General features: G+C 38.9%; 2 protein-coding genes and 1 long non-coding RNA gene across 3 annotated transcripts; 1 reads left to right on the top strand and 2 right to left on the bottom strand.

Annotated features, from left to right (window-relative positions):
• Nucleotides 1-18854: 18854 nt before the first annotated feature.
• LOC114279225 (uncharacterized) lies at nucleotides 18855-34765 on the bottom strand. The gene is made up of 5 exons (XR_014339071.1): nucleotides 34430-34765; nucleotides 33611-33725; nucleotides 32397-32491; nucleotides 31899-32298; nucleotides 18855-19100 (listed from the first exon to the last, which is right to left on the bottom strand). It is a non-coding gene; the product is annotated as an uncharacterized LOC114279225 (long non-coding RNA).
• A 4935-nt stretch (nucleotides 34766-39700) lies between these two features.
• Nucleotides 39701-44037, top strand: HPY2 (RING/U-box superfamily protein). Its single transcript, XM_028221464.2, has 7 exons — nucleotides 39701-39984; nucleotides 40064-40135; nucleotides 41004-41114; nucleotides 41246-41356; nucleotides 42739-42878; nucleotides 43238-43317; nucleotides 43549-44037. The coding sequence occupies exons 1-7, from the start codon at nucleotides 39889-39891 to the stop codon at nucleotides 43695-43697; spliced, it is 759 nt and encodes a 252-aa protein (XP_028077265.1). The 5' UTR covers nucleotides 39701-39888; the 3' UTR covers nucleotides 43698-44037.
• A 958-nt stretch (nucleotides 44038-44995) lies between these two features.
• On the bottom strand, nucleotides 44996-46522 carry LOC114279233 (UDP-glycosyltransferase 79B6-like). The gene has a single exon (XM_028221456.2). It carries the CDS (start codon nucleotides 46506-46508, stop codon nucleotides 45135-45137), a length of 1374 nt encoding a protein of 457 aa, XP_028077257.2. The 5' UTR covers nucleotides 46509-46522; the 3' UTR covers nucleotides 44996-45134.
• Nucleotides 46523-72089: the final 25567 nt, after the last annotated feature.

Below are 72089 nucleotides of genomic sequence, written 5' to 3'. Positions count from 1 at the left end.
AAAACCATTGCCAAACAAGACCTAATGTTTTTTTTTTCTTAAATCAAACGTTAACATCATAAAATCAACAATTATGTCAAAAAAGATAATCACTATGCTTGGTTGTGTTTTTTAAAATCACTTTTCAAAAATTATATTTTCTTGTTTTTCACGTTTTTTTATTTTTACTGATTTTTTTTAATATTTTAAGCAATTTTTTTTTTTTTACTTTTTAGATATACCTAACATAAATACCTAAAAAGTAAAAAATTTGTGAAAAAAATATTTTAAAAATTCACTAAATACCAAAAATACAAAAAAAAATTAGAATTCAGTACATTTTTTGTATTTTTATGTATTTATTAAATTTTTAAAATATTTTTTCACAATTTTTTAACTTTTTAGATACATTTAAGTAAGGTGCATCTTAAAAAGTAAAAAAAATGTTTAAAATTTAAAAAGTGAGTTTAAATTTTATACTGAAATGATTCTAGCAGTATATTTTTTCATAAATATTTACTAAAAACAAAAAAATACAAAAACTAAAAAATTAAGTTCTCAAAAAACTTAATTCAAAAAACTCAAACCAAACACACTGAATGTAATTTCAATAATCAGAAATCCATGTAATTGTCAAAAATTTAAAAAGTCCATATAATCAAAACAAATACAGCAACATAAAATCAGAAAAACTACAAGACATCTCTGGCCCTTACATTTAACCAGGTCAAATTTAGAAGGAAAATTACAAATCATGTACTTTTTAAAAATAATTACATATACATAAAAAAAAAATTATGACTTTAATAATTAAAATATAAAAACTTTACCATTAATGTGATTTTTTTTTTTCCAACCCTATACTGATTTGTTGTTTCTCCAAATTTAAATTTGAGTAAAAAAATTCCTAAAATCCTCTCCATTTCTTTACTCAAACTAATATAAAAATGAGTTTTTTTACTTAAATAAAAAATACTAAAATGTTTACTCAAAATTATTTTGAAACTTTTAAATTTATCACTCTACTATTTATTAAAAAAAATATATTTAAATTCGTACTTATATCTAAATTTGTCCATTGTGATACTCCATATATCAAACAAATTTTGAGTTAATTACTTACAAGTCCGGTTATAAGGACCAATATACCATTAAATTCTACAGGTATTTCTATAGATAAAAAAGTTTTAAAATGACCTTTTCTGTGAAGAATTTATAAATTTTTTTGCTAAAAAACGATAATTAGTAATGTTTTTGTGTGACAAATTTTTTAAATTATCACTAAAAACTAATAATTAGTGACACTTTCTATAGAAATGCTACTAAAAAAATAAAAATAAAATTTTGTGATAACAATTAAAAGTGAATAAGACTTTTTAGTACACAAAAAAATTAAAAGAACTTATTAGTGCACTCATCTTCTTAATAGGGCTTTTCAGTCATTCTCCCATAAAATTTTCACTCAAAATAATAAAAAATTGAGTAGAGATAGGCCTATAATTCATGGATAGGGATGATTATTTTAATCCGATCCGTTGGGGCTCGTCTATACCTGTTCGAATGGGGCGGATTTTACCTGACTCGACACTTATGTGGGGGCAGAGGTGGATTATGTTTTGGTTATCCGCAACGGGGGTGGGGTGGGGCCGGAGTGGATATCGCCTCGCTCGATCCAAACCCGACCCGATATAATTAATAATATATATGTATATATAATGTAATTAGATATAAGAAAGGAATACTAAAAGTCTGTGATTTTGTTTAAATACAAATAAATAATAATCCTAAAAGTCTCATTGTTTATATATATGGAAACAAAAAAAATTATTTAGTGTGTTGAGAATTTAAATGATTCTCAATTTTTTTAGTTATTTGAAACGTGGCCGGGTATCCACAGGGACAAAGATGGTGTTAAAAAATTCCACCCGTAGCGGGATTAAGGCTAGGGCAAGGGCGGAGAATAACAAATCCACCCCAAACTCGTCTCGTGACTTTCCCTATTTATGGAAACCCTCAAAATAAAAAAAAATAATCACCATTTCATATCTTACGTGATATGACTTTACAATTCTACATTTTACACATATTTTTTAATTTTTTATATATTACCTAAAACAATTAATAAAATTAGAAGCGAGTTGAAATTCCTAGAGGAGAAAAATAACCAGCTTGTTTGGTTTTGCTTTTCTAAAAACAGTTTTTAGAAAATTCTACTTTTTAATTTTTCTATTTTAATGTTTCAATGAATTTTTTTAACATTTTAAGATTTTTTTTAAAAAAACTTTTAGACACACCTAACATAAATACACTCAAAAAGTATAATATTTGTGAAAAAAAATCTTCAAAAAATTCACAAAATACCAAAAAATATTTTTAAAAAATGAAAATTCATATTTTTCACATTTTTGTGTATTTATTATTTTTTTAAAATATTTTTTTTACAAATATTTTACTATTTAGATACATCTAAATAAAGTGCATTTAAAAAAATAAAAAAAATTATTTAAAATTTTAAAAATATTCCCTACAAATTAAAAGGGGAAGCTTTTTTTAGTAAATCCACTCTCTAAGAGTCTTATTCCATCAAACCCATAGTATTTTTTACTATTCCATTAGATCCTATTTCATAGTAGAAGACCAAAACACCCTCACACAAACACCTGTGTTTCTTTGAATCAAATAATCGTCTGTCCTTTTCCTCTCTCATTCTGCAGAAAATCACGCACAGTATCTCCACTGTTGCAAAAACCTAAAACCGTATTTCATATCGTCTCAAACCCACACGGCTCTCATTGTCCCATCGTTGCAGCGTCTCATCGTCTTCTTCGTCATCCCTCTACTGTCTATCGTCGGAATCGTGGAAATCACCATTATTGAACATCCTGAAGTTCCATCTTCATCAAAATCACTATTGACAACCATTTGTGACAACCCAACCGTCGATATGGGCAAAAAACGTAAGTAATTTCACCAATCTTGTATGTAAACCCTAAATCTTTTCTTCAAAATATAACATTGTAAACTTTTAGAAATGATGTTATTGTTCTTACAATGCGTGAAACTTCATATTATTATTGTTCATACCCTAATCATGAATGTGAACCCCTCTAATCCCCAATTATATGGGTTTTTTCATCCAGAAATATTGCACTGGCCATTACGTTGTGTTAAAAGCTGTGAACATTCATATGGAATTGAAAATGTTGGGCCAAGCAAATTGTTTTAGATGTTGTTGTTGTTGTATGTTTCAATCATGTGAATTTCCTATTAAAATTGCACTAATATGAACTTCCGCAATAGTGTTTGTTTTTATTCTTACAATGTGTGAACTTCATATTATTATTGTTCTTGTCCCTAATATTATTGATGTTAATAGTAGTAGACATTCACATCGAAGTCAATATGTTGGGCCAAGCCAATTAATGCAGATGTTCTTGTTGTTGCATGTTTTAATCATGTGAATGTCCTATTCAAATTGCACCAATATGAGATTCCACACATAATTAGAAGTTGTATTTTCTAGTTGCTTCCAATAAAAAATTCTATATTTTCCGATTACTTCCAGTAACCAATTGTAAGTCAATATTGTGAGCTTAATTTATTTATCTATTCTTATTTAAAATATTTTATTTAGTTTATTAGTTTATTTAACTTGTTTATTTTAATTTTTAACTTGTTAACTTGTTAGTTTATACTTGTTAGTTTATTTTCTTTATGTGCTATTTCCGTCTCTTTGGTATCAGAGCCAAGTTGGAAAGATATTGAGTTTCTTATTGAGTTATCTTTTCTGTTTATATTCTTCTCATTTTTACTCTATTTTAATTAACTCCAGTCTCCCTATTCTTGTTTAACTTATCTTTGTATTCTACTTTGCCAGTAGCCACCCACTTTTCGTCCCAATCCAATGTAAGTCCTTAGGTTTAGGCAGTCGAAGGATCTAGGGGTTCCCGGAAAGGGTATGAGCGAACACACTGTACGTGAAAACATGATAAGTGACAAAATGAGTTTTAGAAAATTGGATTTAATTTTATAGAATTAAAATGAGTCGATTATTCAGAAATAACTCTTCAGTTAGTTCTAAATCTACAACTCTAGCTCCTATCCCTAGTACGGATATACTAATTAATGAAGAAGAATATGAATATCAAGATGTTAAAATTGATTTAAGCTTGAATATTCCTAAAGTAAAAACTAAGGGAATTTATAAAACTAGTTTTTTACAATCTACCTTTAATGTTGATTTACAAGTCAAAACAGTTGAACAAGTTTATGCTTTAAGTAAACCACGGGAAACTTGCCAATTATTATCTAAAGAGTCATTAAGAAAACATCTCAAAACTGGTCATTATTTTATTCATTTAGGATTAATCCAAGTAGGAATAAACCCATTAACCCAACAAGATAAAAACACTTCTGTCCTTTTATGTTTAAGAGATGCTCATTTTATTAACTATCATGCTAGTGTAATCGAAAGGATGGAATCTGGTCTTCATAAAGGTCCGGTACATTTTAATTGTTTTCTTGATTTTACTTTAAGTTTACGGGATCCCCATATATTAAAGGCTTTAACATTAAATATACAATTATCTGGTGAATATACCAATATGTTAGAAAGTGTTCATAATATTGCATTAATTTATCGAATTTATTACAAATGCATAAAAACTAATTTAAATGTTCAATTTTTAACTAAAAGTCCCAAAGATAAAACCTTATTAATCCAAGGTAGCACTAATGAAACTAACATTTCAGTTCCAAAAATGATTTGTTGGAAAGATATAAATCTTCTGGATGGCTGGGTTATGGTAAATGAAAATTATTCCCCAAATCAACAAGTTTTGAGTAGTCATGATATTCAGAATATTGAATAATTTAATGATGGTTCTGTTCATATTAGATTTAATAGACCTTCTAATCAATCTTCTCGACATAGTACCTCCAGTGTACCTACTGAAACTGATGAAGATGAAATCTTCAATACCCCATTATTCACTAGAAAAGATAGAAAACTTCATATTTGCGAACCTTTTTTGCAAACCCAACATATACATAGTAAATTAAAAGCAATTGATAATTCCTCTACTTCTCAAATTAGTAAACCAGTTTATTCCACTCACACACATCTTCAAGAAGAAGATACTATATCTCAAGATTCACCTACTCAAACTGATTTTGAAGTTGTCCCTCATGTCAACCCACAATTGTTAACTTTAAGTAAACCTTTTACTCCAGACCTTAATAAACTTCATGCTGAATTCCAATCTACTGCAAATAAGTCAAAAAGACACACATATCGACATAGTTATGATACAAAATAACAATATAAAATTACTAAGAAATTGTATAAATTTATGGCAGAAATCAATACTGAAGTTAATTTCTTTGATTATTTAGAAAATTATTATCAAAAAGTAAATGTTATCACCAAAACTAAATGGAAAACTTCCCCTACCACTTCTGTTTCATCTAGTCACCCTCCTTTAGAAACCATTTTGATTAAACATAAAGGCGCCATTATTCATGTTTCTCTTTTTAAACTCCCTAGTGACGAATCTGAAATTAAAAAGGTCATTGAACAAAATAATTATACCAATCAATGTTTAAAAACTATTGGTAAATAACTAGATAAACTCGAAGCTACTTTTGAGGATTACTCCACTAGTCATACTTCTACAAGTAAACCTTTAGATAAACCGCTTATTAATCTTCCTTAGTACTAGAAAATGATTAAGCTTAGCTACTCAAGATAATATTACAATTGAAGCCATTGAAAAATTATTTACTAAAATGTCTACAAGTACAGGAATTATTGTCCTAACACAACAACCTCCTCTAGAATTTTCTAGTCATTCTGATACATCTACTGATAATGAAATCACTCAGTTAGTACAACAATTTTAACCTTCTCATCTTAATAGAATCACACACCCTAAAGTTAATCCTACAACTCTTACCAAAAATTGATGCACTAAACTTACACCTCCCAATCTTCAATTTGAAAAAACCAATATTAGCAATCAAATTTCCGTTTCTGCTAAAAAATTATATAGTGGAATATAGATAGTCTTAGTGAACATCAAATTTTCCAAAAACTCAATCATTTATCCATGGTTGCAAACAGTTACCTTACTAATTATCCTGATTATACTCAACGTGAAATTTTTATTTTAATTACTACCGAATTTACTAGTATGCTCAAATCTTGGTGGGACAAATATCTCACTTCTGATCAACGAGAATCTATTCAACATGCTGTCCAAATGGATGATAATGGTTTTCCTATCTTTGATGAAGAAATAGGTTCTAGTATACCTGATGGTATTAATACCTTAATATATATCATAGTCAAATATTTTATAGAAACACCGACTAATATTCATTCTCGTATCCGTGATCAACTTAGTAATTTAACTTGCCCTACTCTAAATGATTTTAGATGGTATAAAGATGTTTTTACTTCTAGAGTAATGCTTCGAGATGATTGTACTAAGTCATTTTGGAAAGAAAAATTTATTAATGGATTACCAAGTCTTTTTGCCCATAAAATTCGCGATGTTCTTAGTCAACCCACTGGTATTATAGAATATGATCACTTAACCTACAGTGATATAATTAGCACAATTCAAAAGGACGGACTAAAATGTGCATCGATTTGAAACTTAGTCAAAAAGCTGCTAAAGACAAACATAAAACTAAATATGAATTAGGTAACTTCTGTGAACAATATGGCTTACCTCCCGTAGCACCTTCTTGAAGTAAAAATAATAAAAAGAAATCTTCTTATAAATACTCCACTAAATATAAAAAGAAATATTACCCTTCTAAATCAACTAATAAATATTATACTAAACCCAAAAAGAGAAATTATCATAAGAAATCTAATCAATCTCAAAAGTCAAAACCTAAACCGGATGTTACTTGTTATAATTGTGGAAAAAAGGGTCATTATTCCAATAAATGTAAAGTAAAAGAAAAACTTAAAGCTAAACTTAACCAATTACAGATTACTGATGAAAATAAATAACAAATACTTGACATATTTAAATTAGCTACTACTCCAAATCAAACTCCTGTTCAGTCTAGTCATTCATCTAGCGATGATATTCCCTCCAGTGATACTTCTTCCTATTATTCTCCCATTGATAGTACTGACAATGAAATTGAATTAGAATTTAATGATACTTGTTGCAAAACAATCAATGTTCTTAGTAAATCTCAACAAGAAGAAACTGTTCTCATTGAATTAATTAGTAGATTAGAAAATCTTGAATTAAAAATACAATATACTAATAAGTTGAAATCCTAATTGACCAATAAAGATAAGAAACCTAAACATGATAAACCAATCATTAGTTTAACTAAAACTTTAGACCGATTTAAAAAAGAAAAACATAAAGAAGTCACCTTACAAGATCTACAAAATGAAATTCATCATATTAAACTAACTATTCAAGAATTAAAAGCTAAAGACAAGACCTTAGAAGAAGACATTGCTCTATTAAAAATCAACAAAAGTCTTAATGATTTCCAACAATCCAATAAATCATCATCGGAATCAGAATCTGAATCTAATTCTGAACCCGATCCAAACAAAGTCATCTTTGATAATAGAATTACTCCACATAATAGTGATCACGATAGTAATCACCTTAATCTAATTAATCGAATTAATATTCAGAAATGACATTCGAAAGTCAAATTAGTTATTATGATTTTGAAATAGAAGTCATCACATTGATTGATACTGGCGGTGATTTAAATTGTATTCAAGAAGGATTAACTCTTACCAAATATTATCATAAGTCTACTGAATAATTAAGTTTTGCTAATGGAAGTCAAATGCATATCAAATATAAATTACCAATGATACATATTTGTCAAAATAATGTTTGTTTCAAAACATCTTTTGTGTTAGTTTGAAACTTAACTGATAAGGTCATTTTAGGTACACTATTTATCTTTTTATTATATCCTTTCACTACTACTCCTAAAGGAATAACTACACAAACTTTTGATCACGCTGTCACTTTTAAATTTCTATCTCCACCAGCGATCAAAGAATTAAATCAATTAAAAGAATGTTCAATTTCTCAATCTATTAATCGATTAACCAAACAATTCAAATTTCTCAAAGAAGAAGTAAATTACAAATGAATTGAATCTCAATTAACTAATCCCATTCTTATATCCAAAATTAATTAATTTAAAAATCAATTAGCAAATACCATTTGTTCTACTTTACCTAGTGCTTTTTGGCATAGAAAAAAACATGTAGTAATACTTCCTTCCATTAAAAATTTTTAATGAAAAATAAATTCCTACAAAATCTAGACCTATCCAAATGAATCATGAATTAATGAAAATGTGCAAAAAAGAGATTAACAAATTATTAAAAAGTAATATTATTAGTAAAAGTAAGTCACCTTGGTCTTGCCTTACTTTTTATGTTAATAAAAATGTTGAACTTGAACGAGGTGTTCCCCGATTAGTCATTAATTATAAACCGCTAAACAAGGTTTTAGAATGGATCCGATATCCAATCCCTAATAAAAAAGATTTAATTAAAAGACTTAGTCAAGCTATCATATTTAGTAAATTCGATCTAAAAAGTGAATTTTGGCAAATACAAATTCATCCTGATGACCGTTATAAAACTATCTTTAGTACCCCTTTTGGTCATTACGAATGGAATGCCAGGCCCTTTGGATTAAAAAATGTTCCTAGTGAATTTCAAAATATTATGAATGAGATTTTCAATCCCTTCAGTCATTTTTTCATAGTCTACGTCGATGATATCCTCATTTTCTCTAAGTCACTTGATGAACATTGGAAACATCTTAATTCATTTTTCCATATTATCAAATATAATGGTTTAGTCATCTCTGCTCCTAACATTAAACTTTTCCAAACTAAAGTTCGCTTCTTAGGTTATGATATTCACCAAAGTACTATTCTTCCTGTCGGTAGGTTTATTGAATTTGCTTCCAAGTTCCCTGACGAAATCTTGGACAAAATCCAATTACAACGATTTTTAGGTTCCTTAAATTACATTGCTGAATTTTATAAGGACCTTAGGAAAACTTGTCAACCCCTATTTGATTGGTTAAAAGATAATCCTCCACCTTGGTCTTCTACACATACTACTTTTATTCAACAAGTCAAAAAATATGTCAAGACTTTGCCCTGTCTTGGTATTCCTACTAAAAATTCTTTCAAAATTATTCAAACTGATGCCTCTGATGTTAGTTATGGAGGTATCCTTCTTCAGAAAATCACTCCTTAGTCATCTGAACAAATTGTTCATTTTCATTCTGGTGCCTAGAATAAAGCACAAAAGAATTATAGTACTATTAAACAAGAAATTTTATCTATTGTTTTATGTATTAGTAAATTTCAAGATAATATTTTAAACCAAAATTTTTTATTACGTGTTGATTTTAAAAGTGCTAAATATGTTTTAGAAAAAGATGTTCAAAACATTGCTAGTAAACATATTTTCATCCAATGGCAATCTATTTTAAATATTTTTTATTTTGATATTGAATATATACCTGGTTATCAAAATTCTATTCTCTATTTCCTCACCCGCGAATTTTTACAGGGTGGATAAAGGATGGCCACTCCTTTTATTTCCTATCATAAATTAAAAGTCACCTATTATAGAAAACTTGTTTACCAAACTACTTACTGTATTGCTTGCCTTAAGACAACTCGCAAAACTACTCGCTGTGCACAATTCATACAATTTCATCAAATTACCAGTCGTCGCAATTTACTTGCTCATTATACTAATTGTCTTCATTTCCATATGGACAAATTAGATATCCTCAGTGGATGCTAATTCTATTCACCTTATTTGTTTATAGATGTCAAGGCCTTTTAGTAAAGCCATTGTTCCAACTAGTAAATCCATTGATATTCCTCCTATTAACCCAGTCACCAGATATCATCCTATTGACACTATCAACCGTTACCAAGTTCTTGGTAATATCCCTAAACCTAGTTATACATCCGCTCTTGCTTCAGATCCATTCGCTTCTTCTTCTCAGTCACTCACTCTTTACCCTCCTAACCCAGTCAAATCAGTCCGATCTGATTATGTCAAATTTCAATCAACTAATCTCTTTTTTAAAGAACCTATTCACAAGAATACCCATAATGTTCTTAATCTAGTTAAATCCTATTTCCCTCTTGGATGACATTTTGTTCCACTCCATCTAGAAAATTCAATTACCTACTACAAAGATATTCTCTTTCATCATCAGTCAATAGTCATTAAACCCATCTATGATCATACATACACTAGTAAAATTGTTTACCATTCTCTTTACATCCACAATATAGTTTCTCTTGATGAACGGGGTCCTCCATTTCAGCTCAGAGATTTACCTGGTCATACAATCCAATATAGTTATTATGACTATATAAATGCCTGGTTTAAAGTTCTCCTGTATCAAAATGAGTCATATAATCACTCCTAGTTCCTCCAATTTGACCATAAATTCAAGTCCGAATTTCCTACTTGGTTTCTTCGATGGTAGACTTAGCATGGTGCTATTCCTGAAATCTTTCCCTCTGTTTTAATTGAACAAGTAAATTATTTCTCTTCTGTTTTTAAACTCAGTCAACAACAAAAACAATTTCCTTGGTTACTCATTTTTATATCCAAATACAAAGTCCCCTAGATATTTAAATGGCAATATGCTATTTCTGATAACCTGGTTATTCGCTAATACTTTGTTAAATGGTGGGATAATTTCAAACCCTAACGCATAATTGATCAAGTTCAAGAAGAATTTCCAGTCAATCTTCATGCACCAACACTTGCAATGGTTAAAGCTCAGCAGAACCTAACTGCTTCAGTCACCCAAGGAACTCAAGGAAGCCCAATTCCACCAGTCAAACTTGGAAGCCCAACAACCAGCTCTTCCAAGCCCAAATCATCCAATCCAAGTCAGTTCAGTCAAAGCCCAAAGCTAAGACCAAGTCATCCAATGATGAATTGATCCAGATGGCCAAGCTATTGATGGCCCAAGCCAAGTCACAGGTTGGAGATGAAACCTTTGAAGAATCTAGTTCCTCTGAGACTTCAACCAATAATGATCCTTATGGGCCCTAGTTTCAAGATGCTCAGGACTCATATGCTTAAACAGTCAGCCATTGGATTCTATATATGTATAAATCAGCTTCAGTCACTACTCTTACTTTGAGAAAAGCTGTTGATATATATATATATATATATATATTGATTCCCTACTAGTCAACTGTGCAGTCATGTTCCCTGGCTCTAATACCAAAGAAACAAAAATGAGAAGAATATAAATAGAAAAGATAACTCAATAAGAAAGTCAACATCTTTCCAACCTAGCTCTGATACCAAAGAGACGAAAGCAGCACATAAAGAAAATAAACTAACAAGTTAAAAATTAAAATAAACAAGTTAAATAAACTAATAAACTAAATAAAATATTTTAAATAAGAATAGATAAATAAATTAAGCTCACAATATTGACTTACAATTGGTTACTGGAAGTAATCGAAAAATACATAATTGTTTACTGAAAGTAACTGGAAAATACAGCTTCTACTTACATACTTAAAAATTGAATTTTAAAACAAACTTAAAATTTTACAGAGACTGAGAGAAATTGCAAAAGAAAATTGTGAACTCCTTCTTTTCTTTTCCAAAATGACTTAGTACAATCATCTCGAAGCATTACTCTAGAAGTAAAAACATCTTTATACCATCTAAAATCACTTAGAGTAGGGCAAGTTAAATTATTGAGTTGATCATGGATACGAGAATGAATATTAGTCGGTGTTCCTATAAAATGTTTGACTATGGTATATATTAAGGTATTAACTTTGAACTTCCACACATATTCCCTGTTTCTATTTATACATTGTGTGGAATTTCATATTGTTGCTGTTCTTGCACCCAATATTGTGGTTGTTAACTATAGTGAACATTCACATCAAAACAAAGCATCATGGTCCAACTTGCTTATGTCAGATGTTGTTGTCATATATAATTATGTTGTGAACATTCATAACATGTGTAAATTGATTTGATACTTTGTGAACATTTACCACTTTGTTTAGAGGAAATATATCACTTTTGTTATTCCATGTTTGAAACTGTATTTCAATTTTGAGGTTGATGAAAATAAAGAATCATAGTCCAACTTACTTGTGTAAGATATTGTTGTTATATGTAATTATGTTGTGAGCATTCATAACATGTGTAAATTGATTATACACTTTGTGAATATTCACCACTGTGTTTAGAGGAAATATATCACTTTTATTATTCCATGTTCAAAACTGTATTTGATCTATTTGGGTTAACATTCGCATGTTCTTGAATGTTGTTCATGGTTGTATCTACACACACTGATCTTTACACACACACACACACTATGCTTCGTCCACCATCTTGCCATCCTCTCATCGTCACCAGCGATTGGAAGTTCACATCGATTCACCGCTGCCATCGCGAAATCGACCCACCGTTTGCGTCTTTCTATTCTCCCATCGTTCCACCGTTATCGAAGCATTGTCGATTACTGGAACCATACTCCAAAGAAGAAGAAACAACGCTGTGAACATTCACATATATCAGTGTATCAACTCGACATGGGGACCAAATGTAAGCACCTTTTTTTCCTTTTTTATGTAATCAAATTACATTTTTTTTTTGTCCTAATGCAAACTTTCTCACATGTTGCCATTGTTTTTTTTTTTGTCCTTATTGTTCATGATTTTGCTGTTATTTTTCCTCTTTTTATTGTTGGCGGTATTGTTGAAATGATGTAAACTCTCAAATTTGTTGATTTTCCTAGAAAATAGAAAATTGTCGTTGTTTCGGATATTATTGTTATTGTTGGCATGATATCAACATTCACATGGGGACCATGTCTTGAATAAATTTGTTACATGATTGTGAACATTATGTCAAGCAAATCTCCAAATAACAATGTTTCTTCTACTTGTAGTTCAATTTTAATGTGAAACTTGACATTGTGAACATTAATGTTATTTATATTTGTCCACTTAATATTCACATCACAGTTGTGTACACTGAAAATATGTGGTTTGTGATTAATGAATGGGTGATGTTGTCATGTTGTTTGGTTGTTTATAGCCACTATTGTAAGACCGAATAATATTACATGTAGGAAAGACATGAATTTGAAGAAAATTAGGATATATACTATTTGGCTTCGTCTTGGGGAATCCTGAAGCTGAATAATTAAATCGGCCATAAAATCAGTCGTACAAGAGGCCGAGTGAGAATGGGCACACAACTGAATGGCTGAGTGAGCAGTTATGCGTTGGATTAAAAGTGGGCCCGACCCCAAGATCATGGATGAGTATAAATAAGAGGAGCATCAACCAAAGAAAGGTATGTGTAAACAGAATAGAGAAACTTAAGCCACAAGCAAACGAGAATATACTAACTTGTCCGTCGGAGTGCTAATTCTGGTACCCCCGACAGGAGTGTTAATCCCTTTTCAGGTGGCAATCAGAGGATCTAGGACGTCTTACATGATCTTAGAGTATTTCCAAACCACTTTACTACAATTGGTGCCATCTGTGGGACTATTCAGGCGCATCCATAACGGGTATAACAGAAGATCCTTCGATAGTCGCTGACAAAACTACGCCAAGAGACGACCTCACTCCAAGAAACATGCTTGGACCGGAGAATATCGCCGTACGATGGGCCTTGAACTTCGATTCAGTAGCTCAGACCTCACCTTCAACTTCAGTGCATGAGACAATGCAGACGATTATGGATCAAGCAAAGCAAAATGAACAACAGCTGGAGAACATGTTGGCTGAGAACGAGCCCTTGCACCAAGATTTGGCCTTGGAGTTGGCGAAATCCCAACAAGCCGCACGCTAAGACCAGGGTCGAGCTTCGAGAAAGAATGATGGTCAACAACGTCGACTTCGGAAATGCGACAATGACAGTGATTCTGACTCACCATCCCCTGAACTCAGAAAGAAAGGACGAGTTGACGTATCCAGCTCATCTGAAGGAAGTCCGTACATACGACATAGATAAGGGAGAAACGATGATTCGGATGAGGAAGATAAGCACGACCCTTTTGTGCGACGAATTGCAAGGGCTGTGCTACCAAAGTTCAAAGTGCCGTCGTTCACCCTTTACGACAGAAAATCAGACCCCACTGATCACATTCGTCATTATAAGCAAGCAATGACGCTTCACGTTGATGATGAAACCCTCATGTGTCGGATATTTCCAAGTAGTTTGGGACTACTGGTCGTCAATTGGTATTATAAACTGGAGCCAGCATCGATTAAGAACTTCCACCAACTCCAAAAGTCATTCAAGGCAAGATTCATCACTAATGAGATCCAGCCGAAGCAAGCCGATTCTTTTTGGGCCATACAAATCAAAGCAGAAGAAACCCTTCATGAATATTCGGCCCGCTATTGGGAATGCTTTAATTTGGTAGATGATGCTTGCAATGACTCTATGGCCATCACTGCCTTTAAGATGGAACTGTATCCTGATAGTCTCCTCTGCAGTTTATTGACCAGATGGCCCCCCAAAACAGTCTGGGCGTTAATAAAAAAAGTCAAAGAATATTGCAAAATGGAAGACGATGCCTTACGAGTCAAAACCGAGAAGAAAGCCGTTGAGACGGCTCCGCCGGGAATTATTTAGCCGATTAGCGTCGTGCCATCAAGAAGCCCCAAGCCGCAGAATCAGACTAAACGAGACAAAAGCCGTGACTCGCGCTGATCAAATGATCAATGTTCACATCAGGCCAGTGAGTAATATCAATTGGATAACAGGCGCACAAGGCACCCAGACAAGAAGTACACAGAGTTAACAGAGCTGATTAGTAAGATTTTGTCGAAAGTCCAACACCTTCCGTTCTTCAAGTGGCCGCCCAAGATGACGGGACCTCCGGATACAAGGAGACGGGATAAACGGTGTGAGTATCATAAAGACCACGGTCATGACACCGACAGTTGTTATGCACTGAAGGGTCACCTAGAGGAGCTAGTGCAAGACCGCCGACTGGCGCAACACGTCCAAAGAAATAGTTCATCAAACGCAGTAGCCTTACGGCCGGATTCGCCTCAATTTGGTGTAATTCATATGATATACAGCTTGCCAACATCATCCAAGGTGCATACGATTCAGGTGCAATCTAGGCCGATCACACCAGCGAAATGGCCCAATGAAACTGGGAGGATTAGTTTTGATGACACTGACTTGGTTGGAGTAACTCTCCTCCACACTGATCCTCTCGTAATCGAGCTGCGTATGAACAGATTCACCATTGAACGTGTTCTCATTGATCAAGGAAGTACTTCAGAAATAATGTATTACAAAACATTTGTTAAGCTCGACTTCGCTGACTCAGATCTATCGCCGGCTGAGTACCCATTATTTGGCTTTAACGCTAACCTGAAGTATCTTTTGGGCAAAATCACGTTACCAGTTCGGGCGGGCACCAAGTCAGTAGATGTAGAATTCCTGGTTGTTAAACTTCATTTGCCATACAATCTCATCATGGGAAGAACTTGGTTGCATACCATCCAAGCTGTGTCGAGCACCTACCACCAGTTACTTCGCTTCCCAATTAAGTATGGCATTGAACAGATTCGAGGTTCTCAGAAATCGGCATGGGCATGCTATCTGGTGGTCCCAAAAAGACCGAAAGAGCTAGAAGTGAACTCGATTGAAGTATCGGATCGGGAAAGCCTTGAAGACATTAGGAAGATACCTAGTGAAAAGGTAACAGAAGCCCTGGATCGGGTCAAAATCAATAGGAATCCTGACAAGTTCTTCATGATCGGCATCTCCTTGAACGAGGCCGACAGGAAAGAGCTCATCTCCTTCTTACTCGGCAACCTCGACGTGTTTGCATGGTCACCGTACGAGATGCCAGGGGTAGATCCATCTGTGGCTCAACACCGCTTAAACGTCGATCCAAAATGCAGGCCAGTCATCCAAAGAAGTCGACGGTCTACCGTGGAGCATACCTCGGCCGTTGTTGAAGAGGTTGATCGATTACTTGATGCCGGGGCAATCAGAGAAGTAACCTATCCTACATGGCTGTCCAATACCGTAGTGGTAAAAAAGAAGAATGGATCTTGGCGTGTTTGTGTGGATTTCACGGACTTGAACAAAGATTGTCACAAGGACTGTTTCCCCTTCCCAGAATAAACCAACTTGTTGACTCAACGGCCCATCATCAACGCATGAGCTTTTTGGACGCCTACAGAGGCTATCATCAAATTGCCATGCACCTAGAGGACCAAGAAAAAACGGCATTCCTCACCCCAAGAGAAACATATTGCTACAATGTCATGCCCTTCAGGCTGAAGAATGCGAGGGCAACTTACCAAAGACTAGTGACTGCCATGTTCAATGAACAACTCGGTCATACCATGGAAGTATACATCGACGATATGGTGGTTAAGTCCATGGAAAAGCGAACTCATCTAGCCGATTTGGCAAAAACATTCGACATTCTTTGAAAGTACAAAATGAAACTGAATGCCTCCAAATGTGCATTCGGCATTGGATCTGGCAAATTCCTTGGCTACATCGTTAACCACCGTGGAATCGAAGCTAACCCGAAGCAAATCATAGCAATTCTAGAGCTTGGCTCTCCTCGGTCGGTTAAAGAGGTTCAGAAGCTGATGGGAATGGCTACCGCACTCAACAGGTTCATTAGCCGTTCCACAGATCGCTGCCAACAATTCTTTCACACACTTCGGCAAGGTAAGGCTTTTGAATGGACCCCCGAGTGCCTAGCCGCTTTGGACGGCTTGAAGACTTATCTCTAGTCAGTACCACTCTTGGCAACATCTTCGGCAGACGATCCACTCATTTTGTATCTGGCGATATCCAACTGGGCGGTTGGCGCCGTACTGTTGAAAGAAGAACTTGGGGAGCAACGGCCAGTTTATTATGTGAGCAAAGCAATGGCTGACGCTGAAACATGTTATCTTCCGTTGGAAAAGCTCATCCTTGCTCTCGTGATGGCTGCAAGGAAACTGATGCATTACTTTCAGGGGCATACCATTGGGGTACTAACGGACTATCCCCTCCGTTCAGCGCTCTGCAGCTCAGAAGCATCGAGGCGCGTTTCGAAATGGGCTCTGGAACTCGGTCAGTATGATAGCCAATTTTTGCCCAGAACTTCCATCAAGGGGTAAGTGCTCGCCGACTTTGTAGCCGAATTCACGGGATTCCTCGCTGACTTTAAGTTTGAACAAGTGCAACCTAAGCCAGACTGGAGAGTATATGTTGGAGACATTTGGCAGATGTATTGTGACGGGTCATCCAACCAACGAGGCAGTAGGGCAGGCGTAGTAATCATGACCCCCAAAGGGGCAATAATCGAGCAGGCTGTCAAATTGGGCTTCGATGCATCAAATAACAAGGCCGAGTATGAAGCACTGTTAACCAGCCTACGAAAAGCACTTCAGCTTAGTGCGCGGCGTCTGTTTGTTTTTTGTGATTCAAAACTAGTCATCAACAGTTGAAGGGAGAACACGCATGAAACGGTGAATTCTTTGCTCGCAAAATTCGATCATCACGAATTGAATCAAATAACCCGAGACCAGAACACGCATGCGAACGCCTTGGCTTGCCTGGCCTCTGCCATCAACTCATAGATTAAGCGGACAATTAAAGTAGAATTCATCCATGAGCCGAGCATTGCCTCTTTTGAATCAGTTCAAATCAACATCATTGAACCAGGTCCAAGTTGGATGGACCCTATCACCGCATTCCTGTCCTCCGAGCAGCTCCCGACGGACAAGAAAGAAGCACACAAATTGCGAAACAAAGCTCTGCGATACTACTTGGATCTACAAGGAAAGCTCTACAAAAAATCCCTCTCTGGTCCGTACCTTGAATGTGTTCACCAGGATAAAGTCGAGGAACTCTTGGGTGAAATACATGAAGGCAGTTGTGGTGCCCATTCGGGCGGGCGTTCTTTGGCCCATCGAGCCGTAACACAGGGGTATTATTGGCCGACCATGAGAACAGATGCCCAGTGTTATGTCAAGAAATGCGAACAATGCCAGAAGTTTTCCCCTTTAACTCATCTGCCTGCCGAGGAGTTAAGCTCTATCACTAGTCCTTGGCCGTTCGTTCAATGGAGGCTTGATATCGTCAAACCATTGCCACGGGCCCTAGGGAACAAGCGATTCTTGATTGTCACGACAGATTACTTTACAAAATGGGTCGAAGCGGAGGCACTGACACACATTCGAGATACTGACGTTAAGCGTTTCATATGGAAAAACACCATAACGCAATTCGGCATACCAAGAGCACTTGTTTCAAATAACGGCACCCAGTTTGATTGTGGTGTCTACTGAGAATTATGCAATACGCACGGTATTCGGCCCTACGTTTCCTCGCTGGCTTATCCACAAAGCAATGGTCAAGCGGAGGCTTTCAACAAAGTCATCCTGGACGACACCAAGAAAAAGGTTGGAGAAAGCCAAAGGTTGATGGGTCGAAGAGTTGCCCAGTGTGTTGTCGGTTCATCGCACTACTCCAAGGCGATCCACTGGGGAACCGCCGTTCGCTCTATGCTTTGGAACCCAAGCAATCATCTCCCTGGAGATCGGCCTATCCACTTTAAAAACATAGGTTTTTGACTTGGCCCGTAATGACATGATGTTGGCGTTGGACTTGACTCTGATTGAGGAACGCCGTGTCACGACCCAAACCCGCCCCTGTAGGTTTAGCATCGTAACCGACCAGTAATCCTTGGATTACCGAAGGCCTCTGAACAGATTAACAAAATTAAGAGGGCTAGCGGAAGCAAATACATAAATATAGTTGTCCAATGAGCTGTGCTGACTTATATGAAACAGAATATTTAAAACTTTATATACATAGTCAAAAGTCAATCATACATTATACCCACACACATTAAAGTATTTGAAGTACAACCAACAGAATTACATCAAGTCATATATATACACAGAACCAACAGAACTTGAACACAGGACACTTCGGGAACCTCCACGTGAGGCACAATGGCTGGCTGACAACAGAACACAGATCCAGACAAAAAGTCTCCAGACTTGAACTCCAGAATGTTCACCTGTACATATATATATACAAATAGTAAGCTAAAGCCCGGTGAATAACATTAAGGTAAAGAGGGTAGTGAACGAAATCCGAACATATCATAAGCAGAAAACATATCATAGCATAATCATTCTCATATCAGAACATAATAATGGTACATCCCATAGAACACATTACAGAACGTCTTCCGACTAGAGTAACCGGTTCCGGATACCGATTAAACACATATCACCACAAATGAAGTGGCTAACGAGATCTCGTAATTACTTGTATGTCATGGACTCACATTTTCATGGCGTCTCCCATGACTTGGGACTATCTATAGATGCCATAATAGATTTCAAACGTGGACTATTCGTTCACGAAAATAGATATCATTTCAGAAATCATAACTGATCACATTTCATTTGGAACATAATTTCAAATAAACGTATCTTTACGACAACGTTACTCACAGTGGTTCCAGTAAGCGGTCAATCGATCCTCGAGTCTTGACCTACAATTACAAAATACATAACACAAGCTTGTCTTATCATTACACATTCAAGTGGCCATTAAGGCTTAGCTTTCATTATATTGGTTCTTATTCTTTCTTATCACATTGCCTAAAACACACACACACTTGCAGTCTCGGAACTTAGTACATTCTTCACTTAGTGTGTTTCTAATCCATAACCTCATTATCAAAGCTTAATTAGGTCTTAGGAATGCCTAAGATGCAACGAAGATGCCAAAACATGAGTTGGAACACTTAGGCAAATTTTTTGAAAATAAGGTCCCCGCTCGAGCGTAGACTTTCTCGCTCGAGCGGACATGCAAAATGAGAGGGGTCGCTCGAGCGAGACTTCCTTCGCTCGAGCGATCTGCAAACTTAGGAAAAAGTACTGGTTGGTCTCAATCTACGCTCGAGCTACAACTTCCACGCTTGAGCGAACATGCAAAATGTGAATGGTCGCTCGAGCGCACATTCCTTCGCTCGAATAATCTGTAAACGACATGAAACTTTTGGGAGCTTGCAATTCACGCTCGAGCGGACTTTTGGTTGCTCGAGCGGAGTGCACGCACTCAGAGTGGTCACTCGAGCGTAAACTCCCACGCTCGAGCGTGGATGCAATTTCTGAAATTTCCATATTTGATCACCAAACTCAAAACTCGAATTCAACCTTCCAAAACACATCTCTTGGGCCCCAAAACTTGAGATAACATAGTAAACTTGTAAAACATGAAGAATTTAGGATCATTTCATAAAATCATGGCCCAAGGTTTTGCCAAAAACTCACATTTCATCTTGAAATTTAAGAAACAAAGCATGCATGTAAAATCTTTCAAACTCTTTTCTTCAAAACTCAAGAAACTAGCAAATTGAGCTCATAAGCTCCATGTATGTAAGAAATTCTCTTGCAAAACATGAACTTAAGTGATTAACATGGCAATTCTAACATGCAAATACCAAATAACTTACTAATATAGCTTAGATGCCCAAAATAAACTTAAATGACAACTTTTACATATATATACACATGCAAGTGGAAGTATAGTCAAATCCTCCATCCTCTTCACAACCATATGTAAATTACATGCAAATGATCCTAACAACTCCATGAATGCATCTTTATAACACAACTTCTTCATGAATTATGGGTTAGATGCTCACCAAAAGCCCTCAATTACACAAGATCCTTGCCAAACTTGAGCTATTCTAGCAAAATTCTTCACTTCTTTCTTGAATCCACACTCTCTCTCTCTCTCTCTAAGATGGAGTCTCACTCTCACTCTAGAATGTATTCTCAGATTTTGCACTAAGGGGGATGAAGAAATGAGCTCAAAATGAGCTTAAGGCTCATAAATAAAGCTATGATGTCAAAAATGCATTAATTGGATTATTAAGCTAGCCAAACGCAACTTAACGAATCGTTCTGAATCATTTTTTAATAAAATTTGCCATAGTGTTCTAAAAATTCCAAATAACACATCGGTGTAGTCAATTTCGATTTCGGATGTCGATAAGGCTTTCAATTTACATATTAATGTGGAATTTCAAACAGATATTTCTACAAGTAACAGATAGAAAGCCAAAATCATGCAAACTACAGAATGAACACATAATTTATTTTAATCCTCTCATTAACATCCTTAAATACGGATTAGTAGCTAATTACGGGTTGGGGTTATTACACGTCGAGACCGTGCCCTTGCTTTTATGGCGCGGTATCAACAACAGCTCACTAAATCATATAATCAATGCATACAGCTGCGTCGTTATACACTTGGAGAATTGGTCCTCAAAAAAGTGTTTCCCGTTATTAAGAATCCTGTTGACTGAAAGTTAGGCCCCAATTGGGACGGCCCTTATTAGGTTGAATCAATTGCCAGCACAGGGGCATATTGGCTCAAAGACATGTCTGGAAGAAGTCTGCCATGTCCCCAGAATTCTACACATTTACGTAAATTTTATCATTAACCCAACTTGTATGGCATGGTAGCTTGTTTTGAATTTTCGCTATGTACAACTTTCACTTTCCAATGCAATGCCTTTTTTCTCTTTGCTTTGTGAATTTTGGTTCAGTAACAACAACCTCCGAATTCGGAGCCCCGTCTGTGAATGACACGTTTGGGCCGAATAAGCCTCCAAATTCGGACTGCTCTTCGTGGATATCATGATTGGCCAAGACAAAAGCCTCCGAATTCAGAGCCCCATCCATGAATGACACGTTTGGGCTGAAAAAGCCTCCGAATTTGAAGCCCCATCCGTGAATGACACGTTTGGGCCGAATAAGCCTCTGAATTCGGAGCGCCCTTCGTGGATATCACGATTGGCCAAGACAAAAGTCTTCGAATTCGGAGCCCCATCTGTGAATGACACGTTTGGGCCGAATAAGCCTCCGAATTCGGAGCACCCTTCGTGGATATCACGATTGGCCAAGACAAAAGCCTCTGAATTCGGAGCACCCTTCGTAGATATCACGATTGGCGAGCGCAAGCGCGATTGACATAAAATAATAGATGAAGATCTTGACTTAATTTACAAACATTGATTGAAACAATATATAGACATTCCAAATAAAATGTTTCATTAAATAGATCGTGAATACATGATTTACATAAAAACGGAACAATGTTAAAAAAAAAAAAAAGGATTATTATTCGGCTCCATCTTTGTCGTCAGTCTTCTCGACATCAAAAGCCTCAAAGGGAAAATTGTAACTCTGATATAAAGGCAATGCTGAATCAATGCCCGCGGCTTGGAGAGCCTTGATCCACCCATGCTTAAATCCACGATTTTCGCATCGACAGACCTCCTCGGCTAGTTTTTCCTTCCTCTTCTATATTTCAATTTTCTTGCCGTCATGGAAGCCTTGTTCATAGGACTTGGTCTTCGCAGCTTCTATTGCGAACATGCTCGCCGTTTCTTGGTCAGCAATCGCGTGATCCAAAATTTGCCGGTTTACTCGTTCCACGACAATCAGGTTCACTTAACACGCCGACTGTGTTTTATAGGTTTTAGCTTTCAACTCATTCTCGGCTTTATTTGTGCAAGCTTCCAAGCTCCAAATGTTATTCTCTTTCTGCTCTATCTCTCTTCGCACGGCACGCAAACGCATGCCGATTTCATAGAAGGAATATAACTCCTTTACTGCTCTATGGACGCCCTTCCAAAAAACTTCGTAATCAGGCCGGCCGACCATCGATTGCTGGACTTCTAGCGGAAAAATCTGTCGAGCGAACTCGACTACCACGTTTGGATCGCAGATAATTGAATCCGCTTCCGTCATCGGTTTGTTCCCAACGAAGACCGAAAAACTCAACGGGCGCGGTGGCCCACTAGTTTCTCATTTCAAGTAGGGGGAGTTACCTTGTGGCTGCTTCTCTTTCCAGGGTGACCTACTTCGATGACGTGGGGAGTGACGCCTCTCACATTCCCCCAACGTCCTACTCTCTATACATGTAGGCTCGCCACCTCGATTCATCTCTGAGTCCAGCTCCGCCAGTGTCCTACCCTCCCCTCTGCTGTTGAAGAATAGGCTTCTTGCCATCTACGGTCGTCCAGCTTGGTTTGACAAAATGCTTTTTTCCCTTTCGCAATTTGTTGAATTTGAAAACAACAATGGCACCTACGCGCACGCAGCCCTCACCCCACTTATTAATTATGGGTGCAGCATTCCCGAAGTGATCTCTTCAATCCTTTGCGCCAATCCATTAATTACTACTGTTCAGCAGTTCCGTTCATTAATCAACTGAGGCAAAGGCAGATTCATTAATCTATTTGGCTCGGCAAAGACTTATGCTATTAAATGGACGTGCCCTAGTCGATCCATGAACCACCGATGTTCGGCAGTTCCATTCATTAATCAACTAGGGCTAGGGCAGATTCCTTAATGTATTTGGCAAAGCCTTGTGCTGCTGAATGGACGTGCCCCAGCAGATCCATGAACCACCGATGTTCGACGGTTCCGTTCATTAATCAACTGGGGCAAGGGCAGATTCATTAATCTATTCAGCAAAGACTTGTGCCACTAAATGGATGTGTCCCAGCCGATCCATGAGCTACCGATGTTCGGCAGTTCCATTCATTAATTAACTGGGGCAAGGGCAGATTCATCAATCTATTCGACAAAGCCTTGTGCCGCTAAATGGACGTGCCCCAGCCGATCCATGAACTACCGCTGTTCGGCAGTTCCTTTCGTTAACCAACTGAGGTAAGGGCAGATTCATTAATCTATTCAGCTCGACAAAAACTTGTGCCGCTAAATAGATGTGCCCCAGCTGATCCATGAACCACCGATGTTCGGTAGTTCCATTTATTAATCAACTAGAGCAAGGGCAGATTCATTAATCTATTCGTCAAAGCCTTGTGTTGCTAAATGGATGTGCCCCAACCGATCTATGAACTACCGTTGTTCGGCAGTTCCATTCATTAATCAGCTGAGGCAAGGGCAGATTCATTAATCTATTCGGCTAAACTTCAAAGCTTTATGCCGCTAAATGGATGTGGCCCAGCTAATCTATGGTCTACCGACGTTCGGTGGTTCCGTTCATTAATCAGCTGAGGCAAGGGCATATTCATTAATCTATTCGGCTAAAGCGCAAAGCTACGCAGTTATTTTATCGCCGAACTAATTTACTCATTACATGATTTTATATCATCATATTTAGCTGTTAATAAACACATGAAGCAGACAGAAATGCAAAGGTAATTTTCATTAATAAATTGAGTACAAACAGTAGTCATTTTACACTTGAAAATTACCTTACATTTAACTTCTAACCCAAATAAATAAACAAAAATCTATAAAAACTACGCACACATGATATCAAACAAAAAAAAAAAATCAAAGTTACTTTAACCCTAGTCAATCTTTGGGGTCAGACTCCAACGACTCAACATCTACCTGCTCGTATGGAATCGGCTGTTCCAATGTCACATTAGCAGCAGTGAATGCTTTGAGCCAGCTGTGTTTGAAGCCCCGATTCTCGAACTTAGGTACTTCCTCCATGTAATTTTCTAAGGCGGCGTCCTTCCCGGCTTGGAATGCCTTGGAAATCTTGGAGTCGGCGATTTCCTTTGCCTTCTTCGATTCTTCTAAATCGGCCTCTAGTTTGGCAATCACCTCATTGGCTAACTGGAGCGCGTTATTGCTCGCGTTTGCCCTCTCTTCGGCGGTCAACCTGAGTTGGTCGGAACTCTTGGCTTTTTCTGCCTGGGCATTGCCTGAGTTCTTTCTTTCGCCACTTTCATAGCCTCGAATTCGGCTCTGAGAAAGGCCTCCGTAGCCTTGTTTTTTTTATTTTCAACTTCGGTTGTGAGAAATTCGATTTGTTCGATAGCGTCATGCTGACGGCAGCCAATCTCAGCGATCCTGCCCGCCGCCTGCAAAGCAAGAGATTAGTAAGATAGAAGGCATAAAAAATAGAACAATAAAATAAAATAAAAAAAAATACGGACGCAAGATTGCAAACAAGGCTCAGGTCATATACCAATATCGTCGATTGAGTAGCTAATGCTATGGACAACAAGTCTGGCTCTGAGTGAAAAGTTGCTCTGTCAACCGGCAGAGAAATACAGAAGGCCATGCTTAAGGCCACAGCAGCGTCTTTCACAACCGACGCATCAAAAACAACCGGCACGTTCTTTATCTTTGGTTGTATGATAAACAGCGCGACCAAGTCCGATTCCTCTATGCGCGGCTGTTTATCAGTTAGGTTTTCTGAAGAGTCGGCCTCGTGCTCGGCAGAACGTTTTCCCTCCCGTGCTCGGCCTCCTGATTGTCCTGTTGATCGACAATGTACTCCATTTCGGCCGTATCAATCGAAGAAGGCTTAATGCCAGCAATGAGAGGTTCAGATCTGTCGACTTCGGTCCTCCTCCAGGCAACCATTCTCTTGGCATTTTTTCTCCTGGCCATTTGCGTAAGCGACTCCCCAGCCATGTTCTCTGGATATGTGCCAGGAAGGTCCCCTAAGTCGGTGAAAATATCTTCAAACACGATGTCTGCTCGGTTTGAAGTGGATGGAGGTTGAAGCCGGCTTCCTCGAAAACCAAATTTAGAACCGTGTCTACCTCCTCCTCGAGACTATCGGATCTGTCCAAGGTGGACTGATTCGGCTGCTCAGCGACTTCTTCGGCTATTTGTTCGTCCGCCGGCTCTGAATCTGCAGCTTCAAGACCAATCTCCCTAAGATTTTTGAAGTTCAAGAAAATGAGCACCGTAAGCTGTTGTTCACCCCTTGGAATCGAAATGTTGTCTGCGGCTGAAAAGGAAGCGTAAGTTGGCTCGTATCTCAGATGTATGTGGGCTGCCCTCTCTTGCTTTTGGAGGTTTGGACGGCCGAAGAACTGGAGCGCGGTTTTGATTTGTGCAAGTACAACGTCGTCGGTTGAGACAAGAACTTTTTTCAAATCGTTACCTGTGTAAATAAAATGGTAGGTGCATAGAATCTAAGTTGGGTAAATATATGACCAATATACATAGGTTGTTATGTGGCCACTTGGTTCAGCTTTTTGTCTAGGCATAGGATCTAGGCGATCTTCGCTCTCGCCAAATTTCCAGTTACCTCGGACAACGACCATAACATCGTCAACACGCTTGCCAAAACTGGCAAGCATAGTCACCAAATGATGGTCAGTATCCTTAGCCCTGAGAAAATAGCACCCCTGCCTGCTAGAGGATTTGGCCAAGGCAAAACAATGCCGAATAGTAGGGATTCCAAGATTGAGCTTAAGGTGTCGGTTTAGTTCTACAATCCCCATTATGATTCGGTAAAAATTTACGTTAGGCTGAGAAGGGATTAGACCCCAGTGGCGAAGGATGGCCCTCAAAAATGAGTGAAGGGGGAAACGGACTCCGCCTTCAGCGACTGACGGGAGAGGAAAGATGATTGTACTCTCATCGGTCCTCTCCATGTCAACTAGGCTCTTTGCTACGAGTGACAGATGGATGTCGTCAAGAATCGAAAAATGGCATCGAAAACCAAAAACTCGATCCGCAGAAAGAAGGGCTTTCAAATGTTTCACCATCCTAGCCAGTATACACTACAACAAAAAAGCCCTTTGTTGACAGACTGATTTTGTCTCCAAACATCAAATTTTCGTCACTAAAGTGATCTGCAACGAAAAAAAATTGTCACCATGTTCGTGGCCTATACGTCATCGCTGAAAGTACCTGGTGACGAAAAACAGTTTCGTCACCTATTTTTCATTTTTGGCGACAAAATGTTTCGTCTCCAAATGTTGAATTTTTCGTCCTTTAAAACATCAATTTCGTCACCAAAGCTAAATAATATTTTATTTTAATTGTTTTTGGCGACGAAATATTTCATTACCGAATATATTTTAGTGATGAAAGTTTTCCTCACCAATGATATGGATTAAGGTGACAAAAAAATTTGTCACTAAAATGAACAAAGAAGAAAATTATTCAATGACAAAAAACATTTTGCCACCAAATATTTAAATTTTGAGACGAAATATTCAGCAAATGTGACGAAATTATTTGTTTTGTACTATATCATTAGTGACAAAATTATTCGTCATGTTTTTTGAAAACTAATAGCGACATTTTTTATTTCGTCACTAATAAAAATTAAAAAAATTGAAAATGGGGGTACTATTTTCTTCCGAATTTTTTTTCTTTTCAGTAACAATTCTCTACGCATTTCAATAACCTGTTCAATAAAATATCTATTACAAATCAATACAAAAATCTATTCATTTTCATAAACATCACAATCGAATTTCAGCACTATCCAGAAAAATACAATATGAACTGCATGCAGATTATAAACATGTCTCCTAACATCCACAAAAAACGTCTACTAATATCCACAAAAATATAATATCAACCGCATGCGGATTACCAAACACATCTCCTAATATCCAACAAAAAACATGTCTACTAATATCAACAAAAATAAAATATCATGGGCGGATTACCAAACATGCCCTGTAATACCAACAAAAATATAAAATTTACAACGCAACCAAAATACATGTAAGGTAATATGAAAAAAAAAACACAAAATGAGCTACCATCTGCCCTCCAAATTATCAAACATGTCCATATCAAATCTCGAATCTAAAAAAAAAAAAAAAACACAACAAAAAAAAAAATGAAAGTTAGACAATTATTATTTTATCCATAAAATATACAATTTAACATGTATTTTTCGAATTAGTTTTCAAACCGGGAGTCCCGTACTAGCTCCGTAAGTTTTCACAACTCACATTGGTCATTCCCGAGGTGTTTGAGGTGTTCCCTGGGCCGTCTCGTGGCTGTTGCACGATTTTGGCCTCCGATGGCTTATTTCAAGCTTAAGTGTGAAAAAGTGTATTTTTTGACTTAGTTTTCAAATCGGGAGTCCGGTGCTAGTTCCGTAAGTTTCCATAACTCACATTGGTCCCTCCTAAGGTGTTTGACGTGTTCCCCGGGCCATTTCGCGGTTGTTGCACGATTTTGGCCTCCAATGGCCTACTTTTCAAGCTGAAATATGAAAAAGTGTATTTTTGGACTTAGTTTTCAAACCGGGAGTCCTGTGTTAGTTCCGTAAGTTTTCACAACTCACGTTGGTCCTTCCCGACGTGCTTGATGTGTTCCCGGGCCGTCTCATGGCTGTCGCACGATTTTGGCCTCCGGTGGCCTATTTCAAAGCTTAAGTGTGAAAAAGTATAATTTTGGACTTAGTTTTCAAACCGGGAGTCCCGTGTTAGTTCCGTAAGTTTCCACAACTCACATTGGTCCCTCTTGAGGTGTTTGAGGTATTCCCCAGGCCGTCTCATGGCTGTTGCACGATTTTGGCCTCCGATGGCCTATTTTCAAGCTTAAGTGTGAAAAAGTGCATTTTTCGACTTAGTTTTCAAACCGGGAGTCCCGTGCTAGTTCCGTAAGTTTGTACAACTCACATTGGTCCCTCCCGAGGTATATGACGTGTTCCCTGGGCCGTCTCATGGTTGTTGCACGATTTTGGCCTCCGATGGCGTAGTTCTGTAAGTTTCCACTTCCGTAAGTTTCCACAACTCGCATTGGTCCCTCCCGAGGTGTTTGACGTGTTTCCCGGGCCGTCTCGTGGCTGTTGCATGATTTTGGCCTGTGATGGCCTACTTTTCAAGTTGAAGTGTGAAAAAGTGTATTTTTTGACTTAGTTTTCAAACCGGGAGTCTCATGCTAGTTCCGTAAGTTTTCACAATTCACATTGGTCCCTCCCGACGTGTTTGACGTGTTCCCTAGGCCGTCTTGTGGCTGTTGCACGATTTTGGCCTCCGGTGGCCTATTTTGAAGAAAAAGTGTAATTTTCGACTTAGTTTTCAAACCGAGAGTCCCGTGCTAGTTCTGTAAGTTTCCACAACTCACATTGGTCCCTCCCGAGGTGTTTGACGTGTTCCCCGGGCCGTCTCGTGGCTGTTGCACAATTTTGGCCTCCGATGGCTTACTTTTCAAGCTTAAGTGTGAAAAAGTGCATTTTTGAACTTAGTTTTAAAACCGGGAGTCCCGTGTTAGTTCCGTAACTTTTCACAACTCACATTGGTCCCTCCCGATGTGTTTGACGTGTTCCTCGGGCCGTCTCATGGCTGTTGCACGATTTTGGCCTCCGATGGCCTATTTTGAAGCTTAAGTGTGAAAAAGTACAATTTTGGACTTAGTTTTCAAATCAGAAGTCCCGTGCTAGTTCCGTAAGTTTCCACAACTCACATTGGTCCCTCCTAACGTGTTTGAGGTGTTCCCCAGGCAGTCTCATGGCTGTAGCACGATTTTGGCCTCCAGTGGCCTATTTTGAAGCTTAAGTGTGAAAAAGTGCAATTTTGAACTTAGTTTTCAAACCGGGAGTCTCGTGCTAGTTTCGTAAGTTTTTACAACTCACATTGGTCCCTCCTGAGGTACTTGATGTGTTCCCCGGGCCGTCTCGTGGCTGTTGCACGATTTTGGCCTCCGATGGCCTACTTTTCAAGCTTAAGTGTGAAAAAGTGCATTTTTGGACTTAGTTATCAAACCGGGAGTCCCGTGTTAGTTCCGTAAGTTTCCACAACTCACATTAGTCCCTCCCGACGTGTTTGATGTGTTCCCTGGGCCGTCTCGTGGCTGTTGCACGATTTTGGCCTTAGGTGGCCTATTTTGAAGCTTAAGTGTGAAAAAGTGCAATTTTAGACTTAATTTTCAAACCGGGTGGACCATACTAGTTCCATAAGTTTCCATAACTCACACTGGTCCCTCCCGAGGTGTTTGACGTGTTCCCCGGGCCGTCTCGTGGCTGTTGCTCGATTTTGGCCTCTGATGGCCTATTTTCAAGCTTAAGTGTGAAAAGTGCATTTTTCGACTTAGTTTTTAAACCGGGAGTCCTGTGCTAGTTCTGTAAGTTTCCACAACTCACATTGGTCCCTCCCGAGGTGTTTGACGTGTTCCCCGGGCCGTCTCATGGTTGTTGCACGATTTTGGCCTCCGATGGCCTATTTTTCAAGTTGAAGTGTGAAAAAGTGCATTTTTGGACTTAGTTTTCAAATCGAAAGTTCCGTGCTAGTTCCGTAAGGTTTCACAACTCATATTGGTCCCTCCTGACATGTTTGATGTGTTCCCCGGGCCGTCTCGTGGCTGTTGCATGATTTTGGTCTCCGGTAGCCTATTTTGAAGCTTAAGTGTGAAAAAGTACAATTTTGGACTTAGCTTTCAAACCGAGAGTCCCGTGCCAGTTCCGTAAGTTTCCACAACTCACATTGATCCCTCCCGATGTGTTTGAGGTGTTCCCCAGGCTGTCTCGTGGCTGTTGCACGATTTTGGCCTCCGATGGCCTACTTTTCAAGCTTAAGTGTGAAAAAGTGCATTTTTCGACTTAGTTTTCAAACTGGGAGTCCCGTCCTAGTTCCGTAAGTTTCCACAACTCACATTGGTCCCTCCCGACGTTTTTGATATGTTACCCGGGCCGTCTCATAACTGTTGTGCGATTTTGGCCTCCGATGGCCTATTTTCAAGCGTAAGTGTGAAAAAGTATATTTTTGGACTTAGTTTTCAAACCGGGAGTTCCGTGCTAGTTCCGTAAGTTTTCACAACTCATATTGGTCCCTCCCGAGGTGTTTGTGGTTTTACCCAGGCCATCTCGTGCCTGTTACACGATTTTGACACCCCGATGGCCTATTTTAAAGTTTAAGTGTTGAAAAAATACATTTTTCGACTTAGTTTTCAAACCGGGAGTCACGTTCTAGTTCTGTAAGCATTCACAACTCATATTGGTCCCTCTCAAGGTGTTTAGGGTGTTCACCGGGCCTTCTCGTGGCTGTTACATGATTTTGGCCCCCAATTGCCTATTTTCAAGCTTAAGTGTTGGAAAAGTGTATTTGTCACTTAATTTTCAAACAAGGAGTCTCGTGCTAGTTCCATAAATTTTCACTACTTACATCGGTCCCTACGGAGGTGTTCCCCGAGCCTTCTCGTGGCTGTTTCACGATTTTGGAGCCTGATTGCATATTTTCAAGCCTAAGTGTTGGAAAAGTGCATTTTTCTACTTAGTTTGCAAACCGGAAGTCCAATGCTAGTTCTGTATGTTTTTACAACTTATATTGGTCCCTCCCGAAGTATTTGAGGTGTTCCCTAGGCCTTCTTGTGGCTGTTTTACGATTTGGACTCCCTGATGGCCTATTTTCAAGCCTAAGTGTTGGAAAAGTGTATTTTTCTACTTGATTTTCAAACTGTAATACTTTTTATACACCTTAAATTCATGTATAAACATCACATTCAGAAGTTTAGTGATCTCATGTTTTCAACAAAATCCTTAATCCAAGGGAACTTAAAAGAATCTAAAAACGGAAACACGTTTGAATGTTGAAGAGAACACCTTAACTACACTAATAATTTTAGAACATAAAATTCACATAAAGATGAAACTACACATTATAAACTCCATTTTTTACAAACCCAATGAATTCAAATTCAAACATTTCTTGCTTTATCTATGTTATTGTTATCATTTAAGGCATAAGAAGAGAACTCAATACTATAAGGATCGTATTGTGTAACTTGTATATGAACTCAATACTTCAAACCGCAATACTTTTTGTATATGATAGTATATGAGTAATCCATATTTCAGTAAAAGTACAACCACGCATTCGCAAGACACCAAGACCATTTTATATTTTCTAGGGTACATTCTAACAAGTTGGACCATGATACCAAAACCATGAACTTGAAAATGGTTACAACTTACAAGGGTCAGAAAGAAAATAACATTCCAGCAATTCTCACATAGCCAACATTTTAGCTGTCTGACAGGGTAGTGCACCAATTAATGTATTGCAATTTAAATTAAGAACAAACAGGTTAAAACATACCTCTTACAATAATACAAGTATTTGCAGTAGTGATTCAATCATTGTCTATAAAGGCCAAGCAACGGCTTCCCTCTCTCCTCAACTCTCTTCCTTGCAGCCTCCTTTTTTTTAAGTGCAGCTGCTTCCTCTTCAGATAAAACCTTGGGCTTTTCATCTTGCCTTTTTCTCTTGTTAACAGTGAGAGATGAAGGAGCACCTTTAACGGATCTCTTGGGATTCAGAGGTGCAGAAACAACTGGCCCATGTAGCGCTCCATTCGGAGATTTTGTAGCGCCTTTGTTTTCCAAAGCTGATCTACCCTCTAAAGCTGACAATGGCTTTTTCAAAATGGGCTTTTTTGAAGCTGAATTTGAAGAAGCTCGAGATGCAGCAAAAGCGTTTTCTCGTGTCACCCACCTACCTGTTTAAATACTATTATAAGAACACATAACCAAGAAGTATATTTTGGGAGAAGCAACATAAAAATGACTCAAGTAAATCTATTTGTACACTCAATACCTAAAGCATCAGTGTAGTAGAAGAGAGAGTTGGATCATAGAAACAACCATTATTTTGATTACAATAATAGCCTGAAGAGCTGTCATACACCCACTCTGCCATCATGCAAAGCAACATCATTTAGTGTTAAACAATACTATACTAAAACCAATAAAATTCACAATTTGCTTGTTAAACATTCAATACTTTCTTTGTTAGGATTCTGGTTAAGGACTTTCATTTAGCCCACTCAATAAACCTGATCAAGTGCAAAATCAAAGTCAAACAAATTTATACCAATATTTGAATGGGAAAGAAAAACATTAAATTACAATCATGAATAAGATTTTACCAAACAAGCACATCTATAATCCAACCATATCAAGACAGTACTTGCAAAACTCTCTATTTAAAATCACAATTCATTAAATCCAAATTCTAGAAGGGCCACCTACCCAAGGAATGAAAAACCATTTTAAAGTGCCTTATATGGCTTTAAATAATAGATGCAAGATCAGAGTTGTAAGAATCAAGCACAAGTTGACTGCATTTGCTTAGAGCTCAAGAACACTCCCACTCAACCAGCGCCACCAGCTTTGTTTTTTAAGAAATTTAGCCACAATTGAGCCTGTTAATTAGTAGCTTCATCTGAAATCCATCTCTGCCTAAGAACTGTACAATCCTAGGCTTGATAATGCAAGTTAATGATTATAACATATTCCAAAATCCAACTCTATTCAACTTTGTTCCTTAATGTTACCTCTCCAAAGAATTCTTTGAAAGGTAATTTCTTACGGATTGAGCCATTACAACTACATGATGCCTACCTCAACCGTCCATGAGCCTAGTCATGTTAATCCTAGTATTGGTCAAGCCTGGATGAGTGATAATCTAACTCAGAAAATTTGTTGAGCTCACAAGGTCATTTGCTGGAGAAGAAGCTGTAACAAGCTTTTTAGATAGCTGATCTTGAGTTTCTCAAAGTGCAGCTCAATTAGTTTAACAAGAAAAGCACTATGCCTACCTAAAAGAGATTCATAATCATACAAGCTGCCACAAGATAACTCCAACATCCAGATTCCAAGCTGGACCTCGTTTGGTAAAAGGCATCTTTAAAAAGGAAAATTTCAAAGATAAGTACCTATAACAATACTCAATACTTTGGCATGAAGTGTGGTTATGTGGTGTCTAAGTTGCCAAAACATGAATTAAGACTAAAACTGTGAACTTTTTACCTTCTCCAGAAATCACACTCCCCTGACCATCCTCTTGAGCAACTAATGCATTGGCATTGGAATCTCTGGCCTCTCAGAAAGCTGATATATCCTTCTGATAACTACGGTTGGCTTTCTAACAGAGACATTGGGATGATAGGAATAATTAATATATGAGGAAAAAAGAGACACAATTAATATATGAGAGTAAAAGTTAGAATTAATGCATTAATAAACATGGTCAACATATGAGGACAATAAAGATAAAAACACTACAAGTTATGCATCAGCATCTGTAGCCAATAGATCATCTTTCACTCTGAACTTCATATTGGTTCATGTGTGATGACCAAGATACTATGAAGCAGTGGAGTGGGGGAAAGTTAATGTGTCGGGCACATACTTGTCAATTTATCAGTTGCTAGATGAACCAGGAATGTTGCTTCAAAGATATAATTACAACATAATAAATAGATAAATAAAAAGAGTTAATGCAAAGCATTTTCTGGCATACTAACACAATCACACCGTTGATAAATTTAGTATTATACTTCAAGCCCTTGAAAAATGATATAATCAGAAAGGCATAGCATAAGGAGCCACTCTAAAGAGAGATAACATACCAATTAATTTTGCCTTACTCTGCAAACCAGGTTGTATTTCATGATTGACTTGGGTCTCAACTTTTTTTTATGTAGAATCACTTACTAATCTTTAGAATGTTTATTGAAATTTCCACGTGATTTCATGTTTTCCACACCCAATTCTTTTGTTTTGTATTCATCAGAGAAAGAGCATCGAGAGAGAGAGAGAGAGAGAGAGAGAGAGAGAGAGACTAACAGCGGTGGTGGTGAGCCAATCGGCACAACAGTGGCGGTGAGGAAAAGAGGGGCTAACGATCGGCAACAAGAGAAGGAGAAACCAACGGCGGCGGTGAGGAAAAGCTGTCGGCGGTGAGCCGATCGGCACAATGACAATGTGTGTGAATCGATGAAATGGTAGCAGCGGCGGTGAGGGAACTGTGTGTGAATGAGTATAAGGTGTGTGTGTGTGTGTGTGTGTGTGTGTGTGTGAAATCAAGTTTGATGGAGAAATTATTGTGTGTTTGAGAAGAAGAAGAAGAAGCGATTGCTATCTATCTGCTCCTATAGGCTCTAATACATTTTTATTTCCCCCTAAAATATTTAGCAACTAAATTATTTATTGGTGACAAAATTATTTCTTCACCAAAGATAAAACTATTGGTCACAAAAATAGTTTTGTCACTAAATGATATTAAAATATTAAAAATTATTGGTGACAAAAATATATTCGTCATTAATAATTTTATAATGAAAAATGCTTGCTCCCACTAATTAGTGCTCCCACTAATTAGGTGGTAGTGGGTCCCGCTATTAATGATGTGATGTTTTGGTCTTGGAGTTGTGTTTTTTTTTTTTTTTTACTTTTTTAATGCATTAGTGCTATTAGTGGTGATGTTTTTAGTGGGATGAATCATTGTTGTTTTATAATTGATGACCAATTTTTTCGTCACCAAAAGTCTCAAAATTTTGGTACCCTCCGGAAAAATTAGCGAGAAAATCTTCGATGACAAAAAAAATATAAATAATGACGAAAAATAATTTCGTCATCTAATTTTTTTTTTTATGATTTAGATTGGTGACAAAATTTTATTTTTGTCTCTAAAAATGGTACATTTGGAGATGAAATATTATTTTCGTCATTAAAAGATACGTATTTCGTGACAAAATTTATTTTCGTCATTAGTTTTCGTCTCTAAAGACTATTTTTGTTGTAATGATAGGAAGTACGCTAAACTAAAAACAAACAAGGGAATGGGAGTCGAAATGGAGAAGAAGTAGAGAAGACAATGAAGAACGTGAAGAAGTTGCAGAGGTCGTGGAATGAAAGAGGTATGCTGACAGGCAACCAAGAAGCTTTGCGTATTCAAAAAATGTACATTCGAATGGACAACACGGTTTAAATGAATGAAGCATACGAAGGGGCAGAAAATTATAATGATTCCTAAAAAGCGTAAATGTTCTGACACTTGTGTTGGAATGAGGGTAACCGCTGTATTTTTGACTTTCCAAGTTCAGGGCCAAACATGCCGACTAACTAGCATTAGTTGGATGTTTGGAGAACAATTGTGGGAGCCGAATAATATTACATGTAGGAAAGACATGAATTTGAAGAAAATCAAGATATATACTATTCGGCCCTGTCCTGGGAGATCCTGAAGCCGAATAATTAAATCGGCCATAAAATCAGCTGTACAAGACGTCGAGTGAGAATGGGCACACGACTGAATGGCTGAGTGAGCAGTTATGCGCTAGATTAAAAGTGGGCCCGACCCCCGAGATCATGGATGAGTATAAATAAGAGGAGCATCAACCAAAGAAAGGTATGTGTAAACAGATTAAAGAAACTTAAGCCGTAAGCAAACGAGAATATACTAACTTGTCCGTCGGAGTGCTAATTTCGGTACCCCTGATCAGAGTGTTAATCCCTTTTTCAGGTGGCAATCAGAAGATCTGGGACATCCTACAGGATATTAGAGTATTTCCAAACCACTTCACCACAAAAATATTCACATTGGTGCTATTTGTTTATAAATGTATACATATAATCATTGTCTTACCTTGAATTGTTGTAACCAAATGTTGATGTGAATTTTAACATTTCCTTCTATACACACAGACATACATAATATTATATGGATGTATAAATATTAACATTCGGTGTAACCACTACTATTTGTACCCTAGCAGTAATGTGAATATTCACATCTGATGTGAATGTTCACATTACTATGTTTTTCACCTAAATAGCACTTTGTTGCTTTTGATTATATGAAAATCATTGAATGTGAACATCTATACTGACTAATGATGTGTTGATGTCAATGTGCATGTCTACTCCACCAATTCTATTAAAATCAAATTTAATGTTCATATAAACACTCACTATTTGTGCATGCCCATATAATAGATGTTGCATCTAAATTTTGCACAAAGAGGAAGATGAAGAAGTATCATGTCAAAGAAGAGAGCATGCCTCTAGAGAGCAACACCCACATCGACATGCGGCATGTCAATTATCGATCAAACATTATAGACCTAGTAAAACTGATGAGAAGCACCAAGTTTTTGGATCTTCAGCTAGACTACTAGAGGCAAACCCCGTTGTTCGATGATTGGGTTTGTCCATCAAACACTAGCTATACTAGAATACAATGCTAGATTTTTTTTTTATTATTTTTTTTAGTTTTGGGTTTTTTTGTAACTTTGATAACTTGTAGTTGAAAACACTTGACACCATATATATAAATCAATTATATACTTCTCACACACCTATGCGTTTTGATGGTATATTTGGTGTTGATGTGTTGCGTGTGCTAAACAATATAATCTGTGAACATTCACATCTGCTTTCTTATGTTGAAGTTTGTGTGAATGTTCACATCTTAATTTATATTCAATAAATGTGAATGTTCAAATTATGTCCTATATTTATTGTGGTTGACTACATATGTTAATATTCACATTATACATTAATTATGTATATGATCATATTAGAATTAACGTGAATCTTCACATCTATTTATTGCATTGTGAATAGTCATGTTAATAGTTACATTATACATTAATTAGGTGTACGACCCACGAACAAACATATCAGAATTAATGTGAATCTTCACATTTATTTATTGCACTCTGAATATTCACATCATGTTTGTGTCTAAATAAACAAAATGGTTCTTGAATATTCACATCATCAATATTGCATAATGGTTATGAACACAACAAACACATATACACCATTCAATGTTATATGAAAGCACAAATATTAATATCAATTGACAATTCATATGAAAAAATTCTAGTACAAAAAACCAGAAATCCAGAAACAAAAACCCATAAAATCTCAAACTCTCCAAAAACAAAAAAAAACATCACTGACATTCTCATCTTCATCATCTTGATCATTATCACTACCCATGTAATTCCAACATTACACTAATCCAACAACAACCTATGCATGTTGAACCCCTATTGATTTGGCAAGTAAGAACATACTTTGAAGCTCATCATCACTGTCCAAATTACACCTATTAATCCCAAGTAGCTGATAGAACAATGAAACACAATCAGATAACTTACTTCATTTTTCACACACACTCCACGGAATGTGAATAAGATAATGCTCGCACCACATTTATTACAGTAGTACTACACCCATATGAGCACACCAACAACATGAATGGATCCATTTGCCGCAAAAATACAAAAACAAGGAAGTGAATAACCACATTATAGCCAATGATATGTGAACATTTACATTGTTCACGTCTATGAATTATCTAACCAAACAGAGATGAAACAAAACAAGGAAGTGAATATTCACATCATTTTTGCATCCAAATAAACATTGTGGCTTGTGATTATATGATTGAACACAACGGTCTGATGTGAACTTTAACATTTTGCATAGTGATAATGAACACAGTGAAAATATATACACTATTCAATATTATATGGATGTGTGAATATTCACACTAATTGATAAAACAAATGACAAATTTCCATTATAAATAATGTGAATATTAACACTAATTAATGATGTGATGAGGTTAACAAAAAATCAAAAACAATTGCAGCAACAAAACTAGAAATTTAATAAATATCAATCTCTCTAAAAATAAAAAAACATCACTCACATCCTCATCTTCCCACACACAGCGACCTAGAGCTACTAGATTGACCAACTTCACTTTTCAATTCAACACCAACATCTACATGTTGAACCTCCATTGATTTGGCAAGCAAGAACATACTTTGAAGTTCGTCATCATTATCCAAATTACACCTATTAATTCTAGGTAACTGATAGAACAATGAAACACCATCAATAAACAACTCGCTCCATTTTTCACATACACACACTCCACGAAATGTGAATAAGACAGCTTTCGCACCACATTTATTATAGTAGTACTACACCCATATGAGTACACTAACAACATAAAGGTATCTATCTACTGCAAAAATACAAAAAAAAGGAAGTGAACAATCACATTATAACCAATGATATGTGAACATTTACATTGTTCACATCATTTAAATTATCTAACCAAACAGAGATGATACACTAAATACAACAAAAAGGGTATAAAAACAATTACAAAACAACAATAAAAAATAAACCAATCAACCAAAAACAACATTTCACCAACGATCCACCACAATCAATTTGTTCAAACAACTATATATGCATCTTTGTCAAATATCCGAAACTTAAACAACAAAATATACATGCATTGCTAGTAAAAAGTCAGAACCTCATTCATCAAACATACACTTGCATTACCCATGTATTCTAGAAAATGCACATGAATAAAAAAATAGAGCATGCAATCCTTCACAAAAATGAACATGTATTCATAAACAAAATGATACTAATTTTGAGAAAGAAATTCTGTAATCTTCCTCCACCTTTGATCAACGACTGATCTCCAACAATTACGTAACAAACCAAGGCACACACAAACATCAAACTACGAAAACGAACACACCTATGGACAGAAACCCGTCGTATTCGTCTTTTCTCTTACGACACAGAAACCCGTCGTCGTCTTCTCTCCACTGCACTGGAACCCTGCCACAATGAAACCCTACCATCAACGATCGACATTAATTAATTAAATCAGAATCATCAACGTGAATAACGCTGACAAACAAAACGTGTATTACCTTTTTTGTGTATATTATGTATCAACATAATATATAAGGGTGTAATAGTCCCTCAAAAAAATATAAAATTAGGAAAAAAAAGATTACATAGAATAAAAGTACAAACATATAAGCCTAATTAGGTTATAATTTTTATTTATAGAGTTATTAGATTAAAACATGTTTAAATGAGATTTTTCACTAAAAATCCCAATTAAAAAGCGCGAGAAATAAATATTTGATTGTCAAAAAATTGAACTAAGGGATTGTTTGAGATAATCTAAATAAGTGTACTTTTTATCTTTTTACAGAAAGATATGTAAAAAAATAAAAAAATAATATAATAAAAAAAAATAAAAAAATAAAAAAATGTATAGTCAAACTTGACCTACGAAAACTGAAATAAAGGACTGAATACATCCCAAAATGTGTAATAAATTGATATGATTTGATTTTCCCTCTCCCCTCCAGCTATATATATACATATCCAACATTTCCCTCCATACTTAACGAATCAAACCCTACACACCCATCTTCTCCGAGCGAGTTAGCTTGTTGCAAACGCCAATGGCATCGACCTCCGGTTCTCGACCCCATGGGGGTGTCGGAAGAATCAGCTCCACCGCCACAACTCTCTTCTCCGACAATCAATACCTCATCGCTGTAACTTCACTCTTCGTCAAAGATTTAACCCCCTGTTCGATCCTGTAATGATTGAATTTTGGGTTTCTCTTTGTTTCAGGAAATTCGAAAAGTTATGATCACGATGAAGGAAGTCGCTGTTGATTTGGAGAGAGATACCGAGTCTCAGATGGTATTTGTTACTCGTGAACCCTATTTTTTAAGTTTTAGATTTTTGAAATTCTTTTGATTGGTTCATTGTTTTTAGACTGATATACTATAGATCGAAGATGTTTATGAAGTCCATTTGTTTTGTTGTTCTTTAAATAGATTTAGCTACTAAACCCATACTTGAACTTGCCAATAAGTACTTCTTGGGTAATTTTAGATAAAATTTTGAGAAGGTCATTAACCCTAGTTTTTGGAGTTTTCAACAATTTCCATAGTGTCTTTCGACAGAGATACTCTGTTGAAAGAACTTTGTTTAAGTATTTTTTATGGGTTCAATAAGTTTTTTTTTTTGGTTTGAAAAAGAACTTTAATTTTTTAGACAAATTAGTACATGTGTATTCCAGTTCCTGCTACCGTATTTTGTATAATTTCAGTCTCAATTCATAGATTGTGATCAGGTTAAGGAACTGCGATTTTTAAATGATAAATTTAATTAATTAATTAATTAATTAATTAATTTTTATAGAAAATTTGATATGGCCTAGTTGAAGATGCTTATAAACCCAAACCCAATTTTTTCATAATTTTGAAAATTTAGCCGTTAAATGCCAGTTTTAATGTATGACTCTTAACTTCTGGAGATTTAGATAAAATTTTTGTTCAACTGATAGATCGAGTCTGAAGGTGCTGGTAAATAAATGCGAGTATTCAGCATTGTTGAAGATGACGAAGAATCTTATCATATCAGGAGAGTATAAATAATAAGAGTCCAATATTTATAAAATATAAGATCCAATTATTTTTTTGACTATAAAATCTACTTTCGAAGATGATGAGTGACCTCAATCTTTTGGTAATTTGTACAAACCGATGTTGAGTGCTAATTGCAGGTAAAAGAGCTCGAAGATGGTCTTCTTCAATTGTTGGTAGCTTCTGAAGATTGTGCAAATTTTTCCTCAGCACTTCAATCTGTTGGACATGTTTACCAGCCTGGGGAAGAGGTGTTTGTTTAAGTTCTATTTTTCCATCAACAATTTTTTCTTATGCATATTGAATTTGTGTTCCCATATTTGTGGAGTATAATTTGTTTAATTTGCTTAACTTATTTCTTACTTTGACAATTAAAATGCAGTTAACAGATTTTAAGAAGTTGTTTGATGATGAGATTACAAAGTCCAAGGCTAATTCATCTTCAATTCCCCCAAATCATCCACTGTTACGCCAGTTTAGGGAAGCAATTTGGGTATGTTCCCTTACCAGATTAAGAAAAAGCTTGCTTGAATTTTGGCTAACGATAAAGATAAGCCTTATGTGTAGAATGTCTGTAGTTCTTTCCATATTTTCTCCCGTGCTTTGGAGGGCCTTTTCCTACTTGGTTCCAAAAGGCACCAATGTGTTACATTTGAATAAATAATGTTTGCATTTTATTTCGAATCTTTTTTTCAAAATGTTTGAGGTTGATCAAAAAATAAAACAAGGAGATAATTGATGCCTTCCTGCCCCCCACACAAACATTTTTTTTGTCTTTAATACCAAAAAAATACACTATGTCTATGGCAGCTAGTCATATAATTGATATACCTAGGCTACCAAAAAAATAAAGAAAAGAGTATTGCTGCAGTTTATGCCTGGCTGCTTTAAGATATCTTCACTATGACAGGCAGGTTGCGCAGTTACACTTCTTATTTTAAATCCATTCATTGGTGCAATAGAGGTCGAAGATGTACCAATTCCTAGCTATTTTTAAAGCTTGGGAAATTCTTATCCAAGTTCCTCATTTTTTTTTTTTTTTTTCCTGCAATAGAATTTTCTTCTACTCAGTGACCATCCAAAGATTGGGAGGCTCTGTTAAGATTTATAGCAATGTGGGCTTGGCATAAGTTTACTGGCAGCATATAAAGAAGCAGTGAGGTTGGAATAACATTTAGTTGAGGGTGTTAATTTATCGAACCCTTTTGAGTCACTAAAAAGGGCTAAAATTTATTGGTTGGTCATATGGTTCTCTTCTAGTAGTCTTGTTAGTTGCTGCACCTGCACCAACCCCTTTCTGGATGATCTTGCAAAGCTGGATAAATTCCACATGGTGATTGAGAACAGGGGTATGAATTATGGGCTCTCAGGCTTTACAAACACAATTCTGGCTTTCAGACACTCTTCAAATATGAAATATGGAATAAATCAAGCATGCTCATGGTAGTTGGATTAGATCATAACTTGAAGTTAGAGTCCATGTTTTTTACAAAAGCATATTTTGAAATATGTGAAGAGGTTTGCAACGTGATGAGATTGCTAGTGAAGTTCTTTTATCTAATTGACCATTGACCAGGATAAGAAGACCACATTTTCAATGTCTATGAAAATAAATTCAAACTTTGTTTCTAACTTCATTTTTCAGCTGTTTTTATATATAATTGCTGCTATAATGTTCTATAAATGCAAGAGGTGCTCGATGGATAGTTACTGCTACTATACTATCGTTATATGTACAAGAGAGCTACTGTAGGGATTCTATGTTCATGTGTCCTTCCCTTGTATTGTTAACCATTATGCCCATTCTTGGTTGTCCAGGTTAACTTCTCAAAATTTCCATCCTAATTTGATGTAGTTTTTACTGTTTTCTTGTAGAATGTTCATCATGCAGGCCAGCCAATGCCTGGTGAAGAGCAGGAGGATCTTGTAATGACCAGTACACAATTCAACCTTCTGAATATTAAATGTCCATTGACTGGAAAGCCTATCACTGAACTGGAAGAACCAGTTCGCAGGTAAAAAATAGATCTTTATAATATTTTCCACGTCCTAATCTTTGAGAGAGGAGATTTGCATTTTCTTTCTATATAATGTGTAGCTGATATATGTTTTGCCCACACTGGTGTTCATACATATGCATATATAGACAAAGAACCAAAAAGGGATTAAAAATACATATGTTTCATTTCTAGTTTCTTAAATTGCAATTTTGAGGATTGAAATTACCTTGAGCCTTTTTGGAGTGTTTACTTGGATAAATTGTATATCCTTTTTTTGCTATTGATTTAGCAGTTTTTTTTTTTTGTTTGTTTAAACATGAGTTGCAACATGAGTTTGTTTTATACTAAATTAAAATTTTACTGCATTTTTGTAGTGTGGACTGCAAGCATATATATGAAAAGAATGTCATTATGCAGTACATAAGGTCGAAGAATATACAATGTCCTGTAGCAGGTACTTGGAGTAATTTTTTGGAGGAATTGCAAATAAGTGGGAATTAAAGAAAGTAATTGCAAAAATATGGAGGTACAAGAACGATCTGCACTCTGGTGCAAGGCCACAATTTTTACATGCATCAGAGTACAAACCTACTTGCACCTTCATATTTTTGTAATTATTTTCCCTACTTTATATTTCTTACAGCTGCTTGTTTCCCACAGGGTTGACCATATTATCTTCTTTCAGGTTGCCCAAGAATACTTCAGGCAGCAAGAGTGGCTTGTGATCCATTGTTACTTGTTGAAATTGAAGAAATGCGCTCATCGACCAAACATTCTGTTAGGCCCGATATGGTAGAAGATTTCACTGAGCTTGATGAAGAGGATTCCGGTTGATGAGGAATAGTAACTCCAGAGACATTTTTGACAAGAAAATCATGATTATGAGGGTCTCCACCATTGCCTCTGGATTAAGTATATCTTCTTTTGTTTGCAGTTCGGCAAATAGGTGCCTTTGCTGGAATGGAGTACTATTTTACCCCCGTAATGGAGTACTATTTTACCCCCGTAATCCTGTCTGATTCTTCCTCTTTTCTCTCTTCAAGAATCGGATATGTAGCTTTCTTGTTAATGTGTTGTGCATATAAAGTAGGCAAAGTGGCACGAGTTTTATTTGTAAAACTTCAGAGAGGTTCTGGTGGTACTTCAATGAAGAATGAATTGTGATTTTCACAAATATTGTTTTCTAGTGGCTTATGGTACATACTGAAGATTGCAGAATTCTATGTGAATGTAAAGCAGGGGTTCTTAGTGATTTAATATTGCTTTTGTCTGTTTTTTTGAATGTTAAGCCACAGGAATTATTGCAATGGGAGTGATAAGCGAGTTTCATTCAGTGCCGGCTTTTGGAGTATGGGTTTGGCTTCTATCTAGAGCATTGGGATACCCTATCCTGCAAAAAAAAGGTGCCGCTGCTATCCTATCACTTTTAATTACATGATCTAATTTTTTGTTGTAATTACATGATCTAGTTTGTGAAGAGTAGAACTATATAAACAGAGAATTTATAAACTTATTTTACCAATTTATGTCTTGCTATTGATTGTTTATTTTGGAAAATCCCATGATGTGGCCGTCGTAACAATGCAACTCAACTATCACATCCATTTGTGAAGAAAGTTTGTAAATTTTTTTAGTTAGCTTGCACATTTTCTATTTGTGAAAAATATGATTTGTTTGAAAGCTTTATTTATAAATTTATTTCATGTTTTCTAAATAAATTATCACATCCATTTATAAATTTATTTCATCTTTCCTAAGACTTAGTGAAAATATAATGAGTTTTATAATTTTAATATAATTATACAGAATTTCACTTTAGTAAGACTAAATAAATCAAAAGTAACACAGAGTATAAAAACACAAAGATAAACAAAACAAAATATATGTTTTAATTTAAGAAACAATATTATTTATTTTTTATCTATATAAATAATGAATTATTGATTAAAAGGGTGAATTAAAATTTTATCGTTTCTCACAGTACTTATTTGACAAAAAATATAAAATTGAAATGAAAAGACTCAGGAGAGTTAGCTCTGCCCCCTGCGCGGGGGGGGGGCGGTCGTCTGGTATCCTCGAACCTGCTTCCGACCGACCAAATGTTTGAAATCGGCCCCATGTAAGCAGGTCATTCTGGGTTGGTCGTTTGGACTTATGAACGATCCTTAAAAAATAAAATAAAATAAAAAAACTTATGAAAGTATATCAATATTGAAAATAAAAGTACAATGATGTAAAAAAAAGTGATTTGTTGAGTCACTTGCATCACACCTAAAGCTCATGCAACTTGTGTATGAACTCATCTATGTACCCACTCATGAAACCTGGGCTAGTTAGGGTTTGTTTCCACTTGCCATGGTTTTTCCTAACCAAAACACCCACCTCACTATCTTTATCCATGGTAGACTTAACAGCCTTGCACAAGCTCTCTTTTGAAAACCACCCATTTTCATCTCTCTCCACCTCCACTGCAACTTTTAGTTCATCAGCCATCAACCTAGTGTTCAAGATTTGGTCTCCTAAATGTGGTACAAGCACTATCTGACTATTGCTTGTCAAAGACTCCCACATCGATCCAAATCCACAGTGATTCACAAAGCACCCAACTGATGGGTGGTTTAATAAATGTGACTGTTGTACCCATCCCCCGTAAACCACTCCTCTCCCTTTAACCCTCTCTTGGAACCCCTCTGGCAACGCTTCTTCCACCGTTGCTGCCCCAGTTGGTGGTTTTACGGCTACCAAAAATGGTAAGCCTGTTAACTCTAACCCTAGAACAAGTTCTTGAAACTGGTCCTTTTCAAGAACCCACTGGCTTCCGAAAGCACAGAACACAACCAAGTTGGGCTCAAAGCCCCCTAGCCACTTCGCCCACCGGTCTTCAAGAGGTGTTTTTTCCGACTCAAGCAAAACCGGCCCCGTTAGCAACACAGGCTTTCCAAATTGGCTTCCAATGTAGTCACACAACTGTCCCTCTATTTCATGACACGTTCTGATAGAGATTGCATTGCATTCTTTCATGGAAGTCGTGACACGGTCATAGAACGTTATCCCACTACCAAAATCGAATGATATGAACGAAAGAGCCCGAGCTTCATGTTTGCGTAACACCACAGTGGTCGAAGGGTAGCCATGCGGTGGCTCCGCTAGTTCTTCCTCCGTTAGCGGCCTGTCCTTGAAAACTTTACGCGAAGGGACTACCGCTATGGCTAGTGAAGCTGCACAAACTGCATTGTAACATACAGTTTTAAACCCGATCATTGGTGCTAATTCAGGTATCCAATGAGCAGTGTCATAGAAAACAAAATTGGGTTTCAATTGACATAACAAAGCTTCGACTTGATCGCGAGTGAGGTCCATAGCGGTGGCGAGGTGGGTGGTTAAGAAAATGGGTATGTCGGAGGCTGTCTCGGTGCCTCGAGGGAGGCTTCCAACGCGTGGGATGGTGAGGGGATAGAAGGTGATGAGATTAGGGTGGAGATTGGTTGTTTTCCATTGAAGACAGGCCTTGTTTGGCAGCAAAAATGAGATTTTGTGGCCTCTTTTGGCAAGCTCGTTGGAGAGGTGGAGGAATGGAGTCATGTGGCCAAAGGCAAACCATGGAAACATGGCTATGTGAAACTTTGAGTCTTTGGGTTGAGCCATTTTTGCACTTTTGGGTTCTCTCTCTCTAGTTGGTTTTGGATTGATTGCTTTGAAGCTCTTCTTACTGAAGTTATAGTCTTCAATGGCCTAAAGAGTTACACACTAGTTTTGTTTTAAACCACGAATCTATAGGCTTCACATTGACTATTTCTTTTTACTAAATTTCCTAGTTTTTTGCCTTAGTTTTGGGTTTATGAGAAAAGATAGCCTCTATCTTAATACAAATTCCGAATTTTTTAAAACTTCTTTTAAAAAATAATATTATTTTACCTCGATTTTACATTTAGACCATTAAATTATGTCAATCACTAACATGTCTTAGGCCTCGTTGGGCAACAGGCCAGTTTAGCTAAAAAGTTAAAAAATTACTAAAAAAATCAAAAAGCCAACAATTCATACCAAAAAGTCAGATTCTCTTTTCTCTCTACTTTTTACACATCTTTTCGTAAAAAGTTAAAAAGTCATCTCAAACATACTAATTTTTTTTAACTCATATTTTAGCTAAATAACCAAAAAGTTACTAAATTAACTTGTTCCCAAACGAGACCTTACTGTTGCAGATGATCCAAGTTGACTCGAAATGACTTTTTTATTACAAAAATATTATGAATCTCAAATAATTTATTAAATTTTTTATTAAAATTTTCATATAAGTGTGAGACTCATAAACACAAATGTATATGAATCTCACACCTACATAAAAAATTAAATAAATTATTTAAAATTCCTAACATAACTCTATTTATTACTTTATAAATAAAGCAACCTTCACATGCGTAGTGTAGGGCAAAAACTAACCTTTCAGGTTAAATCTTTCTACCTCATACGTTATGTGATTTTTTTTGTTACTTCATAAATAAAGCAACCATCACATGGGGGCAGTGTAGGTCAAAAGCTCACACCTTTCAGGTTAAATCTTTCTATCTCATACATTATGAGTGAGTAATGAATTTACATCATACATTAATTTTTATACAATCTCAATATCACAATCATTGACGTCATTTTATACAATCTTAATGTGTCTTTATTAGCACTAGACATGTTATCAAAGTACAAGAAAAAGCTAGAGAAAAATTACAAGCATTGCCTAGAATCAATGTGAGTTACAATGACGTTCATTACATGTTTAAAAAGTAACACACCCTCAAAAAGGAAAACATTTTTAACTACTAATTCACAATATAATCTACCAAATAGATTTAAATAAGTTCAAAGTTAGGCTAAAACAATATGACATATTAAATAAATAAATTTTACATAAAGTTCAGTCCAATCAACACTATTCGGACAAGAAAACCAGCCAAGACTTTCAAACAAACCCATGATTTGGGCCAAATCAGCCTATAGTTTGCACCAAACCCAAACCATGGTTTTAAACAAAACCACCCATGGGTTTTAAACAAAAAAACAAATTAACAGCAACAATATTGCAACAGTTCCTCAGCAATTCAGCAGTAGCAACGGCAGGCACACATGAAAATCAATTGGCCGAAACTTTGGTTGTGCTAGAACAAAAATACCATCTCAAACATATATAAACATCTCATAGGAGCCCACAAACTCAAGGCTGTTTGATATCACTCTTAATGGCAAATCAAAGATTTCCAAAAAAACACAGAATTTACCCATTAACAAGAACCACCACAAGATCTTGCATACATAAACAAGAATCTGGAAAGGAAAGGAAAGGAAAGGAAAAATTTCATAGCAAATCTGGATAACCGAAGTGGGTTCTTAGTTCTCTCTACGAAAGCTCGCACACAAAAAATGAAGAATACCAGAAAACACCCTATCCACCATATAGACGCAAATCTTGAAGTAAGAGAAGGGATAACCCAAGATAATAGACTCTATAGCATGGAGGAGATATCTCAAAAACACAAATCTTGTCTTAAAAAAACAAAAATCCCTACTAAGAACCAACCTGGCAAGATAATAAGCTACTTAATTATCGCTGCACATGATTGATATCATTGTTGTATAGGAAACAAATACTCGTCGCTGTCCGTACTCCTCGTGTCCAAGCTTCGCTTCGCTTCAAATAACCTGAGAACATAATGACGGTGAACTATCCGGTGGGTGTGCTGCTGAAAAACCCCTCCGACGGTCAAGTTAGCACCCTTGTAGAGAAAGAAAGAGAGAGAAGACAAAGAGAGATAGAGCTCTGGGTAGCTAGAAATTCAGATATGTTGTATGGAGGCATCGCTCAATCTATATAGCCTCTGGCGCGCTACATTGCTCGTCCTTTCCTGGATGCGTGGCTGTACTGCCCTCTTTATTTTTTACATGTGTACCTGTCAATACTGCCAAACAACATTGGCCAAACTGCCAAGCGATATTGACACACACCATTGGCGAGTTTCTCTTCTCGTACTCCAATTGGACCACCTGGAAATTTCCACCGAGCTAGGCATAGCCCGGTCAGTTCCAGCCTCAATTCTAATCGACCTTCAGGGTCAAGCTTAATAACTAGCTCAGTTTGCCCAACTTCGTTCATTCCCGTTGACCTTGCCCGGCCTTGGACCATCGCTTCACCTAGCTCGGCTTAGCCTAATCCAACTTCCGAATCTTGGGCTAACTCAGCCACATGATCTAGAACCTCGGCCAAACTGCCGTCGGCTATGCCAACTCAGTCGCATAATCTAACAGCAAGGCCCAAGTCACAACTAGCTTGGCCCATTTGCTTGGCGCAAACTCCCCTCTCAATTTCCCCTTAATTTCGTCCACATTCGCGTGACCAGAATTACATTACTAGGTCGGGCTAGACTCTTTGTTCGGTGGTTCGCTTTGCTTGGTCGTTAGCCTTAAATCCCTTATGTTGTAACATGAATGAGATTACTCAACTTTAGCTTGGTTTAGGAACTTCAAAGTTGGAAAGCAAAGTTAGCTCGACAACTTATTTCTTGGAGAGTATAATCAACTCAGCAACTTCCTTGGCGAGCAAAATCAGTTTGGCAAGGACTTTCAAAGTTGGTAAGGAAAGTCAACTCGGCAACTTGCTTCTTGGCGAACAAAATCATCTCGACAAGAAACTTCAAAGTTGGCGAGCAAAATCAGCTCGACAACTTGTTTCTTGGCGAGCAAACTTAGCTCGACAAGGAACTTCAAAGTAAGCGAGCAACGTCAGCTCGACAACTTGCTTCTTGGCGAGAAAAATTAGCTCGATAAGGAACTCCAAAGTTGGCGAGCAAGATCAGCTCGACAAGGAATTTTAATGTTGGCAAGCAAAGTCAGCTCGACAATTTGCTTCTTGGCGAGCAAAATCAGCTCGACAAAGAACTCCAAAGTTGACGAGTAAAGTTAGCTTGACAACTTGCTTCTTGGCAAGCAAAATCACCTCGGCAAGGAACTTCAAAGCTGGCGAGTGTAGACTTGACTTTCTTCGCGCCCCGCCTTTCGGAGAGGCTTGAATTGGTCCTACAGTTCGGACTCCTGTCACGGTTCTGAATCTAATCTCACAAAGTGTAATGTGAGACTGATAAATACCAAAGAGTCCAATCCGGCAAATCATTTTGAAAAATCAGATTTTGAATCAAATAATACCAAAACTGGACTACTTTGCCAGATTACAGAGTCGCCACCTAAATATTTTATTTTTGAGAAATTTAGGAAACCCTGACTCGTGCCAAATGCCATGTATCCGTCATCACCAAAGTTGCCTCAGCTCGAGAACTTGGGTATGAGAGGGGAAGGTCCTGAAATGAGCACCCCTACTTGCCCGATCAAAGGATCGGCCTCTACTATCATGATATGTTGTTTTATAAAGCCATATGTTCTTATTCCAGTTGTTAGCTAACTTTACTATATGACGCATACAAGTATAGACTAAATTGCAAGAATTAGAATATTTTAAGCGTAAAGCTTACAGCGTACTCCGAGCCAAAACAAAAGCTAGTTAGAAATATGTATGATCCTAACTATGCTAGATGCCTAATGCAACACATGCAAAAATGCAACTAATAGGCTTGGCTATCTAAGATGGCATATGAAACACTTTGATAACATGCTTTGAAACACGTATTTAAATATGTATTGAAATACAATGCAGTTTGAATGATGTGCCGAGCCTCGGTGCATGCAAGACAAATGAATGATGCACGCATGTGAGCATAAGGTATGCTGATCAAAATATGCCCTAATCTAACCATCGAAAGTGATTAAATAAAAGGGAGAAAGAAATGGTGTTGGAAGACATGCACAGACGCACGCACACTTATTACAACATTGCGCCCTCTCGAAGGAGGGTCCGAATAAATAAGCTAAGTTACACAAAGCTAAGCTAATCTAACTAATCTAATTAAACTAATTAGGCTAATTATTATACAACAAATGAATAACTAGCAAACTACTAATTATTACAACACTCAACTAATTAGCAAACTAATTAATTAAATTACAAATTCATGCTACCTCAACATGCAAAACAAATGTTAAAACTACACTGCTTCAGCTCTGCCTTAGGAAGCGGACGATGCATGCATTCGGTTTTTGCCCCGAAAAGCCCATCGGTTTGCTCTTGAGAGGCTCTGTTTGCAGGGTTACTCCAATAACTCTTTGCTCCACCTTACCAATTCACTGCTGAGGAATGCACCAGTGGCCTGCCGGCCATAAGTGCTTGCTGCCAGCCATCTGCTGGCCAAAAGTGCACTATGCCGGCCAAGGATGAAGCCACTGTTGGCCATCAGTGAGCCACTACTGGCCACTGGTGTGCTAAGTCACCACACTGTAACAGAGCACAAACAGAGGAAAAATGAGGGTTTTCCAAGGATATGTTTGTACTGTGCCCCTCCTTATCATCTTAAAACATCAAAGGAGTGGCACTCTTGGATTCAAAACCACCAATCAAGCATTTTCAATGCATGATGGCCAAAGATCCAAGTTGTACACGTTCAATAAATGCACAAAACAAGACTCAAGAGGCCACCACCCTATCATGCATGATCAAAGGTGATGGAGACAAAGGAGATTGGCTTATTTCATCACTTTGAGTATGAAATGGACCAATCTACCTTGTGTTCAATATAACGTCCGATGGAACACATGCAATGCAAACACAACATGCTTATCTTGGTCATGTTTTACTTGATTCATTTTGTTTACTCATTTTAGCATTACCAAGTCATTCTTTAATCGGTTAAGTCCAAGATGATTGTCATCTAATTGGAAAGATGGCCTAAACCACAAGTGTCTTGAGCATGAAAGAGGCCTCATGCTGTTGGTTAGGAGGAGCCCTCAAGAGAGAGTTAAAACCATTAGACATGAGAGCCTCAAGTTCACACTCAAGCCAACAAAGGACTTAAGACCACTTTCAAAGCAAAATGAAAAGTGAAGAATAGAGGGAGGTTGCAAACTTTCAGTGCTGAAATGACATGCAAAAGACACTAAATCATGCATGCAAGACATGTTCAAAAGTCAAAATCAACAAAGCTAGTGAAGAGCACTACACTAGAGGCATGCAATACCAAGCTCAAATGACCAAGCCAGCCCAAAATAGAGCTACAACATGCCAAAACAATGGCTAAAACATGTTGAAGCTTAGGCATAAAAGGTAAGAAAAACATGCTCGCATGTTAGCTCACAAGCAAGGCTCAAAACACAACACTTAAAAGCAATGAAAGAGTGATAGAAGTGAGAGTGTGACAGAGGTATATACACTGAAATCACATGTTAAATGATGCTACAACATGCAATCATCTCATGCAAAACATGTTAGAGGCCTTAAAACACAAAGCTAGTGAAGGCATTTTCACTATAACCATGCAAGATGAAGCTAATATGACCAAGACAGCTCAAAACAGAGCTAAAGCATGCTAAATCAGTAGTAAAAACATGTTGAGATCAAGTCACAAAAAGGTAGAAAAACATGCTTACATGTTAGGCTATCTACATTTGCAAACAAGACACAAGAATGGGAGGCCACCCTTTCCTATTTTGGACCTCAAAACATGGTTTTCACCACTGAAATTTCCCTGGGATTCAGTGGTTAAAAGGCCAAAAAAGATTGACTTAAAAGCTTTGAAAAATGGCACAAAAGGCTTCACAAGCCAAAGAGCAAAGAGAGGAGACAACCCCCTAACTCAACAAGACTCAAACCACAATTTTAAAACCTTAAAAATAGAGTTTTTTATGGTTGAAAAATCAGGTCAAAGTAGTGTAAAGAGATGGCCAAGCAATCAATTAAAACAAATCTTAAAAGAGGTAAACTTATACCTTTGAAGCACAACAACAAAACAGCTAAGATTCTGAGCTAAAACCAACCTTAGGAGCTCAAACAAGCCTCCAATAACCTCAGCTCCAAGATGAAGGTGTTTGGCTAAGGGTCTTAGTTCAAATATGTAGAGAATTCTCACTTTCAAGCACAAAATAAAGAGAGAGAGAGAGAGAGAGAGAGAGAGAGAGAGAGAGAAGATTCTAGAGAGAGAGAGAAATTTTGCTCACAATTTTTGTAACCCCTTACATGCAAGAGGATGACTTCTATATATAGAAGATACAAAATCCTCTTGAAAAGATCCAACCATCCACGTGCAAGCAGATGCTTTAATCTGTGCAAACAACTTGCACCAAAATATCAGAAAATATTTATTGATGCACTGGTGGCCAACCAGCCATCGCAGGGGCTCATTGATGGCCGGCAGGGCACATCAATGGCCGGCAGGCCAAAGTCCATGGCCGACAGTGCCTTAAAATGGACGACAGTGCCTTAAAATGGACGGTAGTGCACCAAAAACAACGTGCTAAAAGGACCAAAACATGGTCCAAAACTGAGGCAGAATTGATGCAGGGTTTGGAAAGCTTAAACTTGTGACACTCCGTCGCAGAATTCGAGTGCTCAGTGAGCAATCAAACTTGTCACTGGATATACCTGCAAGAACATCCAAGTTTTAAGGACGGTCAGTTTTTCTTGTTTCATTCCAATAATGGTTTTCTTTTTTGCAAGAGAGTATAAGTTTTCAAAGAAAATAAAACTGCCTAAAGCTGTACAATGTGCTAACACTACTAGCAAAAATAAAACAAAACAAAAAGCATCTATAAGAGTGTCGGCTATTTCAAGCTCGAGAGGCCCTCTTCGTCTTCTTCCTCGGCGGAGCGGACTCTAAAGCACTGTCACCATCGACACCGCTATCTGAATCTAAATCATAGTTTGAACCGGAGCCCTCTTCAACCTCTCCAGCCTCACTGCTAGCAGAATCTGAGCTGGCATCGTCGTCTCCATCCTCAGATGACTCTGACTGTGGACTCACAACCTCCTTACCCACGCTCATCCTATCATCATCGTCGCCGAAGATGGGTTCTGAGGGGCCACTCTCGCCGCAGGTGTCCCTAGCTCTACTTCGGCTGCGTGTCGGAGCCTGTCTCCCTCTCCTTCCTACTGCTCGAGGAGGCACTGAAGGTCCTGCTGCGGCTCCTACTGGGGCATCCGACGGAGCTGGAGTCTGAAAAGGGATCTGAAAAAGGGCAGTTTGTTAGAATACATTAGTTGTGGTGTATATTAGAAGTATATCAGATGTCGTGTATGGATGCAGTGTATGTATGCAATCTATGGGAACAGAGTATCTATGCAGTGTTTTGATGCGATGAATCAGATCAGTGCAGTTTTGGGGCAAATTACAGTTAAAATGCTAACGTGCCAGCAGAGAATTTCATGGCATGAAGTGTAAACTGAAGGAAATTACCAGAATCCTGTAGAGGTTGAGCAAGTTCATGCTCGTCTGAACTATCCCCATCAGAGAAGCCGCTAGCACGAGAACCTATCCAGTGTACTCTATGGATGCCTGTAAATGTTTTGAGATGATCAGTGGTCTATAAAACATAATTGAAATGAACTGAATGTGCAAAATGTAAAGTATGGAACATACAGGGATCGGGCCTCGAACTCCGACAAGCTCGTGACCAGCTGGTGCAGGCTCAATGGGAATCTGATAACGTCCCCAGCAAGTCAGTGAAGTAGACAACTCCAGCCATCCCGTCCTTTTTCTCTCCCCAGAATTCCTTCTGCCACGAGTCCTGGTCGCTTTGGCCTCTCTGCCTCTCTCTCTCTCGTAGCTAAAGCTCTCGCTCCCTCACCTCCACGAACGCCTATCAGAGGCAGCATCAGATGTGTTTGGATGAAGGTCGCATAATCGCACTCCACACAGAAGTAGTCCGCTTCTAGCCCTACCATGAACTGGATCACCTGGTCGACAAACAGTCTGTGTGTCTCTCTCATAGACACTGGAGGTGCCATTGGAATAAATGGGGTAGGCAGTCCTAATGTCTGGCGTGCGAAGCGCTCGCCCAAGAACCAGGCACGGCAGATCGGGCCCTTAAGAAGGATATGATGGCGAGTGATGACCCTAGCTATGTCGTACTGGGCTCGGAGCCGCAATGGTATCGCGTTCCATGGCTGCCATGTGATCTGAAAATAAGAGAATAAACAGATGATTAGTCATTGTCAATTGACTAATGGATGTATGTATCAAGTTGATTGAAAAGCAGAACAACTTTGTTTTGGGTCACCTCGTGCGTTGCAACCACATCAAAGTACTCGCTTAAAAACATGAAGTTTTCTCGGGTCCTACGGCGGAGCTGGCCGTCGTATACCCAAGAAAACGAGACTGTCGCTGGAGTCTCCTCTACAGGCTTTGGAGCAAGAGCCGGGAAGTATGCGTACACCTACAGCTACAAGGAAAATGTGATCAATACAGTGTATGAGCAGATACAGAAAATACAAGGCAGAAAGCATGCAGTGTATGAGAAGATACAAAAAATGTAGAGCAGAAAGCATACAGTGTATAAGCAGATACAGAGAATGCAAAGCATAAAGTACATGTGTTGAACAAATATAAAGCAGGAAATGCTAAGTAAAAAATGTAAAGTGAGAAGGGGGAACTAAACTGTGTACCTCCTAAGCCTGCCAGTAGCTATCGATCAAGCTCCCACTCATGCGAGAAGTCGAGTTCATGTATCCGTACAAAGTGGTGAAACTGGCTCCGCCCCAGTCGTAGAACTGAACTCGCTGGGGTACTACCAAGGCGCTCAGCAGATATAGGCCCACAGTATTCCACCTGTTTAAGAACAAGGTGGTACCGAAAAAGGAACATGAGAAAGCCCCCGGCGTACTGCTCTGTTGCCTCGACTGTCTCGAGCTCTGACCCTCTGTACTGCTCCTTGAACCAGCTATACCGGACCATGCCTGCCCGGAGTGTCGGTGGGTGTACCTCAAGCAGTGCGGTCCATACTGCCTCTTACTCTCCCATATCAAGGTCGAGAGGGATTAGATTGCCCCCTACGCCTAAGCCAGTGATCATGGAAAAGTCGTAAGGGGTCATTGTCATCTCCCCGGTAGTGGAGAACTGGAAAGAGTTGGTGGTGTCCCACAATCTCTCCACTAAAGCCCCTAAGAGAGAGGCGACTCGCTACGACCCGCTACGACCCGCGTCAGGCTAGAGCAAAATAGACCGAAGCTTGTCTCGTCGATGATGTCGCAAACTCTAATTTGGAGCTCACTGTAGTAGTCCCGAGCGGTCGTCGTACCGTAACCTCTAAAAGAGCGGGATCCGTCCTGTAGCAATGCATGAGATGCAATCAGATCAAGCAATGAAACTATAGTTGAATACAAAGCAGTAATGTATGAGATACAGTTAGATCAAGACAGTGCATGAGAAACAATCATATAAAAACAGTGCAGGAAATGCAAGCGGTTAAGGGTAATATTGTAGAAAAATAGTGTTCGTACCTCTACGGCGATGGCCGACAAATGAGATGCTGGCTCTCTCAATAGAAGGTCATCTAGTACATCCTCAACGAAGTCGGTAAAGGCCTTGATGCCTCCTGCGACAGGTACTATGTGAGTCTCAAGGTGGTACCTCGCTGGGTCGAAAGGGCATATGCTCGGTGGTAATGGCTCCGACTCGGACTTTGGCTCGGCCTCAAAGTCTGCCGCAAACTCTACTGGAGGAAGCGTGGGGAGATCCCCATCCTATGGGACATCATCTGCCATCTGAAATGGATACAAAAGAAGCAAAAGTGAGGAAAAATGAAGAAAAATGGTAAAACTTTGAAAAAGTCAACCCTAGGAGAGAGGAAAAAGTCAAAGAAAGTCAAGCCCGGGAAAGTGTACTAACCTTGAAAGAAACTCGAGGGGAATGAGCCTAGAATGGTGGAAATGAAGAAAGAAGTGTCAAAATCAAATTCTGATTGGTTCAAAGTGAAGAGAACTAAAGGGTTTTAGCGAAGAAAATGTTTTTAGGGTGTTGAAAAACGCGTAGAACGCGTGGATCTAAAAAGAATGAGCACCTAGAGAGCAAGAGAGAAGAATTTCATGCAAGGGTTTATGAGGAAATGGAGTACCATCACTTATTTTTAAAAATTCGAGTGTGAAAAGTCAAGTTTGCCCCAATCTGCCATCGATGGCCGGCACTTGTATATTGGCGGCTGGAAGGTGCCACCAATGGCCAGCAGGTGGTTGGCAGCCTCTTCTGATGGCCGGCAGGGTCCCACAAGCTTCCTATGCCTCTTTGTCTTTGATCTGTGTCCTCAGATTCCAAGAAATGCAAGAGGTGTGCAAAGTTTGATTCAGAATGTCTTCGTGGAAGCTTAGAATTGTGTTTCCAGTGCGTGGCGGTCATCGCTCATCAACTTGAACAAGGTGTATCCTTTTTTAACATACTGCAACTCTTCCGAGAGGTAAATCGGAAGTTGCCTTTGAGTCGTCTTTATCAACATGCTTTTGTCGTCGCATGAAATGTGTTGCATAGAATATACATTGCTATTTTGTCGTTGCATGGAATATGCATTGTGAATTGTTTCATGGAACATGCGTCACCATGATTGCATAGAATTTGCATGTTGTATTGAATGTGCGTCATTGATTATCTTGCATAGAATATGCATGCTGCGTTGTATTGCATTGTGCATGCCCTTACACTTGTATAGAAAATGCCCGTATCTATTGCATTGAACGTGCATTCGATGTTGCATAGAACATGCTTCATTTCTCGTTCCATAGAACGTGCTTCATCTCTTGCATGTTGCGCATGAAGCATGCCTTTAACATTGTGTCACAGTCTTTCGTCTCACAATAGAACATGCATTCCTATTGCATTGTACCTGTCAAGTTTTCTTTTCGTGTAGGCACGATATTGTATGTACGGTTCATTCAAAGCTGGTGCAACCAGACGATATTGTATGTACGGTTTATTCAAAGCTGGTGCAACCAGACGATATTGTATGTACGGTTCAGTCAGAGGAATTCCGGGGAAGATTATTCCTATCCTTTGAACGCCTTGTCGTTGGTTAGAAACATTCGGGTACGCCCGGTGTTTATACCAACACCTTGTTGGTTAGAAACATTCGCGTACGCCCGGTGTTTACATCGACACCTCGTTGGTTAGAAACATTCGGGTACGCCTGATGTTTACACTGACACCTCGTTGGTTAGAAACACTCGGGTACGCTCGGTGTTTATACCACTCCTCCGGTTAGAAGCGTTTGGGTTGTGTGCCCGACGTTTATACCTTGCGTTGGTTAGAAACATTCGGGTACGCCTGGTGTTTACACCGACACCCTCATTTGGTTAGAAGCGTTTGGACCGTGTGCCCAACGCTTATACCGCCCTTCCAGTTAGAAGCGTGTGGAATGTATTTCGACGCTTATACCACTCTATTTTGGTTAGAAACATTGGAACGTGCTCTGATGTTTATACCACCCTCCGGTGTTTGCACTGCTCCCTTTTCCCTCTCGCGTGTGGTGTGTTAGAATGCTTTGGTTAAATGTATCTGGACGGATTCCGATGCTTATACCGTTCTTTGCTTTGATTGCGTAATGGTTGGATGTGTTTCACTTGTTATCATTACTTCTTTCCTCGCGTGTGCCACGCGTTGGGATCTTGTTTGCCACCTCGGGTGTGCCCGACAGTTGCGGTTCTTTATCTTTCCTGCGTGATGCGTAGTTAAGCTTGTATAATTTTTTTACATCCTTTCTGCATGAAATGTAGTTTGGTTTATGTTAACTTGCTTATGTACGAGTTTGTTACAGCATTTTCTTTGCATAACATTTACATTTAAATGCTTCATTACAGCCCTCATTGCATGATCATAAGTTATGTGCTTACATTGTGCATATCATTTGCATTCTGCCCCAGCCTACGAGCGCATCTATATATTATTATCTTGAATGTCTGTCTAAGTCTTCGGCCTTGTCAAAAATAGGTCGTCTCTGGGCTTTGACATTCACTCCCGTCATTTCATGACTTCTGAGTTCTGTTAAAGAGGGGCAACTGTAGACACCCTATTTTTGATCGTCCTCAAGACTTGGATGTTCTTGCAGGTACAGCCAGTGACAAGTTTGATTGCTCACCAAGCACTCGAATTCCGCAGCAAAGCGCCACAGGTTTGAGCTTTCTAAACCCTGCATCAATTCTGTCTCAGTTTTGGACCATGTTTTGGTCCTTTTAGCATGTTGTTTTTGGTGCACTGCCAGCCATGGACTTTGGCCTGCCGACCATTGATGTGCCCTGCCGGCCATCACTGATGGTCGGCTGGCCACTAGTGTATCAGTAGATATTTTCTAATATTTTGGTGCCAACTGTTTGCATAGATTGGAGCATCTTCTTGCACGTGGATGGTTGGATCTTGTCAAGAGGATTTTGTATCTCCTATATATAGAAGTCATCCTCTTGCATGTAGGGGGTTACAAAAATTTTGTGAGTAAAATTTCTCTCTCTTTCTCTAGAATCCTCTATCTCTCTCTCTTTCTCTTTTCCTATTTTGCGCTTAAAAGTGGAAATTCTCTACATATTTGAACTAAGACCCTTAGCCAAACACCTTCATCTTGGAGCTGAGGTTCTTGGAGGCCTTGTTTGAGCTCTTAAGGTTGGATTTAGCTCAGAGTTGTGGTCGTTTTGTTACTGTACTTCAAACGTATAAGCTTACCTCTTTTAAGCTTTGTTTTAGTTGATTGTTTGGCCATCTCTTTACACTACTTTGACCTAGTTTTTCAACCATAAAAAATTATGTTTTTAAGGTTTTAAAATAGTGGTTTGAGTCTTGTTGAGTTAAGGGATTGTCTCCTCTCTTTGCTCTTTAGCTTGTGAAGCCTTTTGTGCCTCTTTTCAAAGCTTTTAAGTAAACCTTTTTTGGCCTTTTAACCACTGAATCCCAAGGGAATTTCAGTGGTGAAAACCATGTTTTGAGGTCCAAAATAGGAGGGGGTGGCCTCCCCTCCTTGTGTCTTGTTTGCAAGTGTAGATAACCTAACATGTGAGCATGTTTTTCTACCTTTTTGTGACTTGATCTCAGCATGTTTTTACTACTGATTTAGCATTCTTTAGCTCTGTTTTGAGCTGTCTTGGTCATATGAGCTTTCATCTTGCATGGTTTTAGTGAAAATGCCTTCACTAGCTTTGTGTTTAAGGCCTCTAACATGTTTTGCATGAGATGATTGCATGTTGTAGCATCATTTAACATGTGATTTCAGTGTATATACCTCTGTCACACTCTCACTTCTATCACTCTTTCATTGCTTTTAAGAGTTGCGTTTTGAGCCTTGCGTGTGAGCCAACATGCGAGCATGTTTTTCTTGCCTTTTGTGCCTAAGTTTCAGCATGTTTTAGCCACTGTTTTGGCATATTGTAGCTCTGCTTTGGGCTGGCTTGGTCATTTGAGCTTGGTATTGCATGCCTCTAGTGTAGTGCTCTTCACTAGCTTTGTTGATTTTGGCTTTTGAACATGTCTTGCATGCATGATTTAGTGTCTTTTGCATGCCATTTCAGCACTGAAAGTCTGCAACCTCCCTCTATTCTTCACTTTTCATTTTGCTTTGAAAGTGGTCTTAAGCCCCTTGTTGGCTTGAGTGTGAACTTGAGGCTCTCATGCCTAGTGGTTTTAACTCTCTCTTGAGGGTTCGTTTTAACCAACAGCATGAGCCCTCTTTCATGCTCAAGACACTTGTGGTTTAGGCCATCTTTCCAATTAGAGGACAATCATCTTGGACTTAACCGGTTAAAGAATGACTTGGTAATGCTAAAATGAGTAAACAAAATGAATCAAGTAAAACATGACCAAAATAGGCATGTTGTGTTTGCATTGCATGTGTTCAATCGGACGTTATATTAAACACTAGGTAGATTGGTCCATTTCATACTCAAAGTGATGAAATGAGCCAATCTCCTTTGTCTCCATCATCCTTGATCATGCATGATAGGGTGGTGGCCTCTTGAGTCTTGTTTTGTGCATTTATTGAAAGTGTACAACTTGGATCTTTGGCCATCATGCATTGAAAATGCTTGATTGGTGGTTTTAAATCCAAGAGTGCCACTCATTTGATGTTTTGAGATGATAAGAAGGGGCACAGTACAAATATATCCTTGGAAAACCCTCAATTTTCCTCTGTTTGTACTATGTTGCAGTGTGGTGACTCAGCACACTAGTGGTCGGCAGTGACTTTATCCTTGGCCGGCATGGCACACTTTTGGCCGGCAGATGGCCGACAGCAAGTACTCATGGCCAGCAAGCCATTGGTGCATTCCTCAGCAGTGAATTGGTAAGGTGGAGCAAAGAGTTATTGGAATAACCTTGCAAATAGAGCCTCTCAAGAACAAACTGGTGGGCTTTTCGGGCGAAAACCGAATGTATGCATCATCCGCTTCCCGAGGCAGAGCTGAAGCAATGTAGTTTTAACATTTGTTTTGCATGTTGAGTTAGCATGAATTTGTAATTTAATTAATTAGTTTGCTAATTAGTTAAGTGTTGTAATAATTAGTAGTTTGCTAGTTATTCATTTGTTGTGTAATAATTAGTCTAATTATTTAATTAGATTAGTTAGATTAGCTTAGCCTAGAGTAGCTTAGCTATTATCCATTCGGACTCTCCTTCAAGAGGGCGCAATGTTGTAATAAGTGTGTGTGCGTATGTGCATGTCTTCCAACCCCACGTCTTTCTCCCTTTTATTTACCCACTTTTGATGGTTAGATTAGGGCATATTTTGATTAGCATACCTTATGCTCGCATGCATGCATCATTCATTTGTCTTGCATGCACCGAGGCTCGGCGCATCATTCAAACTATATTGTATTTCAATACTTATTTGAATATGTATTTCAAAGCATGTTATCAAAGTGTTTCATATGCCATCTTAGATAGCCGAGCCTATTAGTTGTATTTTTGCATGTGTTGCATTAGGTATCTAGCATAGTTAGGATCATGCATATTTCTAACTAGCTTTTGTTTTGGCTCGGAGTACGCTGTAAGCTTTACGCTTTAGCATCCTTGCATGAGTGTGAGTGATGCCATGTTTTGCATACTTGGCATGAGGTTATGTGCTTAAATGCTAAACTGCATGAATGCCTGTGGGTGAAGGCTTTGTTGCTTGAATTGGAACAATTCGATGATTGTGAGTTTTAAGCCCACTTTGCGAAGTGGTACATCATGTTTTAAGCCCACTTGAGGGTGGAAAATCCGCACTTTAGCCCACTTTAGGGTGGCACTTTTAAACCATTTTCGAAAACAAACATGAGTTGAAATGTTCAAATTCTTGTGATTTAGTCTATATTTTTGTGTGCGTCACGTAGTAAAGTTAGCTAATAACCGAAATAAGAACATATGTATTTATATAACAATATTTCATGATAGTAGAGGCCGATCCTTTGAACGGGCGAGCGGGGGTGCTCATTTCAGAACCTTCCCCTTTTGTACCCAAGTTCCCGAGCCGAGGCAACTTTGGTGATGATGGACACATGGCCTTTGGCACAAGTCAAGGTTTCCTAAATTTTCCAAAAACAAAATATTTAGGTGGCGACTTTGTAATCTGGCAAAGCAGTCCAGTTTTGGCATTATTTGATTCAAAATCTGATTTTCCAAAATGATTTGTCAGATTGGATTCTTTGGTGTTTATCAGTCTCACATTGCACTTTGTGAGATTAGATTCAGAACTGTGACAGGAGTCCGAACTATAGGACCAATTCGAGCCTCTCTGAAATGGGGGGTGCGAAGAAAGTCGAGTCTACAATTTCTGGTGACTCTGTTGGGGAAGATTCAGGCAGATATCTCCATTTAGGGATTGCTCATAGCCTCATGGGTGCATAGACAAGCCGTCCTATCAGCAATGGATAAGGCTAAGCTCTCTATTGACACAACCCTTGAGCAGTTAGTGGGACTAGTGTTCCTGTGTGGTGCCTCACCGACTTTGACGTTCACAGATAAAGAATTGTCGCCCGAGGGCTCTGAGCACAACAAGCCGTTATACATCTCTGTGGAGTGTAAAGAGAAGTGGATACCAGTTGTCTTGGTTGATACAGGATCTGCAATTAATGTGTGTCTGTCACGCACGGCCTACGCTATCGGTTTAAAGCCGGCAGATTTCGCACCAACAGCCCAGGTAATTCGGGCTTATGACAATACAAGTCGGGAAGTGATGGGAACAGTGCGAATCAGAACTCAGGTTGGCCCGGTACAACAGGACATCGAGTTCCATGTTCTGGATGTTCCAACCACCTTTAATTTACTCCTTGGACGGCCGTGGCTGCACCAAGTAAGAGTTGTCTCGTCCATTCTGCATTAGATGCTGAAGTACCTCCATGAGAAGGGGATAGTTATTGTTTTTGGGAACTTTTCTATACATCCGCCGCCGGAGGTTACTACACTGGTCTTGGAAATTGTACACGGCGAGGAGGATGTCTTTTTGTCTGGGTTCACCTTGGCTGAGGCCCAGGTAGTGTAGGATATTCTAGCTGTTGATGAGGGACTGCACGTCAGTGTGCAATCTGTTTACCTCATGAATAAGCTTCAACATGTACCCGAAATGGGATTGGGAAGAAGCAGCCGGAAGGGCGTCGCTGCATTGGCTGAAGTACCACACAACGCTTATATCTTTGGTCTAGGTTATACACCTACCAAAGAGGATTGGGTAAGAAAGGGAAAGGAGATGACTGGAAGAGCCAAGGCTAAGCAAGCCGGAAAGCGTTACAAGTTGGTGCATAGACCTATTCAAGGAACCCTGAACGGCCGCTTTGTCCGGGAGGGGGAAGATTTCCCGTTTTGCGGCTTTCCGGAGCCATGGCTGAATTTTAAGAAACGGCGTTTGCCCGGCTTCGAGATATTTTTTGACCTACAATTGCAAGAGAATAAAGTTGTAGAAGAGTAGACTGACTTATCAGCTAAGGCTGAACAGTGCAAAGAGGATGAGTTCGATGGCACAGAATTCGAGATAGGAGCAGTGTTGGCTTGTCTTCTCTTGGATCCTTAGATCACACCAAAGAGCTCGGGGGGTGACTTCTTTGTTTCCATGATTGGAGATCAACCGGCTATGGGCCGTTCTTCCGACATTCTGGATGCATCTATTGCACCATCCCTCGTTTGGCAGTATGAGGAAGGCTTTTTGTCTAGCAGTTTTGAGTCGGGTAATGAACCGGAATCTGATTCCACAGAGTCTGTGGAGTCGGAATCAGATTCTAGTTCTTCTGAGTCAGAGTCCGATATTCCTGGGGTTGATAACCCGGATGCCGTTGTTTTGTCCAGGTCGTCTTTTTCATTTTCTTTTGAGTCGGTTGTAACCGAAGAATCAGACGAACTAGAAGTTGTGCATGAGAATGGTACTACTGCTATTTCTGAGTACTTTTTTGTGCCGCTCGTTTATTGCATTAATCAAGACTTTCAAAACTTTGATAAAAACGACAAGCAAGAAATTCCTTCGGTTTTGAAACATTTGATTGATCGAGAGGAGGAGAGGTTTGTAAAACCTTTGGTTGATGAAATCACTTCAATTAATGTTGGTATTGAAAAGGATCCGCGTCTGGTCCAGATCGGGTTCACGTTGTCTTCGGAGGAACGTGAGCGCTTAGTCGCTTTATTAAAAGATTTCAAATATGTTTTTGCGTGGTCCTACGAAGACATGCCTGGAATCGATCCTGAGATTGTACAGCACCGAATCCCTCTTGACCCTGAGGCCCGACCCATCAAGTAGAAGCTTCGGAGAATATGCCCGGATTGGGCTCTGAAAATCAAGAAAGTGGTCACCAAGCAGATTAATGCAGGGTTCCTGTTAATATTTGAGTATCCTACTTGGTTGGCCAACAGTGTTCCAGTGCCAAAGAAAGATAGCCAAATTCGGGTATATGTGGTTTTTAGAGATCTGAACAAAGCTAGTCCAAAGGACAACTTTCCTGTGCCGCACATCGACGAATTGGTGGATTTCACCGCAGGGCATGCGTTGCTCTCATTTATGGATGGGTTTTTCGGGTACAACCAGATCTTGATGGCACCCAAGGATAGGGAGAAGACTGCCTTCACCACCTATAGGGAACCTACTGCTATAGGGTGATGCCGTTTGGTTTGAAGAATGCTGGGGTTACTTATCAACAGGCTGCAACTACGATCTTGCACGATATGATCCACAAAGAGGTTGAGGTGTACGTGGACGACATGATTGTCAAGTCCAAGAAAAGAGAGGGCCACTACACTGCCTTGAAGAAATTTTTCCAATGGATCAGAGAGTATCGGTTGCAACTGAATCCTCAAAAATGTACTTTTGGTGTCACAGCAGGAAAAATGCTGGGGTTCTTGATTACACAAAGGGGTATTGAAGTCGATCCTTCCAAAATCAAAGCCATACTAGAAATGCCACCACCAAGGACTGAAAACGAGGTGCGAGACTTTCTGGAAAAAGTGCAATTTACAAGACGATTTATTGCAAAATTAACCTTGACTTGTAAACCACTATTTGGTGCCCTGAAAAAAAGGAAAGAAGTTCTAATAGAATGACAGATGCCAAGTTGCTTTCGAGCAACCAGAGCTAGGAAAGCCGTTGATTTTGTATCTGTCAGTAATCGACACGATAATGGGCGGCATGCTTGCGTAGGAATCTGAGGATAAAGTGGAGAAGGCCATCTGTTACCTGAGTAAGAAGATGTTGGAATATAAGACCCGTTACACTCTGCTCGAGAAGGCTTGTTTGGCTTGGTATGGGCTATCAGGAAGTTGAGGCACTACTTGTTAGCTCATTCTGTAATACTGGTTTCGAGATTGGATCCTATCAAATATCTCTTCGAGAAACCAGCGCTTACGGGTAGGCTAGCCCGTTGGTTGCTTCTTTTCTCCGAATTTGATTTAAAGTAAATGACTCGCAAGTTTGTGAAAGGGAGTGCGGTAGCAGAGTTCCTAGCCGATCACCCAATGGAAGGAGACGAAACAGTAGAGTATCTGTTCCCACATGAGGCCATTCTATAGGTTGAAGAGAGATTTGGACTATGTACTTTGACGGAGCATCTAATCAGTACGGGTATGGGATAGGAGTGTTGCTGATAGCACCCAACAATTCCTACATACCCTTAACTTTCAAACTCTGGTTCAAAGTATCAAACAACGAAGCAGAATACAAGGCATGTATTGCTGGCTTGGAAGCCGCTCTAGAACTTGGGGCAAAACGGTTGGACGTCATTGGGGACTTGAACCTGGTTATGTCTCAAGCGAAAGGAGACTGGAAGGTTAACGAGGAAATGATGAAAATCTATCACCAAACCCTGGACGTTCTAATTCCCAGGTTTAAGAAGCTAACCTTCACGCACATGTTAAGAGAGAGCAACAGGTTTGCTGACGCTTTATCAACTCTACCTACTATGATAGACATCCCTTTGAGAGTCCGGATGCGTCCAATCATCATTGAACAGAGGTATGTGTCAGGCTTACGAGTTGGTCGCCGCCATAGATGAAGTACAATATCAGAACCCCTGGTATCATGACATCTGGAACTTCTTGGAGAAGGAGGCTTATCCACTAGGGGCAAATGCCAAAGATAAAAGGGCGATACGACGAATGGCTGCTCAGTTTATCATCTGCGGGGGTAAATTGTACAAACGGGGCCATCTAGGAATGCATAAATTGTGTGTCGATGCTGAAGAGTCAAAGCGCCTAATGGAGGCCATCCACGAAGGAGAGTGCGGATCACACATGAGCGGGGTGATGCTAGCTCAAGAGATTCTCAGACAGGGTTACTACTGGTCAACCATAGAGGAGGATTGTATTGGTTTTGTTCGGCAATGCCACAGATGTTAGATCAATGCAAACCGCATGAACATTCCGCTGTCAAAGCTGTACAACATGACTTCACTGTGGCCGTTTTCAGTCTGGAGAATTGATGTTATTAGGGCAGTTACTCCGAAGGAGTCAAATGGGCATGAGTACATCTTGGTGGCGATAGACTACTTTACAAAGTGGGTCGAGGCCCAATCTTACGCAGTGCTGAAAGCGTCACACGTAGCCAAGTTCATCAGGAATAACATCATCTATCGTTATGGGGTCCCGAATGAGATCATTTCAGACAATGGTTCCCACTTCAAGAAGGAAGTGATCGACTTGTTAGAGAAATACAACGTGGCTTTTCATAAGTCATCCACATATCAGCCGCAAACCAACGGAGCTGTTGAGGCTGCCAACAAGAACATCAAGCACATTCTACAGAAGATAGTGGAAACCTACAAGAACTGGCCAGATAAGCTGCATTTGCTTTTTGGGGTTACAGAACATCAATTCGAACTTCTACAGGGGCAATTCCGTATTCTCTAGTTTATGGGATGGAGACTGTTTTGCCGATTGAAGTTGAGGTTCTGTCGCTGCGGGTCATGGCTGAGTGCCAGATAGCGAAAGTAGATTGGTAGCAAAGCAGGTTCGAGGAACTTATGCTGTTCGACGAAAGGGGGCTGAAAGGACTGTACCACGTCCAAGGTTATCAACGCAGGATTGCCAGGGCTTTCAACAAGAAAGTTAAGTCCAGGAATCTGAAAGAAGGAGATTTGGTGCTCAAAGACAACCGAGCTCCCATCCATGACCCTAGGGGCATGTTTAGACCTAATTGAACTAGTCATTACATCATCAAGTCAATTTGGTCAGGTGGAGCTATCGTTCTTATGGACCTAGATGGCCTCAAATTCTGCCAACCAATCAACATGGACAAGTTGAAGAAATACTACCCTTGAGAGGCTAGCTAGGCCAAAAACCCGAAAGGGCTTGTGAACTCGGCAACTTGCTTCTTGGTGAGCAAATTCAGCTCGCCATGAAACTCCAAAGTTGGCAAGCAAGGTCAGCTCATCAACTTGCTTCTTAGTGACCAAAATCAGCCAGGCAAGGAACTTCAAAGTTGGCGAGCAAGGTCAGCTCGGTAACTTGCTTCTTGGCGAGCAAAGTCAGCTTGCCAAGGAACTCCAAAGTTGGAGAGCAGGGTTAGCTCGACAACTTGCTTCCTGGCGAGCAAAGTCAGCTCGCCAAGGAACTCCAAAGTTGGTGAGCAAGGTTAGTTCGGCAATTTGCATCTTGGCGAGCAAAACCAACTTGACAAGGAACTTCAAAATTGGCGAACAAGGTCAGCTAGGCAGCTTGCTTCTTAGCGAGCAAAATCAGCTCAGCAAGGAACTTCAAAGTTAGCGAGCAAGGTCAACTCAGCAACTTGCTTCTTGGTTAACAAAATCAGCTTGGCAAGGAACTTCAAAGTTGGCGAGCAAGGTCAGCTCAGCAACTTGCTTCTTAGGGAGCAAAATCATCTCGGCAAGGAACTCCAAAGCTGGTGAGCAAGGTCAGCCTGGAAACTTGCTTCTTACTTCAAAGTTGGCGAGCAAGGTCAGCTCCGCAACTTGCTTCTTGGCAAGCAAAATCAGCTCGGTAAGGAACTTCAAAATTGGCGAGCAAAGTCAGCTCGACAATTTGCTTCTTAGCGAGCAAAATCAGCTCGGTAAGGAATTTCAAAATCGGTGAGCTAGGTCAGCTCGACAACTTATTTCTTGGCGAGTAAAATCAGCTCTGCAAGAAATTTCAGCGTTGGTGAACAAAGTCAGCTCAACAACTTGCTTCTTGGCAAGCAAAATCAGCTTGGCAAGGAACTCTAAAGTTGGCGAGTAAGGTCAGCTTGGCAACTTGCTTCTTAGCGAGCAAAATCAGCTCGGTAATGAATTCTAAAGTTGATCAAAACCATCAACGACCCTCTTGCCGAGCAAAATCTGCCCGGTAAGGAATTTCAAAGTTGAACAAAACCATCAACAAACCTCTCGCCAAGCAAAATCCGTCCGGCAAGGAATTCCAAAGTTGAACAAACCCTCAACAAACCTCTTGCCGAGCAAAATCCGCCCGACAAGGAATTTTGATCTTTTCGTCAAAATGATCGTTAGTTGTCCCTTGGTTAAAATGATCTTTCTGTCAAAATGATCAAAATGACCGTGCTAAATCTGCTTGGTGGGACGAAAATACAACACTTCTCAAAAAATGATCTGCTTGTTTTATTACGTCAATAGTAGAAAGGGTTACAAAAGTAAAACTAAGAATAAAACTTCATATTGGCAGTATTCGGCGTTTCAAAAATAGATCGACCATTTATATTTTGCAAGTTTTATGCCCCTTTTCCTCAGCCTTCTTACTGACGTCTTCCAAAACCGAACTCCCTAGATCTCTTCTATGGTTATTTGCACGGCCATCCTCTTGTCCGACTGTTTGAATCTTTCCCGCTACTCTCTTGTCCTCTACTACCGGACTTGCCTTTACGGTAGTTGCGGTTGCATCATTTTCAACTCGAATGTGCTCATTAATGTGTTGCATAAGCCGTTTCATAGCCAACGGTTGATTCATTGTGAGCGAGTCTTTCAATCTATGTCCGACTGGAAGACCGTGCTTATACTGGGTGATTGCTAGGTTCGTCGGGCAATCAAGAATCTCATTGAATGCCTCCCAATACTTGGCATTGTAAGCTTTCAAGGAGTCGTCTGTTTCCATCTTGATTTCCAAAAGGTGGTCGACTTCTTTGGGTGTTTTGATGTTGGTCTTGAATTGTGTCACGAATGCCTCCGCCAATTGCTGTCATCTCTAGATACTTTCCTCTGGCAGCCTCTTGAACCATTTTAGGCCCAACTCGCCCAAACTCGATGGAAAAATAAGGCATATGAGCGCATCGTTTTGCCTATGCCCAGCCATTACCTACCGGAAGTGGCTTACGTGCATCTACGGATTGGTCTTTCCGTTATAGAGTATGAACTTTGGCTGATGGAACCTGGGGGGAAGTGGTGTGTTCTCGACCTCTACGAAAAAATGGGTGGCGCTCAATCTTGCCAACTTTCTGTCAGGTGGCGTGTATGCCGCCAACCATGGTGGCGGTATGGCAACCACTTCACTGGCTCGCCCTCTAGGGGACAGTCGCTGCAGTGTAGGCACCCTCTACGTTTCCCGCCGGCGAGTGTGCTCCCCCAACACATCCTTCAAGTCTTTTGAACAGTTGGAGCGTGAATATCCCAACGTCGTTATCGGACGTAAAGGGTGGTAATTGATGTCTTGCATATGAGATGTCGCTGTCGGCATGATGTAGTCTCCAGGTCTGAAGCTTCTCGTGGTGAAGAGTGTAGGGGTGCAACGTCTATTTTGACTGTCGGAACGGTGAGAATAGGTGTGCTTACTGTGGTTTCCCACTCCAGCGACACCATTTCCTTTCATTTGGCGTTTCATGGCCTCCATCTTCTTGATGTTGTATCTTGGTCTCTTAGCTTGTCTTCCAGGTGCTGAGTGTGTGAGTCTCGCCATCGGCGACGCTCTTCTAGGCTGACAGAGCGCCCAGAACTCCTTGCGCGTTTGTCTCGCACATCTTTGGGAAGTCCTCGCACAGAGGTCTCCAAACCAGCCATCGCCGGAATGGCGGGCAAGCCATCTCTGCAGCGAATGGACTCTGGCGTGATACTGTCGATGGCAGACAGCAAAATGTCGTTGTTGTTCGCCATAAAAGATGACCAGAAAAACTTGGAGGACAAGGTATTGTCTATCGAAATTCCCACAGACGGCACCAATTACACAGGGAGCAAATACTCGTCGCTGTCTGTACTTCTCGTGTCCAAGCTTTGCTTCGCTCCAAATAACCTGAGAACACAACGATGGTGAGCTATCCGGCGGGTGTACTGCCGAAAAACCCCTCCGACGGTCAAGTTAGCACCCTTGTAAAGAAAGAAAGAGAAAGAAGACAAAAGAGAGATAAAGCTCTGGGTAGCCAAAAATTCAAATATGTTGTATGGAGGTGCCACTCAGTCCATATAGCCTCTGCGCGCTATTCTGCTCGTCCTTTCCTGGACGCGTGGCTGTACTGCTCTCTCTATTCTTCACACGTGTACCCGTCAATATCACCAAACAACATTGGTCAAAATGCCAAACGATATTGACGCACACCATTGGCGTGTTTCTTTTCTCCCACTCCAATTGGACCACCTAGAAATTTCCACCAAGTTAGGCATAGCCCGGTCAGTTCCAGTCTCAATTTTGACTGACCTTTAGGGTCAAGCTTAATAACTAGCTCAGTTTGCCCAACTCCGTTCATTCCCGCTGATCTTGCTTGGCCTTGGACCATCGCTTCACCTAGCTCGGGTTAGCCCAGTCCAACTTCTGAACCTTGGGCTAACTTAGCCACATGATCTAGAACCTTGGCCAAACTGCCCTCGGCTATGTCAACTCAATCACGTAATCCAACAGCAAGGCCCAACTCACAATTAGCTTGGCCTGTTTGCTTGGCACAAACTCCCCTCTCAATTGTAATACAAGATTTGGTCCGTGCACGATCCCAGAACATTGCCCCTGAAATCCCGCGCAACGACACCCACACTAGCCAATCCATCATTCCCCACAGTGCCGTCGAAATTAATTTTGATCAAACCCATCTCCAGCAACTTCCAAATTGGGTTGAGATACCAAATCAGGCTTGGCAATTTGGAAAACCACACCAAGACCATCCATTACAGAGAATTATAATCTATTTAATTCTATCAAGTTAAGAATCCTCAGTCTAATACAAACTTCAAAGAGAGTTGTTAAATGGATTAACCATTAGTTTTTCTTATTTTTCCTTGCAATTAGTTAAGAGTGGTAAATAGTTATTATTATTATGATTATTTTGTGATATTTTTAGGATATACTTTTTTTTCTTTGATACATAGCTTCAATTTTGAGTTTGAATTTTTTAATGGAATTTTTGGTGAAATTCTCTTTTTGGGCTTTTTTTTTAAGGTAAAGGACAACTTAACTAATTTAGTTTTGTGGGGAAGTATTTTGAGAACGACAGCACGTGGTAAAGGTGACGCCAAAGTGTTAGCTGAGATGCCACGTGGCTTGGTCACACTACCGAGATGATCTTAGGAGGCCGAGGTTATTTGCTGAGATGTCGAAATCCGAGATAAGCAGAAAAGGGACCAGAGTCCTAGAACAGGGAAGGATCTCAGTCTGGATAAGGATAAGGCTCAATGAGAGTTTATCCCTATCTAGCTGAAGGTCCAAGATGAGCATTGAGCTTGAGTCCATTGGAGTGAGACTTCTAAAGAGACCAAGTCATTGCCAGCTATAAAAGCAAGGCACTCTTGTGGGTCTAAGGTAAGTTCTTTTTTATGAAATTAAGCATAATTTGCTATCTTTGAGAGATATTTGATTACTAACTTGGTCGTCGGAGTGCCCCTGGGTGAACGAACCACTGCCGTATTCTTATCTTTCTGTGGTAGGTTGTTCAGGCTTAATCTATTTTGTTGGTGCTCTCCAGCTGAGTTCCCCATTTGGTTGTGTGGTTGGAAATCAACACCCACAATTTGGCGCTATCTGTGGGAATCAA

Source organism: Camellia sinensis, chromosome 8 (genome assembly GCF_055761805.1).
Source record: "Camellia sinensis isolate YWXY chromosome 8, ASM5576180v1, whole genome shotgun sequence".
NCBI lineage: Eukaryota > Viridiplantae > Streptophyta > Magnoliopsida > Ericales > Theaceae > Camellia > Camellia sinensis.
This window is presented reverse-complemented; position numbering and strand designations above follow the sequence as displayed.

Excerpts from the sequence above, each read along its gene's own strand:
- HPY2 (XM_028221464.2), top strand. The coding sequence starts at position 39,889 with ATGGCATCGACCTCCGGTTCTCGACCCCATGGGGGTGTCGGAAGAATC. Across the intron at positions 40,136-41,003 it reads GAGATACCGAGTCTCAGATG|GTAAAAGAGCTCGAAGATGG; the intron begins GTATTTGTTACT and ends TGCTAATTGCAG. Across the intron at positions 41,115-41,245 it reads TTTACCAGCCTGGGGAAGAG|TTAACAGATTTTAAGAAGTT; the intron begins GTGTTTGTTTAA and ends ATTAAAATGCAG.
- LOC114279233 (XM_028221456.2), bottom strand. The coding sequence starts at position 46,508 with ATGGCTCAACCCAAAGACTCAAAGTTTCACATAGCCATGTTTCCATGG.